Here is a 54,034-nt window from a genome sequence, read left to right on the forward strand (position 1 = left end):
GTTTTATTGTCTTAAGGTATTGTTTTAAATTGCTTTGAAACTTTGTTTTGTTAATGCTCAATTGCTTGTTCAATTGTAATAATAAATTAAAAATACCCAAAAAACATCTAAAGGTCAACAGTTACATGATACATCAAGGCTAAATGTAGAACAGTATCAGTATCAAAATCGGTGACACTGACCCTGTTTTTGTTGGTATTTGATTGTCCACCACTCTTTACACAATTCAGTTCAATTCAGTTTATTTATATAGCACCAATTCACAACACATGTCATCTCAAGGCACTTTATTCGAATGCAATCCCTCACACTAAGCATGCTTGTAGCGACAGTGGAGAGGAAAAACTCCCTTTTAACAGGAAGAAACCTCCAGCAGAACCAGGCTCAGTGTGAGCGACCATCTGCCGAGGCCGACTGGGGTTCAAGGAGACAGAAGCAGAGATCTAAAAGGCGGCCCCATCCAGGAAACACATTTAATTATCTTTTGATAGACGTCTCTCCTTTCACGTCTGAAACCAAGTTCTTGTTTGGGAAAGAATACTTTTAACTCTAAATATGTTTTACACTGTGAATCATTTTGGGTTAACTGTTAAAGTTAACTTTACCTCCAATCTAAATGATCTGGGCAAAAAATATTTTAATGCGTTAATGCATTAAGTGCTATTCAATAAGAATCCAAGCACCCCAAGAGGTACCTGTACAGCCATTTGAGAATCAGTGTATGTGGGGTATACTGTGAGATGGGTGAATTATTGTTTAACAGGATGAAAAGGAGTATTCACCTGTCATGTTTGAATGAAGGACTGTCGGAGGTGAGAGGCTGTCTGGCTGTTCTGCTGATGGATTCTGTGGGAGTAAACATATAAATTCAGTGATCAATTTCACATTAAGATGTGTGAAACAAATATATATATTTTTTAACAAAAATCATAATACCAACTCTATATTAGGTGTCAACCAAGTAGGCAGATAATGGATTACCAGGGCAGAAATTAAAAACTAAAAATAATAAAATAACATATTTTCTCTTATAGAAACTAAACCTCATGGGAGTGCAGGACATTCTCATCTTCATTCAGCAGGTTTTCCTCATGTTGATTTTCACCTCCTGGGTTCTGCATTTTATCTGTAATCTATCAACGTCTATAACTCATCGAAGAACAACCTATAGTAAATACATTTAACTTTACTTTGTGAACAACTAATGTATTTGAATTGAACATGTCGTTTTGTAATCTCTTGATGTTTTTTTTTTTCTATATTCAAACTAATCAAACCACCATGAGTTCTTCTAACAACACTCATATTCTTAGTAAATATAAACGGTTAAACGGCTTTAAACGGTTAACTTCCAAACGATGTAAACCAATGGAAAGCAGTATTTTATGGCAAAAATTATAAACAAATATCGGAATTTATTTTTACCAAAACTTAACGAAGTTATAAGGAAGAAAATGACAGTTTTTTGTGTTTTCTCCAACCAGAAAACACCAACAAAATAGACACTTACCGCCTCCTCCACGTAGTGAACAAATCTACGCGGAGTGGTTGCCAGGCAACGCTAAACGTCCGCTCCAGGAAGAGGAAGCAGCTGTAACTTCCGGTGTGTAGTTTCGGCAATAGACATGCGATTTCGCCGACACGTGCAGTTATTAATAATAATAAAATAATAATAATAATAATAATAATAATAATAATAATAAAAACACGCAATAGAGCCGGTTATGCCTTAAAAATGCAATGAAGCTTGCTGCCATATAGTCAACTGCAAAAGATATATCAACACTTTCACGCATAGTGATGACATACACACAGGGAAGAAGACAAATCACCACAGCAATTTCTGTTTCTACCTTCTATAAAAAGACGCCATTGTAGGTTAAAAATAGAAAAAATACCTGAACTAACATCTAAGGTGATATATTATGTAAAGCTTTTCCAAAGTTTGATTTTATATTTGGAGGAAATTGAATATCAGAATCAGAATTTAATAATCCCAGAGGGAAATCAATTTTGTATATATATATATATATATATATATATATATATATATATATATATATATATATATATATATATATATATATATATGTATGTATAACTATATATCCAAATAAAGTGATAGTGACATGCAAAAACAGTGCAAGGAATAAATAAATGTCAATTACAGAGGGGCAGTGTCTGAATCACTTGAGGGAGGCCTGTCCACTCAGTTGGACATCATGCATCAACTTTAATGCAATGTCAAATACTGGCAAACATTGTTCTTGAAATTCATATACTATAACATTCTGGCTGTAATTTAACTTCCTTTTTTTTAAAGAAATGTGATTTTTTTTTTTTCTCTATATTTAACTTGGGAATTAAAGTTAGAGTACAAGTAGGATCCCCTGAGTACATGTACAACTTTGAACATGTATTAAAAAAAAGTATGTTTACAACTTTTGCATTTATAAATAGAGCTCAAATAGAGAGGCCTGAATGGAGTAGAGGAACCAGCGTTCCTGCAGAACACCTCTTTGAAACTTTAAAACTAAATTGCAACTATATCTATGCAACTTGGTTGGTTTATTGATGTTTTTACAGTATAAAATGAGCAAAGTACACTTGAGTGGACAGATAAATACTTCTTTATAGAATAAAGATAGAAATTTTTTTATTTTTGATACTTTGTTTTAAAAATGTATTTAAAAAAAACTTGAAGGACTTTATCATAATTCATGCATGAGATAGTTAATACAATTATTTTATACTTTATTTTTAAAAATGTTTTGTGTAAAAGATTAAACACGCAGACCTATAGGCCTAATACCACTAATTATTGCTAAGTCGTCATTACTGTTGAAATAGATATATCGTAGAGATGGAGATTAGGCTACTTGTTTCAGAAACTTGTCTTTACCACATCTAGATGCGTTAACTCATATAGGTCCATGTGTGGTGGACATATCACCATTTCCCTCCTAAATGCAAGCTTTTATAAAGGCTGATCAAGAATGAAATGTTCTTGAGCTTATGTAGGCCTAATAGTTGAATTGATGGTCATCATCATACTGATGACCATCAATTCTCCTTTTAGGCCTACATAAGCCTAATAAAACAGCGTCTTTAAATCAATATTTTCTCTTTTCAAATTTTTGAAGTACAGTTTGGAACTACTGTGGTGCAGTTTGTAGCCAATCAAATGAGACTTCCCCGGACTGCCAAAACAGAGCAAAACATGTATTTTTTGTTGGCAAAAGCAGCCACCTGCAAAAATCGAAGCCAGAGAGAGAAGCAGACCAGAACTCATCTCAATACCAAGAAGCCTTAACATCCTTGAAATCTATTTGCATAACTTACTGTTGCTGAATTACCTTCACTCATCTTGGGCCATGTATTGGGCCATGTGTCCCAATACTATAATGGTGACAAGCATGTGTAGGCCACCATGCACTTTGAAGTACATAAAATACCTCTTTTTGAAGCAAAAAAAAAAATAAAAAAAAAAATGAAGGATTTAGTTGAACTTTAAAAAGGATATAAAATAAATTGCCCCATGAGGACAAATTCAGAAGAAAAGTCAACAAAACATTGTGACATCAATTAATAGATTTATTTTGCTCTATAAATAAGGCAGATACATGTTGAATCAATTTTGGCCTTCTCAATATTGGCCATAAAATTACATGTACTTGTCAAAAGCAATTTATAACTCACAGATACAAATTACTTCTTTAATATTTCTGAAAAATCTTGTTTCATTCTCATAATACCACAAAATAGACAAAAAACCGAAGCCATAACCCACTTTAAGCATCTTCTAATGAATGTAAACTGGAATCAAGGCAAAAATGGAAAATAACCAACACAATAATTATCGTCACGGTGCTTTACCAAACTAAAATAAAACATAAAGTCCTGTAAACAAAGTTCATGCACAGTTGTAGCACACTCCCCAGTATGAGCCGATAACGCTTTATAATTTTTAGATCACATAAGAATCAGACCCCACAGGATTTTGGTTTAGAAATATTTCTTCAGTAATTAATCTGTAGCTACATTCCTTGAAAAACAAAAAACAAAGCTACGTTATTGAGAGTACCCTCTGTTCACAGAGTGTAGCAGGTAGTCTATTAAAAGCACACTTCAGGCTGATCAATAACGATCTCTCCCAATATCAACAGATGACACACAAAAAAAGATGCATCGTGTGCTACCTCATTAGCTATACGGATTATCAGTCACGTGTGGAAAAAGATATGCAAAGTGAGATAGTGTTTATCATTACAAAAAAAAAGAATAAAAAAAAAAATTGTGCAATTGTTTGCATAACCCAGCCTAACTTTGACTGGGAAGAAAGTTTTCTGCAAAGAAAAAACAAAAAAGGTTCCTGTAATACATTCAACAGAGTGTTAGAGGCATTGTACTCTTCAGACATAATTTTTCATATAGTCCCTATAGAGAATCAGATCTTGGCCCAAGAAGCACTTATTGTACATATTGTGCTTGTGTGTGGTCACTCATGTATAGAATTTATAAAATAGATCATACCATAACCACTTTACCCATTAACTATTACAATAGTTTAAGTATGGCATCAGTGGGATTAAAATAAAATCTAAAAATAAAAACAAAACGTTTTTGGCAGTTGTACAGGGTGCTCAGGTCTGGTCACAGCAAATAAATACTGTAAATTAATACCTGATGCCAAAAAAAGAAAAAAAGAAAAAATAAGGTTCAGGTGTCTTACAAAAACAACAGAACATCTGATATGTCCGGTGCTTAAAGGTCATTCTAATCTAAATGTGCTGCATTTCTAAAGGGAAGCTACAGTGGATCCTTTCGTCCACTATCAGCTAGCTAGTAAGGTATTTGGTGAATGCGTTCCTGTCTCTGCCTATAGGACATACTTAGAATAATCATAATCAGAGTTATTACCTTGAGAACAGGAATGAACAAAGAGCCAACCCCAACTCTCCTCCAAATAACTGTAACTCATCAATAGGTTCTTTACATCGAGGAGTACAAGTTAAAATAGCAGCAAGCAACAATATGCTATTAGTTTTTGACTTGGTCAACTTAACCTGGTTCCAAGAGAACCGCAGCATTTCTTTTCTAGAACGCTTGACAGTAACTTTCTAGGGGAATGTCTTTCTGTGACAACAGTGCCTGAAGACTTTGGCTTGAGTTTTTATTATTAAACCCCAGAAGCTTTAGGCAATACTGTAAACAATCTCCGAAGCTTAGGTTTGCTGTCCAGGTTGTGCTAAGATGGCTCTGTGTTCCCCGGAGGGCTGACTAAGGGTCCGCCAGCAGTGCGAGGGTCCATGGCAGAGTGCATGATGGTCAGCCACACGTCGTCCATGTTTGGCATTACAAGGATTTTCTAAAACAGGATAGACAATGACATACAAAGCTGAATTATCATCAATGCTTTGTGTTTCCTCTCAGATCTGACTCAGCTCACTCAGTGAAAGCACACACACACACACACACACACACAAACACACACACACACACAAACACACACACACACAAACACACACACACACAAACACACACACACACACACACAACTGTTACTTAACTGTGAAATGCAAAAAACAAGGCATAAAATAATTTACAGGCTAGCATTAAGTGCATAATTAGGAAGTTAATAATGTTCATAACTAAGATGCCCCAAATATAAAATCCAGTTCCACAGGATGCCTTAAGATTTTACTTAAATAGTAGCATCAGAGAGTGTTAGTTTTATCTCACACTAAATCAAACTGTTATGCAATAGCACAAGCGATAAGAAACCATTACCAAGGATATGAGGAACGAGGCCAAGGATAAAGATTTAGAGAAGTTGAAAGCTGAGTTAAGTTATTAAATAATATATCAAGGTTGAAAGATCTTAGAACTCTTCAGTCTGTGACCTAAAAACGAAAGTAGGAAACATCCCTTTCCACCCAGAGTGGTTGGGTAGAAAAGGAGCAGTAGCCAAGAGGTCCATGGTAACTGTGGAGGAGCTACAGAGATCAATGCTCAGAAGGAATACTCTGTTAGAACCATTGTTGTGTACTCCACAATGGGAGGAACTATATAAAAAGACTTCTGATTTTCTATATAGAAACATTTTAAAATCCTGCAAACTTCTCTTTCCACTTCACAGTTAACTACTTTATCAAAGTTTACATGTACTTTAAGAGCTATGTGTAAATTTTAAAGTTACTGCATACAATAATAGCAGGGCTGACATATTTAATCAGGGTTAATTAAATATTTAAATAATTGTCCACTGACTTAATTAATTATTATGTTGAATGGCATATAGAGAGTCTAAAAACATGCCCTTTGCTGAAAACAGCGCATTCAGAGCAATAATATAGCTACAAGCTCCCAACCAGTATGTGGTGCACTTGCTCGCTCTCTTTCTGTACTGTTAGTTATGGTTTCTGTTACCACTCCCACAGACTGCCACTTTGGGTCTCTGAGCAAGACCCTTCACACTGCTCCCCGGACGCCGCACAATGGCAGCCCACTGCTCCCCAAAGGGATGGGTTAAATGCAGAGAATTCATTTCGTTGCTCTGTACTTGTGACAGTGCAATGACAATAAAACTGAATTATTCTATTCTATTCTATAAGCCAGCCAGTTACCAGGTCTGCTTATACTTAAATTTCTGACAAATGTAACCTTTTAAAAGCTAATATTAAATTTACCTGAGTATTTACAATATTTACAATATAATTAATACATGTAATAATAGATTTTTTTGTTGGTTTTTAGTTCAAACAAACTTATTGAAATATGTCAATTTAGCATGAGCACCAATTTTCTATATTAATAAAAAAAACTCATCCTCATAATAAACAATAAAGTAATCAACAATAGTCGTCTTCGGTAATACCTGGAATTCCTGGTACAGTTTTTTCTCAATCCAGTCTGTAACATGAGCCAGAGTCACTTCTCTCTCCCCAAGTTTGGGTCGAGCCTTTAGTTCCAGGTGAGGTGGAGTCCTAAAGCCATACCTTAAGTAAAGAACATCCAGAATCATTTGCAAACATTTGAAAATGGGTACACTTGTTACCACCAGGGGTCAGACATGCATTACTAACTACATGGGGAAAAAAAAGAAAATTACTCTGAAACTGGAGTTTGTATAGTAGGGTGTAAGTTCTGCTTATTTAACAATAGACACCTTGACACTTGCTCATTTATGAATAAGAAATGTATCACTTGTGACTCATCACTTGTGACTTATCTGCGTCTGACACTAAGAGATAATGAACACGCTATTGGTAGTCATCCTAAAAACATTATTTTCGAACATAATTTATTTTCTGTCTAAAGGAAAGAAACTAATGCGATGAATAACAATTAACCGATCTGAACAAATGATTGGTGCTTGTGGAAAATTTCTTAATGATTAAGCAGCAATAAGATCTGACTGGCTTCACATACCAAATCCTGTCAGTGGGAGGAGGAGGAATGTTGACAGCCAGCGTTCCTCTGAGTTGCTGAACCTCCACAGTGAGCAGGAGGGGTGTGTTGGACACTTCCTCCATCTTCTTTTTGATAAACTCCGTCTCCGTGGCCTTCTGGAAGTATTTGGACTTGGCAATTTTGTCAACAAAGCGCATGATCTTGCTTGGCTTATGTCCGCCCACCAGACTGAAGCAAGAAACAATAATAGATTTGATTGAGATTTTAAATCAATGGGTTTCTTTTTTCAGTGAAAAAACAACCATCAGATAGTCCTTTCTAGAGGTTCTCTTCCTTGTTGAATTATGTTTTTGAAAAAATAGTTATATTACATAACCTGTAATTCTGAAAATTAAATGAGTAGAACAAGTTTGTTGACACGCTCAGTGGTACCTGTCAGCTCCAGTTGAATCATTTGAAAGGTCAGAAGAATCTTCCTCATCAGATGAACCTGCGCTTGATGACTCTTCATCACTAGCAGCTAGGCAGTAGGTACGAGGCCTGTACCTGGTAGCAAACAAAACCAACATTAACGGCTAAGACACACGCTTGTGTGCTTTTCTGGCTCCATCATGATGACCTATATCCTTTAACTGAATGTTGAGGTATTTGTATCGATGTTTACTCAAATCTACCCACTGAAAACCAATAAGTAAGCATAAGGTAGCCGTAACAATTTGCACTGCCCGGTTCTTCCAGTCCAGGTTCTAATACCTTTGTGACACAATACTAATGATTTTGGAGGGAATACAGGTGCCGTTTCTCAATATGTTTACTTGTGCGTTCTCATGTGCTCGTGAAACATCATCAGCCTCAGCACTAGTCCTGTTCCAATTCACAAGAACAAGATGACCGAGAATGGACAAAGTCCCTGGATGTTGTTCTCGCCCCTCCCTCTTTACCCAGCATGCATCAGAGCAGACTCGTCTGTTCTTGAGATTGACAGCTGTCCCAGCATGCACTGCGGCAGCAGCAGCTTTCAATAGAGCTCTCACAGAGCACTGGGCATTAAGTTAAAAGTTATCTTTTCTCTTGCCGTTCAAAAAAAGTACGTTTTAAGATCATTTGAGACAAGAACATTATACTTTTAAGCATCACTATATGGCTTATTTACTAATTTAAAGCGAAATTTATTAAAAAAATCTGCAAATTTGAGAGCACTGCGGAAAACCAGCAGAGCTCCGAGAGTGACGGCAGCCAGGTCTAATCCTAGCCCATCTGCAGCAGCCCTTTCTTGGCCTAGCCGCTGGCTCTGATGGAGAGTTTTTGTTCTATTTGGCAAAATGTTCATTTGATTCGTGTTTATCTGACTGTGTTAACTATTATTCCCCCAATAAATAAAAAAAGTAAGAATTTACTATTATATAGAGACAATAAAGTATTAATAACAGAAGGTAAAAGTCGAGCACGCTCCTGTTCCAATTGACCCATATTTATCCTGCGTGCTCCCGCTCTCCCAGAGTCCACACTTTCCTGGGTTCTTCTCAAGAACATACTTGGCGAGTACACGACTCCACACTCAAGTTTTTGTGACTTGAGAAACGGCCAGGGTTTCACTGAATTTGAACTGCAGGTAACTAGCTATTGCTGAGAAGTAATTTAACAGACAAATATTAGAGAATTTGTTGTTTTGACCATCAAAGTAATAATTATCGAACACATGAAGTTTTAGAAGGTGTTAGATAATCCAACAATTAGACTGACAGTTGTGCAGAACTCACCAAGGGAGGAAACATCCAATTACCAGCCGCAGAAAAAGACAAGAGTAGCAGGAAGGAGAAGAAAGATTAAACAAGGGATGAAAAACACAAAAGATTTTGAACACTTAGTAATAAGTTGAGAGGCAATGCTTTCCCAGAACGAGACGTATGTATCATTTAATGCAAACAAAGCAATTCTGAAATGTCTGTTATGACAGATTTCATCCATCTTACCCCTCTTTGCCAAATTCCCCCAAGCGGAGACTTTCTCCATCCTTTCCCAGACGATTGAGAATCATCTTGGTTTCCAGAGTCATCAGGAAGGAGCCATTGTAGGAGACCTCTAAGTCAAACCATAGACCTGAAAAATGTAAAGTCTACATTAGAAATATTTAAGAAGAACACCAATAAATATGATTACAGACGCAAGCTGTTTATTTAGTATATGTTAGACGCCTAAAACACCCTTCACACCTTCCACTAACATGTTACCATGGAGACGGGCTGAATACAGGTATAAATGAGCTCAAGACTGTATGGTTTCCCGATATCGCATTTAAAGTGGACTATAACTATTGCATATCTTCAGTAATGACACTGTCAAATCTATAGAGGCTCACTGTATATCTGAGTCCAAAGAATCTAGGCATTTTAAGTTCATTTAAAGTCACAGAGGGAAATGCAATATGATTTTTGTAACTGAAGAATTTTCTTTTGTCTTTCAAAATTAAAAAGTGCAAAAGTAGTAGTCTTTAAATCGCAAGTTAAGCAGCAGTCTTTGCCGCAAAGTGGCTGGATGAATACCCTGACATTGCTGACCTTAACACAATGATATAAACTTGAATTTATCTATATAAAAGTTAATCATGTTTTTTATTTCATTGTTTTTTTTTTATGTTGTTTTAATGTTATAACTGTTTTTTTTTTCCCAATTATATATTTTTTCTTTAAACTTTTCTGGTTAGTAGTGATACAGTTATTTATCCATTTTTTTTCTTTTTTTATGTATAAACCCTCCCATGCACATGTTTATTTGCTAAAAAGTGACCCAACTGATCCCACTTTGATGGATTTACAATGAAACAGTATTTTGGTCAATAATGCATTTTATCTTTTTAAAGACAAGATAAAAGCGTAAAAATCTTTTTCTCAACATGGAATACCTTCAAATGATATGCGGCCTTCAGTTTCTTTATGTGCGACTAAACTATGGCACATAAAGAAATAAGTTCAATTTATTAAACATTTGTTGAATAAAATTAATAAAAGCTATAACCTAGGAGCTCTTTGCACATATGCAGGCTAGTTTAAAGTTGTTGTTTTTTTTTATTAATATAATGGTTCAACTGCTATAGAAACAGGGCTTTCTTTGATGGTATGATGACCTAAATCAATTAAAAACACAAAAAGAAGAAAATACTTAAAAAAAAATTGTTAGATACTTATAAAAAAAATAAAAAAAACACAAATGCAATATGGCAACTGAAGTGTCCATTCCGTTTTCAGCACAATCCATTTTCAGCAGTTCTACTGCAGCTCCAAGGTTACGCATGCTCTTTTAGATTTGTCACTTTATTTTACAGGTCTTCATATTTTTGGACACTCCTAACCAGAACAATGCCAATGCAGTCCCATTTAGAAATAAAAATAAATACATTTCATTGTGATTGTGATGTGTTTGATGTTTTAAAAAGGTTTAAAGTAGCCAGCAATATCTTCTTATTCATTTAGGTAAAGGAGTTTATTCGGTACTTTTACTTTGTAAAGGTCTTTTTATTTTTTAACACAAGTGTGCGACTTTTACTTATGTAAAGAATGTGACTACATCTGACACCTCTGCCTAGGGGAATGAGGTATATCTCTCTCATTTAATTAGCCAAGTTCATTTGGCTTAAATCGTTGGTAAAGTATAGCACCTATTATACAGTATATTGTGCAGACTTTGGCAGCTCCAGTGACTAAAGCTAAATGAAATCACATGACAACATTTAACCAAATCTAACTTCCAATAAAATGTCCTCCAAATTCAGTTATTACACTGAACTCTAAGCTTATTCTATGGCTTGGCAGCAGCTGTCTGTGGAGGAGAGAAGGAGAAGAAACAAGGAATATTAAAGTAAGCAAAGAGAAAATAAATAGATGAAGCAATATCTCAGAACGGAAAGAAAAAGATAGGAAAGGGTAAAAGAAAACAGAGGTTAAAACGTATCATTAGCCTTGATTACACACAAAATTTCACAATCAGATTAAAACGTATTCTGGTTAAAACAAAACAAATAATAGCTTGATTACATAATCATTAGTAGTTGCAATAAAACGGTCACTCAGACTAAGTATGAGTCAGCCAATCTGAATATTCTGATAACAGCTAGCCAGATCGATTAGCCAGACAAGGAACAGATATGGCATGTTGATGCAGGGTGCATACATGCACTGAGGTCAGCGTGCCTCATTCAGACTTACTTTATCCTGTCAAACATTTGCACACATGCAGTTTGATTGTCAATCAGCATAAACCACACCTGATGAATCAGATCAAGATTTAGACAGAAATACATAAAGCACACATGTTTAGGACATTTATTTAGATTACTTTTGTCCATGTAAACATAGAGAGTGACTAAAATGGAAAGGAAAGCAAAACTAATAAGACTTTTAGTAATGATATTTTTTTTTTGGGCCTTATTTCCTAAAAGAAAAATATGTTTAATGACCCCCACCTCGCTCCCCTGAGAACATCCAGGGATAGGACATAAAACCTTGAAGAGTGTCAAATATCTAGGTGTTCACGTCAAGAATAAACTGGACTGGACTCATAACCCCAATGCCCTGTACAAGAGGTGCCAGAGCCCACTCCACCTCCTGGGGAGGATGAGGTCCTTTGGAATGAGCAGGCCCTGCTTAAAACCTCATTTGACTCTGTGGTGGCCTCCTCTACGCTGTCATCTGCTGGGCCCCAGGCAGCACAGGGCAGAACAGAATAAGCTGGTAAGAAGGGCCATTTCTGTCCTGGGCTGCAATCCGGACTCAGTGGAGGAATTATGGACAACACCTTTCACCCCATGCACCAGACTGTAGAGGAGCTAAGCAGCTCCTTTAGTGAAAGACTTTTACACCCTTTGTAAAAAAAAAAAAAAAGAGCACTACCACAGGTCATCCATCCCTGCTCTCATCAGACTCTACAATCCCATACTATAACGGCAATAACCTGTGCAATATCTAATGTACATTTACAATTTAATATCCTGTGCAATAACCCTGTATAATAATCCTGATAAATAAGGGAATATATATGTGGACAAAATGTATGTACCCCCTATGCACCATTTATTTATTTGTATTTTGTAATAAAACTACTGTCGCAGAGGGAAAAAAGTATATTATCATCATGTAAACATAATGAAGTTTTGACAAATGTTAAAATCCGAGCCACTGGGGTGAAAGTGGCGCCAGTGTACGGCAGCTTTACATCCGTCAGTGAGCCCCAGGACAGCGGTGGCTAAAATGTAGTTTGCCACCATCAGTGTGTGAGTGAATGAGTAAAAGACTGAATGCAGTGCAAAATGCTTTGGTCAAGTCTACCGAGTTGCAAATTTAAAAAATGCACATGAAGTAGAAAACGAAATACATGGACAAAACTTAGGTATTACTGATTTATCTCTCAAGTGCAGCTTGAGTAGAAACAGTCTATGGGCCAGTGGTTTAATGGATTTATCAGCAGGGTATGTTAAATTCTGCAAGGAGGGGTACGACTGTCTTCACAGTTTTGGGAAAGACGCTGTTTCTGGGTCTATTTTTTTCTGAAAAAAGATTCCTGAGCAGCCGCCTAAACGAGTCAAATGTCTAGTAGACTACACTTCCCAATCCCCTTGTGCCGTCTGTCCTTCCTCTCCTGTGCTCTGCAGCTCTCATGCCAGACAGCCACACTGAGACATAGGATGCTTTCAATTGTGGTTCCATGAAAGTTTGTGAAGCTGTGGACAGAGACAAGTCAATTTCAATCTCCTGGGAAGAAAGAATTGATATTGTTCTTCTCCCCCGGGTAGGTGTTCCTATTGCAGCAGAGGTCAGATGAAATGTGTCTGCCCAGAAACTTTATGCCGTCCACACACTCACCTCCCCATGTATGCAGAATGGAGTGTGTCAAGTCCTTCTGGACCTCCTTTAGTCCACTATGAGCTCTCTGGACTTGCAGGTGTTCAGTCAAAACTGTACTTGGAGCAACACTGTCAGATTGTGGGCCTGTTCTTTCTAGTGTCTTATCATTGTTAGATACAAACGTGACAACCATGTTTATTCTATCAATAGCAAAAAAGTGTGTGAGAATAAGCTGCAAAGGGCAGGGCTGAGACCGCAACCTTGTGGTGTGGCAGTGGTTAAGATGAGTGGGGCAGATACAAGATTTTCTATTCTCACCTCCTAGGATGTGGTGGTGAGGAAGTCACTGATCCAGCTAAATATATCGACGTTGATACCCGATGGTGGAGGTCACTTGTTGTGGCTGCAGGGTGAGCGGAGGATCTTTTAGTCCCTCTATGGCTTAAAAGACAAAGTGCTCCTTTCCTTCCCTAGTGGAGCTGTACCATATAGCCTAGTATACCTTACGCCCCAGAAATGTGAATTTAAACTGTGACGATGTCCGAACATTTGACAGGCTGAATTTTTCTCACAGTATCACAAGATTATGTCAGTTTCTTGGAGCCTTTTATTGACAAAAAAAAAAAAAAGTGTACAGTGCTAAGGTACAGTATGAGGCGCCCTATAAATGTTTATAGTTCCTGTTTCTTCCACTTGATGGCAGCAAACTCTGAATTTAAATTCCAGAAAAAGCAAAAAAGACATATACATGGCTGTTTCATAACTTTATGCATCATAAATAAGGCAATTTAATTAGATGTCACAGCTAACAATAGCTTGAAGACTGGGTAATTTAACTGGATAAAGTTAAACAGCCAAGGCATATTTTTATATGCAAAATGAAAGATCATACCTACAACTACAACATCAAAATTATGGATTCCTCAAAAACTATACATGTACAGAACATCTAATCGGTGCAGATCAAAATTGTTAGTTACACTGAAAATGTATATAATATTTAGATAATTGTTCTATAAGTTTCTCATTCAAGCTACAACAGGCAATGCATAAAAATAGTAGCTCAGTGATTAAGCTGAGAAACTTCTTCAAGCTTCTGAGCATTGCTGCCAACTTAAGGAAACAAATGTGCACCAAGGTCACACAGAGGTTGCTGCTTTCATTCTGAACAAGCAAGTTAAATGGAATAAGACCACTTACTGGTTATGAGGGCTTAAACCTATAGCTACTTAAAATAGATGAAATGCAGGATTAATACATTTATTGTAAATTAATACACCTTAAGTAGCTTATAACCAAAAATAAATAAACTTTTCTGTGGCAATGACGTCAACTGGGGTGAGCCATATAATAGCAGTCAGAGGTGAGTACAGCGCAAAGAGGAAAGGAAAGTTAAAAGGAAAAAAAAAATCAAAGCCTGAAGTAAACTCAAATTAGAACTGGCAAAGCAGTGTGTATAAAAAGAAAAAGAAAGTCCTTAAAGCAGTCAGGCAGGATGAACAAGTAGGTTCTGCACAGACCGCTGAGTCTTGTCTGACTATCAGGTTAGAGGGGGAGGGTTGCATGGCACAAAGACCAACTTGCTGCACCAAGGGCGTTCTCTTACCTGGTTCTGGAAAGAAACTCTACTAAAAATATGCGCTCAGATGAGAAAATAATTAAAGAAAAAAAAGGAAGAAAAAAAAAAACACAAAACTTATAAAATAAGACACTACGTCATGTTGAGAGAGGAGAGGTTTTACAAGGGGTGCGGTTCAATATGTAGATCGAGTTAAAAGAAAAAAACTGATGAGAAAGAGAAATGATCACAAGGTTCATTGATCCACTGTAATCAGTGATCTTGTTCCAGGAATGAGCTTACAAGAAAAACAAAAGACCAACATAAGATGTGCTGAGAAAAGAAGCACTTCTGCCATTTTGATTTATTTTAAACATAACAGATTTGTTTTGTTTGAGGATTTTGCAGCTCATGCGAACTGATTGTTAAACTGAAGGTTCAACTGCAGAAAGAGACATTCACGAGGATGAGTATCAAAAAGCCTTTAGTGAGCTTCATTCAAATGTGTAAAGAGTCATTTTTTAGAAGTAGAAATGGACACTCTGTAGGTGGTGTCTGAGAAACGGTCTCAAAATGATCCAAGCATTATGACTAATTTTTATCTGGTATTTCAAGTCAAACTGTTTTTGTAAATAAGTAAAAGCTTTTGCTATCTGGGTAGGGATGCAATCAACTCCTGCTCTCATTAAAGGGTTATATGAGAGCTATGGTGATAAAAATGAGGCAGTGACTCATGGCGCCGAGTAGAAGAGTGAAAACTGAGATGTGAGGAGAGAATATTCACATAAAGAGGATGAAAAGAAAAGCCACAGCAGAGGGAAAAACAGGGAAGACAACAGCCAATGTAAAGGCAATTAAGGGTCAGACTGTATAATGATGACAAAAAGGATGCAAAGCTAGGCTCCACATCTGAATGCTCCATTAACTACTAAATGTGATGCACTGCATTTTACAAGGTTTGCAACCATATTAAACAAAACTAATCATCAACATTTGTACCATTTTAGAAAAAATCCAAGCCCCAAATTAGCTCTACATGGTGGGTTAATGTCAACTTATGATGCAGACATCCAGCCTGGTTATACGCTAAAGGCTAATCTATGCTGCACCCTAAAAGCACTCCCTATGTAACATTTCTGAAATCAATCACAGCATCACTTTCAACATCCTTACTGCAGCCTTTGCAGCCATATGAAGTTTCTAATACTTTGTTTAATGCTGCCCTTTGCGAGCGTTCTGTTGGTCAGTGATTATGTAATGGCAATCTTAGATCGGACAAACGGTTGTACTTTTAACACAAATAAGAACCATGACACTCTGACCCGATGGCCTGATAAACTCAGAGGGAGTTTCAAAACTTGTTTTGCTCGACTGGTATGTACTAAATATTGACTGTTTTAAAAGTGAGACTCAATGCCTGTCTCTGACAACTGACTGTTGAGGTGTTGTTAGCTCTCCATTAATATGTTCCTTTTCTAAGAAATAATTTATTTTAGTGACAAAAATGTGTGTTTATCAGCTTGATTTGCTGAAGCTACTTTTTTATAAATTAATTGTGTTTCTGGGGGAGTCTTTAGGTTATTTTTCTTTTATCCATATCAGTTTTAAGTTTGCTTTTCTCATAGTTTGTTATGATGTAGCTCTGATGAAACCTGACAGCCAAGTCAAATCTCAGGTTTGTGCACACAGACTTCAGGTTGATTCTAAATCACATCGGCTCCAGTTCTGTCAAGGAGACCACAGCTTCCTGTTGCTTACTGTAAAAATAATCATTCTCTCTGCAAATTATGTAAAGTTATAATATGTGCTCTAAATAGGATAATTCATCAGATCAAAAGTACCTTTTGAACACACTTTTCCATTAAAAATGTTTATTGATCTGATGGATTATCGTGGAAAATAATTATAATTAGGAGAATTAAAGCTTGAAAACATTCTTCTGTGTACAATCCATGTGTTTCAATCAGTGAAAAACTAAATTAAATTTTCAATAATGTTCTAGTACACGAAGGGACACCCATGCAGGGATAAAATAATGTTTTAATTCTGGCATGCTGCAGTGGATCACTGCTCTAATGGCATGATTTCAGAGTGAAACCTAACTCTGTGATACACTCTGCTAAATCTGACATCTTGATAAGTTAAACAGACAAACCCATCAAGTCAGCAGCTGAATGAGGGGGGAGTGCCTCTGCAGTTTTCCTTTGCCAAATGTTGAACTATTTCAACATTTGATACCAATAAGAATGGGACCAACTGATTTGTAAATATACCATCAACAATAAGCCTTTCTTGTGAAGTTGGTGAAGCTACATTTTAACTTGGATTGGACTAGTATGAATATCCTTGCCCCACTGTCAGTGTTCTGCTTATGCCTAGTTGAGTACATCTGAGAAAACACTTTAGCTTTAGATCAATAAGTAAAAAAGGTTCTTTCAAAAGCACAGCCACCAAATTCAGCTTTAAATTGATAAAAATGAAGAACAAAAATCTATGCATCTCAGATGCATAGATTTTTGTTGTGTTGTGTTGTGTGTGTCTCTTGCCTCGACAGTCAACATAAGGTGCAGATGCTTGATGGATTCTGGGGGTGCTTGTCCCCATGTCCAGTTCTGTCAGGGTGAGCTCATTCATAAAGTAAGGCAGCTGAAAGAGACACAAGCACACAGCCAGTCTGAGGAAATAGTCACTTAGAGGCACCAACTGATTTTTAAAGTACAACTAGATTTAAAAAGTATAAAGAGTGGACGCGAGAGATACTGCTCAGCCAACAAACAGAACAGCAAAAGAATTTCACTGCATGACTGCACTCAGCTTAATAGTTGGAAACATAATTCATTAAGGTATTTTACATTGGTCCAACTGCATGTATTTAGCCATCCGCCTGTGCTGTAGAGAACTAGCTTGGTTCAAAATGGGCATTAAAATGTGAAGAAAGGGTTTTCTTGTTATTCAAGAACAAAGGCCTGGAATTGGTCGTTACACTCACTCGAATCTTGCTGAGCTTCATCTGAATTTTCTTGGAGACTTCTTCAACCCAGTAGGGCTCGGTCAGGAAGTCCCAGAAGAGCCTGCCGAGAGCCGCGTTCACCCAGGCAACAGACTCCTCCTCCTCTCCCCTGGGCTGCGCCTGAGCTGTAGTGCTGTTCTGAAGCTAAACGTAGAGTTTCCATCAACAGCAGTTTAAAAGGTTAAATATGATGCATTCAATTATACTTTTAGCTCATACGGGCACACATCCAGATGAAGTGATCAGTTTATAGCTTCAGAAAGACAGAATGTTCCCATATTATAAACCGTAAAGTTATTCTACCTTTTTATCAGCTCCAGGGGTGCTCTGCAGACTCTGAGAAGAGCTGGAAGATGGGAGACCAACCGCTTGATTTTTTGGCATTACGGAGGCCATGTACACACTATAGTCTAATGGCAGCTTGTTTTTGGCACTGCCTGCTGTCATCAAGGAGGTCGTTGAGTCTCTTGATTTGAGCGGTGGTGCCAGGACTTCATCAAGACTACTGCGGCTGCTGCTGCGGCTGTGAGAGGCTGTGGCAAAGGAAAACTCCCATTTTTATTTAATCTTACATTGATCTCAATTTAAACTGGTATAAACCCATAAATATAGGACAGTGTTTCAAGAAATCTATCATCTACCTTTTTTACTGGTTCCAAAACAGGGAACTTGCTTCAGATCAGCTCTGACATTAGAGGCTGACAGAAACCGCTGGAACCATTCCTCCTTCTCCCTCCCAGTCCGCCCAAACAAGAAGATGGTCCGGTCTCTTCTGGTCACAGAGGACCGTCGGTCCTGTGCCGCACTGGTTCTTTCACCATTAAGCTCAGAAGTCGACGACTCACTGGCTTCAGACCTTTCATCTTCTGCCTTTGACATGAAGTCATCTTGTCTGCCAAGTTCGATGCAGATTGGGTACTTTTTGTTCCACACTCTCTTCCTGGCAAGATTTTGAGGCACTAAATAGACCTGATAAAAGATTGTGGGTAAAATAGACTTGTCAAGTAAAAATTTATTTCCTTTTTCAAGCAGTAGAATATTTTTTGTGTGACTAATGGTGATAAGTATCTTTTTTTGCAGGTTCTTTTCAGTGCTGCTTTAGATTATGTTTTGATAAATATGGCAAAACAGTAGTGCGAGAGCATACCTTGCTATTGCTGAGGTCATAAATCTTCTGACTGACAAAGCTCATGTCAGACTTTGGTTCGTTGTGTGAGGCACGGCGGGCGATGTTGTGGTTGGGTTTGGAAAGACGAATGATGGAACCCTCCAGGCGGACGAACACAGAGTGAGTCAGTGTGGCGTGGTAAGTTTCTGGGTCATAGTTTGAGATCTCATTCATCCAGCCCTGAGAGAAAAAAACATATGACTTTCACCTAAATAAGGCCCCACTCCACCATATTGGTGCTGAAATCTGAAAATTCAAAAGAATTTTTTTACTTCAACTGTCCTCAACAAAAGGGGGATTATTGGGACGTATTATTGGGACATTGCGTACATTTCTTATTTTAAAAGATATTTTTAAATAACCTTTAAAAAAATAAAATGATCATCTGTTGCCTTACAACATTAAAACAAGGTATAAAAGCAGCAATAGCTACAGTCATAAAACTTTTTCTAAATTATAGTCATAAAAAATGGGACCAAAAAAAATGTTTTAGACAGAAAATTTAAAGAAAAGCCATTTATATATATTCATGTTGCATTTCAAGATAAACTGTGGTAAATAAGAATAGTTTATGTATTAAAAACCATCTAAAAAACAAACCTCTTCTGAATATTTGACATCAAATATGCAAAACAAAGAGTAAAGCTGACTGACCTTATAGGACTCAGGCTCTTTAACATCCATCTTGGTGACATTCCACAGCTCTCTGTGATTTCTGGAATATTTCACATCCCCTCCAGAGCGTTTTGGCCCCGTGAGCCAAACAATACCGATGGCTAGAAAGAACCCGAGTCCAATCCCAAGTAGTACTCCCCCCACGTAGCTTGGAAGTGGTAAAACAAAGCATGTATAAAGTAGAAACGTCAGGACGGCGAGAGTATAGTGTGGGACATCAGGTGCTGACTCAAAACCTTCATATTCATCATCACAGCTTGGGTCTGAACAACTACTTAGTGGTAGGGTGTTATTGGATCCTTCAATACCTTCACCCTCTGTGTCAGTGCAAGATTCAAAGTCCTCATTGTTCAAAATGCAAAAGTCTTCCTCGTCCAATTTAGCGAGGGCAGACATGGAAAGTAAGGATAGATTGTTGGGGCTTTTAGTGTTGGAACAGGGGCCAGCTGGTGATTCGGCTCCAACCGCGGTCCAGCTGTTGGGGCTTTCTGCCTCACCTTCACCCCCTTCTTCTTTGATGCAGTAGTTGTTGTTGCTCTCCTGGTTACCATTCAGAGAAGTGAGCGTAGAGAGTTCTGTGGCACTGGATGAGAGCCCCTTAGGCCGATAAATGCTGCTAGCGCTCTTCTCATCTATGATCTTACTGAGAAGCTGCAATGGTTCAGAAATAGCTTCAGTGAGACGCCGCTTGGTATCCTCAAATCGTGCTTCGACCTCAGAGACTTTAAAGAAACTTCGGTTCTCTTGCGAAGTCAACGGTGAGGAGGGGGCAGTTTTAGAATCGCTAATTGATGCCATGGAAGCAGACTGCATTCTTGATTGTGCAAATTGCTTTAAGACTTGCAGGTTAAGGCGAGACTCTGGAAGACGGTAGGATGATGAAGAAGAGGATGAGTCCTGGGATGTATCTGATGACAAGGATTTGACGAGACTTTTCATAAGTTGCCTATGTCTTATGGTCGGAGCAGAGGAGGCGCCATCATCTGGGGGTAGTGCCTTTACCAAACCTAATGTGGAGGGAAAGCTCAGAGATTTTATGGGAGAAGAGTTGGCAGTTGAGGCCTTGTGTTCAGGAACAGTTGAAGAAAGGGTTTGTGGTGAACGGTTAGTGTGATTACTTGAACTGGGCGAAAACCTGGTAGGAGATGCAGAGTCAAGGGGTTCCCCTTCAAACATTTCCTCACTCGCTTCCAGAGCAGTCACAATATTTGAGCCGTCCAGAGGAGCTGGGGCTGTAGAGGAGGCTGTAATAAACAGACCTTCTTCCTCTTCATCTTCTTCCTTCCCGAAAGCTGAGAAGTGGATGGTAATGGCCTCCTTTGATGGCGATTGCTGGACATGGAGCTTAGGAGCCACAGTAGCTGGCTTTTTATCTGGGGATCTCTCTCCATGGCTGGGATACTGGCTGGTCATTTCACTACTCCCACAGGGTCAGTCTGTAAAACAAAAAAACATTTTAACCTCAATAAGTGGTGAAATGTTTGTAAAGATAATCAAAAGAAAAGTTGACATATTTTAATGAATCTTAGTACTTGTCACTGGTTGCTATAACCAAAATCATGAACCTACTTACTACTTTTCTGTGATTATAAGACAAATTAGGTTGTAAACCTTTTCTATCCACTATAATGATAGTTATATAGAGCACATGTATCCTCACAATCACATGAACTTAAATGGGATTGTGCAACATTACTCAACAATTAAACTGCTGTATATGTGAGGAAGCATTTGAACACCCTGCTATTTTGCAAGTTCTCCAACTTAAAAGGGATCAGAAGGGGTCTGAAATGGTCATTGTAAGAAGTAATTTTCACCTCTAACTCTACTGCTTGCGTTCTTTCATTGAACCTTGGTGTTCTTAAGCTATAGTTTTAAAGACAATGCAGGGATCTAAGCTTAACTCTGTGTGAAACAGACCTGATTTGGGGAAAACATTTCTTGCCTTTATAACAAAGAGTCTGGATTGGATGGGTTCAGGTTTTCAGCTTCTTCAAAAGCAGCTCAGCTGTAGATTCGCCCTGTTTTCACTGGTTCCCTATGACTCATGTGATAAAATTGTAAAATTTTCCAATTGACCTTTAAATACCTTAGTGGACTTTCACTTCTGTTTCTGTAATGACCTACCTCAGCCTTATATCCCCTATAAGATACTTAAATCTTTAGATCTGCAATTTTTGTTACCGTAGTCCCAAAAGAAGGAAAAAGGATAAAACATACTGCTGATCAGGCTTTTTCAGTCATGGTTTTACACCACTACAATACTCTCCCTTCCACTGCTAGACAAGCCTTCACAGCTTCAGTTGTTAAGTCCTGTAAAATAACATGTTTTCTTTAACATTCAACTCAAAGTGAGTTGTTGCTAATACTATGTTGCTCAGTGTTTTCTATTTATAAGATATTTTTATTATATTTATTTTATCTTACTGTTCTTATTTTGTTCAGTATTATGGTAGCAATCTGTTATTTTTAAGTATGCTTTATTAAAAAAAATAAAACATAAGAAAATTTAAAAAAAAATTTAAATTTAAAATATAGTATCATTGTAAAAAATGCAAAAAGGAAAAAAAAGAAAAAAAGGATCTAATTCTTGTCTAGAATTGTGCATCTTTGATCTTTGGCACAATTGTCAGGTGAACCACAAAAAGTATAACCCTAGAGAACAATGTCTTATTTAATCCATTTAAATTCCTTCATCAATGTTTAAGTACACCGATTTTTACCAAAAATATCAATCAACAAAATGCTGACAACAGCACAAAATGATGGTGCAATGAGGGGGCAAGAAAAACACTCCTATAATTTACATAATTACAGCAAATACATACTCTGTCAGACCTGTAGAGGTGATAACAGCATAGACATTCAAAGGAAAAAGGCAGAGCTGTTGCTCTAGAAGTTTGAGACGGTTAGTATTCAAATATTCCTATTCATTGCAGTACAGCAGTGCCAGGAGAGCATGATTCATCTTTACAGAAAGTGAACTTTCACTTAAAAAAAAAAGAAATCACAAACATTTACAGAAATTCCTTTCTTCTATCCATTCAAATGTTTTTGTTTAGGTTAAATGTGTGTAGCATTCCCTTTTGTTTCCAATTATTTTATCTTTTTTAATATAATTTACTTTTTTTCCTTTTTATCCTCTTAAATTACTTGTGTTGCCTTTACACCACTGCAGGGTACTTTGCCTTTTCTTCTCATGTAAAGCACTTTAAATTGTCATGCAGCATTTCAGATAGACAATGTTCATATGTCTATATTAACAAAATAATGATATCTACGTCTAAATAAAAGAAATCCAGAAAAAAACACTGCAGGGTGATGTATATGGGGACTACGGCGGTGAGAGGTGATTCTCAGAGAATTTCTGCTTTTCATAAAGAGGTGAGATACGCAGCACTTACCTGTTCTGTCTTCCCCTGGTTATTTTGTTTTTGCCGGGCTCAAAGAGGATCACTATTTTACTATATCTGAAATCTTATCGTGGGTAAAGTATTATTTCTCTTAATGTTTCATTCATTGTTTTCGCACGAGTCTGTCCCACTTACTAAGCACGCTATGTTCGACCAAAGCTGACTCTTCCCCTCTGCAATAAAAATATTTCATTTTGTATTTTCCCCCAAAGTTGATGTGTTTTACTTTGTAAAAGGCGTCTCTCTTCCTGTCAGACACATGAAATTGCAGCTCAGCAGGAGCGACGCAAGCCCCCTTGTCTAAAATTGTGTTGGTGTGATCATCCCCATTGACTTTCAATGAGCACTAAATGCCACAATCATGTCCGACACAGTTTTCTGTCGGATCAGACACAAAATCGTTGGATTCAGAGCGTTTTGGCTTTAAGTTGTATTTGTCCCAAAAAAAAAAAAAAATAAGACAAAAACCCGAACTTTCTCAACAACAGAAAAACAAAAATGACAATAAAAAACTCTGTTCAAACTTTTGGCTCTATTTTGATGACTGTAAAACATAAAACTTATATCATGCTGACATCTGGCACTCATGTGCTCATATTTTATCTTAGCAGAGGAGGCAGCAGAAGGTCACATTGGCTCACTCATTTACAGATTTCACTTTACCCACAACTCCTCACATGGGTCATGAGTGAGCTTATTACCCAGTCACCACCCACCTCTTTCCCCATTAGTCAGCTTCTGATGCACAGCAGCACAATGAGCCATTGTATTAGGCACTTAGAAGTGGATAGAATGTAAACACAAGAAATAAAAGGTTTGTGATGGACGCTGGACTTGTTTTGGTGTCATCTTCAAAATAAAGCAGAACTCGACAAGACAGAACAGGGCAGCTGAAACTAAGTAAAACTTTCCTGAATGGATAGTATTTTCCCTAAATTTAAGTGAGTTACACATGATTCAAATATTTGATAAACTATAAAATTGTGAAATGCTCAATTAAATAATTAAAATGTTCCATTAAATATAAAAACATGCACAATGATCAATTACACAGTTATTGAATTAAATACGTTTTAAATGAAATAACTAGATCACTATTTATGTATAAATACATTTTAAGTATTTATATATGTATATATTTTTAGGTGGTTGCAAACTAAAATGGTTGTGAACCTCTGCACTAGATGATTATAACTAGTGTTGCACCGATACCAGTATCGGAGGGGGCCCCGATCCAGCACTGAAATGGTGGTATCTGTATCGACGAGTACCGACAAATAGGGCACCAATACCATTTTGAGAGACAAGTCCTTTAACGATTGTCACCCATTCCAGGTGGGTAATAAAAAGTTCTACTGGATTTACTTTGTAGAAGTCTTTTTCCTGCTTTACAAAGGTAGGCAGCAGCTTGACAAAGCCATGATGGCAATTATTTTACATCCAAGTAGTATGCAGTTCTTCTTATACACACACACACACACACACACACACACACATCAACTTCAAACAGATGGTATCGTATTGGCCAATACTGCATAGCCAGGATCGGTATCGGGGACAAAAAATGTCATTGGAGCAACACTAATTATAACTAGGTTCAGGTAATAAATCAAAAGTCTTGATTGGAGAAAGAGACGGGAGTATTGGCTAAATGTTGGTCACATCCAGACACATTATAAATAGCTTGAGTGTGAAAATACCAAGGCAGTGTGTGAATTCTACAACAAACCTGTTGTATGGGCTATTCAATTCTCATAGCCAATCATTTGTAGTTTGACAATGCGATAAATTCAAATCTAGGGAATCCAGTGAATGATAGGACAAGAAGGAACATATCATACAAGGAAAAACTAGGAGAAAAATCAGAAAATGTAAAAGTGTACATAAACCTCTTCTTAATACCCAAATAATTTGTCTTTCTTCTAACATAAAGTTTAAAAACTGTTGACTTCACAAAAAAAAAACCTCTGCTCACAATGACATAACTCTTTGTCCCAATCTGAGATCACTTCCTGCATGACTGCACCACTTAATAGTCACATTTTTTAGATCGTTTGGATCTGGGACAAAAGGGAAATCAAGAAATGGGCCATCATGTCTTACCATGTGCCACTGCGCCACCCCCTCACCCCTCTTACAACACAGTAGCATTTGCTCTTGAGACATGAAATTATTACAAGTATTTAGGAAACTGGTTCTGTTTTTTTATACACACTTTAACAAGATGGCAACACCGACTACATAATCATTTCCAACCACAACCGTGGAGAAATGAGACCACCCCTGCCCCAAACACTTAAGGTATCTACAGACTAACATATTGGTCAAGTTTGAGCATATTTAAAGCATTAAGATAGGGCAAGCCACTTAATTTTTAAATCTAGGGACATCCCTTTCAGGCATGTCCAAAATTGGTCCTTGAGGGCCGCTGCAGGTTTTAGTGGTTTCCCTGCTTCAGCACAGCTAATTCTGATGATTGTAGTTCAGCAAAAAGCCTGTTAATCATCTAGCAATGAAAATCAGCTGTTCTGGAGCAGGGAGATCTCTAAAACTTGCAGTACAGTAGCCCTCGAGGACTGGCTTTGGACATGCCGGGTAGTACTGCATTGAAGAGCGCTAGCAGCATTTATGAAAAAATAAGCAATTTTTTATCTTATTGAGTAAGCTCATATTTTATATAATTATAGTGCGGAGACAGCAGCATTAAGACTATTCCTGCAGAGGCTATCCTAAATAATCATGGCCTGAGAATGAAAACAGCTGCAGGAAGTTTACACTACAATTAACATTGCAATTACACACAGAGATGAATAGTGGGCACCTCCTATAATCAAACAAATCATCAGAGATATTTTGCCCTTTAAAAAAGGCATGGTCACATTATATACCTATACAAAGAAAAATCCCAAAACTATTCTGTTATGGTAAAAAAAGCTTACATACACCAAGTGTCTGTCCTAATAGTGTTTTGTCATACCAGAAAACTAGATGGTCACAAGTGAGACAGCTACTTAAGAGAGCCCATCTGTCTTAGTAAAGCACTAGAATTACTGTTTATTAAATAGACTGATCTACAGCACCTCTAAGGTCTAATGAATCATCCCAAAGTCTCCTATCAGAACATCAAGAATAAAGCAAACCCCTGTTCCTACTAAACAAAGACTCAGCATCAAGGGATGAAATCTTTAAATTATAAAGTAAAAACAAAATGTCATGAGCTAAAAGAGTTTCATTAGGATAAATGCAAATTAAATGATAGTAACAGTAAATGAATTGTTGATGAGCCCTGAATTTCTTTAGTCTTCTAGGTTTTAGCAGCCTAGCAGGTTTAGCAACCTGCTGCCCTCTCACCCCCACTCTGATAATTACAATCGAGTAATCCATCTATGTTGTTTGGATTTATACTGTGTAGAGAATAAACATAGCTTTGCCATCAATAGTATCAGTGTTTTTGAGGATGTTTGCTTACACATCTATCAACTCGTATTCTGGCACTTTTCCAAACTTATCCTTCAAGGAACTAACTTTTTTTTTTCTTTTGCATCTTTTTCACATTTGATTTTGGGACTTTTCATTATGTTCACACCTTCAGTGGGAGGTACCAACTGGCTTAGCCTATTACTTCCTTGTTGATCTCCTTGTCAACATGTCCCGTACCGTACCTCCAGTCAGGTGATGTAATTGTAAATAAACATGAGGGACTTTATTTCTTAACAAACTGAACAGAAATAAAGTTATAAACATAAAATAAATAATATCCCAACAAGACGCTAATCTTTAAGAAATACTTTGCATGCAACCAGAGTGCTCTACTTGTGTATAAACTTCAAAAATGCCCAAAATGAATGGCACCTATACTTCTTAATAACAGCTAAACTGAAAAAGCCATATGGGTACTCGATACATCATACATTTAAGGGGAATATAAAATAATTATCCAGCCAAAAAAGCTCTAACCTACATAGTTCAACAGAAGTGCAACATATTGACTCAAAACTGTTGCAAAATCATTCAGTGCAACATTGCAATTTTTGGTTTGATGTTGCATTTCGGGGGTATGTATTGAATCGTTCCTTGCCTTAATAACGTGCCTATCATTGGTACTTATTCCCACACTGGGTAAAAGTTTATAAGGGAAAGGTTTGGTCAATAGTAACATGTTGTAAATTGAGCTGTACATAAATATGGTATAATAAGCCGTCAGTAACAGGACTTTCTATTTCAACAGGTTTAGGGGAACTGTTGCAACAGAAGAAAACCTGTGGCACCTCTGGAAGAACATACATCCCTCTCTGTCAGAGCATAAAAAGCCAAAAGATAAAATAGCATAAAGCACATGCAAAAAGGGATAAAGGCAGTAAACAACTCTTACCCATTACAGCCAATAATCCAGAAAGTTTTGTGAGTGAAGACAAGCTTCAAATAGGAACTGAACACGCCGACCAGGTTACCACTGTACAAAAATCAGTTGCCTTACTGTAAGGACATTTCTAATGATTTCTCTTTGGAAATACAACATTTCAGCTCCCTTAAAGACTCTCAAATGCCAAGCACCGCTGTTTCAGCGGACATCACTGACATTAGGAGGACCCTTGCTAAGAGACGAAAGGTAAACTGCACAAGAAAAACACCCAGCAGAGACACTTAGAGGTTGCCAAGAGAGAAAGATTAGAGGAAGTCCTTACTTAAATCCTGGCGTTTACCTACACAGGTAATGGTTTTTCCTAGGTTTTGTTGCTAAAAGCTAAAAAGTGCAGAAAGTGCTACAAATGTCTCATATCTAGGTGATCATATCAATGTAATTCAAGTATTAGATAATGTAGCTAAAGATATCTTCCATTTTTGTAACTAATATTTAAAAGTTAAAGGCTTAGAAATAACAACACGCATTCTTAAAAAAAAAAAACTGTTTAGGAATGTGGTTAAACACTCCCTCTTTTTCTTCCTCTCTTCAATAGGTACGGTCCAACAGGTCAAACCTCTGGAAAAACTTGAATCTCTCTCCGTAAAGAGAAGCAATCAGCTGTCTCCATCACAAGTATAGTATGTGGGTAGATAGCTACCATTGAATTAAATTGAAACATAGTGTGGAGCCTTATTACAAAACATATCGATTCCAAAAGCTGTTGTCTTTTAACGTTTGACAATGCCTGCATTCAAAAGTTGTTAGGTATTACTAAATTACATTATGAAATGCAAGATGATTCAATTTAAATGACATCAGTGCAGCAGTCTTTCCCACCACCATACTCCCTTTGTTCATGTGGCATTTTAATCAACCAGTAAAATGAGTTGACAAATTCCTTCCTGAATTCATGCTGTGGAGACAAACAAAAAGCAGCAGCCCAACAGTGAGGAAGGTGTTGTTAAGAATGCTGAATAACAAGTGAGACAAGGACAAACTACAATGTTTTGAGTTGAGATCATCAGCAATGATCAACTGACTGCAAGGCATCAAGCCTCTGCTAGAAAAGCTCAACTTTATTGGCCAAGTTTTTGTGCATAAACAAGGAATCGGACTTTTCATAGTAAACGGTCCAAATAAAAAAATAAAAAATTAAGTTTGTAGAGATAAAACTGGGCAAGTGCATGTGCACAACCCAACTGTTCTTTTCACAAAAAAAAAGAGGGAAGGTAGGGCAAAAGGCCTATTTGTTTCCAACAGAGTCTCTGTTTTTACTCTTTATTGCCATTAGCTTTCTGTGGCACCAACCTGAAGGTAAAAGTTTGAACCGCCTCCTACCAGGATGTACAGGTTGTTAGAAATATTACTTGTACTTGTTTATGGCCCTAGACTTGTACACGTTGTAGATTAATGATTAGACCAAATGACCATTGATTATCCTTAAATAAGTTTAATTACCATTTGATAGCAGTATAAATAAAACCAGCAGACACCAAGGGTTTTTACATTTGTTGTTACGTGACAGCAGTGTTAGATCAGCTTGTATCAGATAAGAAACACACATCAAATTTCAGGCCAACCACTTATGGTGAAATTTAATTGCAGCAAACACAAGATGTAACTTTTTTTTCTTTTTTTTAATAAAATACTTTTATTTACAACTTTAGATAACAGGAAGAAGTGATCTGAAAATAACCAAGTATGATTAGTTTTGCTAGGAAAGGTAAGGACATGATTGATTAGCAATGAATATACAATATCAGATTGTTGACATGCTGTACACTGAATGCATTTACCCTTTGGATCTCTAGTTTGTATTGTTAGAAATAGCGAGCAATTTGTATTTTTAAAAGTATCACAAAATCTTATAATATTTGCTGTACTGAACACTGATTTAGAGGTTAACCAACCTATCTGTGATTGTAAATCACTAGGTCCAGGGATGGGGGCAAAAGATCCCCATTCACCATGATGCAGAATTTATATAAAATGACTTATAACCCAAAATAATAACCCAATAGCCCAAAACTAACCATCTTCTTTGAAAGCAAAGATCTGGAATCTTTCTGTGTTTTACTGGAAGCCCAGGAAGACCAAGCTTTGGATGAACTTTGCAGGATGCACTGTTTGCAAAATAAGGATAAAGCACTTTGGCAACACCACAAATGCACTGACTCACATTTCAAGGAGTTAAAGGACGAGGAGAAGATTCAGCCGCTTGCAGCAGACCAACAAACATTAAAGTGATTCACCAGACTCTGCCAACTACCAGTGGGCAAAAAAAGAGGCAGGTCTATTAGCTTCATCAACACAGCCGGTACGGCCTTTAGAGATGATGGGCGCATCTACATGTACCTGTAGGCTTTGCATTCAGAAAGCTGTGCCACAGTTCTACCAAGAGATGGAAAGAAAAGTCACCAGTGCCTTTATCAAAATGACCACAGTGGTGCTAACATGATGCATGGGCATCAAGAGCAACCAAGTCTTTAATGACACTCACAGCTCAGTGTATAACTGAGACATAGCTGCTTGAATCCAGTGTTTTGCAAACTATTGAGGTGTAAGAAAGCCACAAGGTTGTAGATGTCAAAGCCATGTTTCACCCAGTCACTGAAGAATGGGAGCCAACTATCATGGATGTGACAGTTAATGGTAACAGCGTGCTACATGAATTGATGACTTGGCACTTCAAAATAATAGTTCAATCTAATCATGGCCCCAATGTCCCAATTGATTTGTGAGGCTGTGACTTTCTACCCCTAAGGTTAATTGATGAAAGATCATTCTTGGCTTTTATTCATGTATTCAATGAAACTTAGAAGTGCTAAAAACTACAAATATAGTTTGTTCATGGCTAAGTTGAATAAAATTAGGGTTAGGGAGATGGCTCTGACATATTAACATTCTTTGCTTTGCTGCTTTCAAAACTACTCCCCGTAATAAAGAAGCATATTGCCCCTTTAAAGTTTCCTAAGCCAAAACTAAAAAAGTAAAATAAAAATTCAACAAACACCTGAAATATACCTAAAAGAACACTTAAAATTAAAAACCGGCTAGGAATAGCCTACTGTCTGCATCATACATTTTTCTTCCACTAAACTGTGAGAGAAAACACAACAAACAACACTATTAAACTACTAAGAAAACAAATCAATAAAGTATTCTAAATAGATCAAAATCAAGAAAAACCTTTGCCTTCGATTTTGGATGGTTATCATTTGCTTACAAACAGCAAGCAAGATATCCAGGTTTCTCAACAACCGCCTGCAACACCTCAGCAGTTGTGGATTACAACACAATGGCTTGTGTGGAGCATGTGACAAAGGATTCACCAAGAGTAGGAAGTACAAAACACTTCATATAAAAAAAAAAAAAGAGGAGAAGAGGGAATTAAAAAGATTGTTTTTATTAAACAATCATTACACATACTAAACACATTTAGACTATTATTCTTTTAAAAATTCCCAACAAGAACAAAATACATCAACCCATTTAGGTTGCACTACAGCACATGTCAGAGCAGCAACCCAGATTTATTGGTGTTAATAATCAACTCTTTGCTGATGTGCTTACACATCAACAAGCCCTCATTTTTTTTGCATGAATGACTTAGCCTGCAGAGAAAACAAAATGACGTTGTTCTGAGAGCTGCCTCTCTGCTGCAGTCACAGAGACTCCAGGCAGGCTTCTCCTACTGACATGCTTGATAGCTTCATGCCATCTGGAAAATAGAAACTGTTAACTGTCAACAAAAAGACAAACACCTAAAACCTGTTTGGAAGCTAAACTAATCACCTGTAACAGAATCATTTTGTAGGTTCATGTATGACAATTGACATGCCTGAATCGAGACAAACCTCTAAAGCAGCCACAACTTCCCAAGAATATAAATGAAAATGAAATGCAAATGAAAAAGTATAAAAGCCTGAATCAAACAGAACACTGGATGAATGGCTAAAATTCATAGAGTAAAACTCAGACACTAAAGTAGAACTTTTAACCTTTGTTTCTTTTATTCTAAACATATCTAAGTTTTATTTCAAAGTATTAAAAATCTTTGAAATATTTCTCAAATTTTTTGTTCCATCAAAAAACATCCTTCTTTTCATTTAGATTCTTATATGATAGATGGAGAGTTCCAGCCACAAATGCAAAACTTTGTGTTGAGGTAAACTAGCTCTGCCAATTACCATGAAAACCACATTCCTGTTCCATAAAATGGTGCTGGCACTTTTCCTATAAAGGGATAGGGTAACTCATAACACTTAGTAGATGGAAAGAGATAAGGACACAAGAACTCTGGTAGACAATGGCCGTTTCTCAATATGTGTACTTGCGCGTTCTCATCTGCTCATGAAACACCATCAGCCTCAGCACGAACACTGTTCCAATTCACAAGAACATAGGACCGAGAACGGAGTCCCCGGATGTTGTTCTAACCCCTCCCTCTTTACCGAGCATGCATCAGAGCAGACTTTTCCATTCTCAAGATTGACGGCCGTCCCAGCATTCATTGGAGCACTCACAGAGTTCAGAGTATTAAGTTAAAAGTTCTCTTTTCTTTTGCCGTTGTTCTATTAAAGTACTTCCTCCGGAAGATGAGGAGAGCCCACCTGCCTCCACCCATCCTCATGACCTTCTAAAGAGGCAACATAAGCCCCATTTACACTACCCTTGAAAAACCGATCCATGCCGAGACCGGTCCGAGCTCGGATCAGTTAACCAGGCCGAGCTCGGTTCTGACGACCGTTTACACATCACGCTATCTCGGTTCCTCGTCTCCTCCTTCCTAGTGACGATCTGCGGTATTACTGCCAGTATTAAAGGAGGAAAACAAGCAGTTGGTGGCGGTAATGCACCAAATGTTGTTTGCCAACTGCCATAAAACACAAGAAGAAGAAGACGAAGAAGGAGGGAATCAAGCAAATCAAAATGGCGGCGCCCGTCACATTCAGAAAGTTATGCTTGATTATTATTACTGTACCTTGGTGTTATTATTTAAAATGCCATTATTTAAAATGTTGCGTGGAGAAGATTTTGATTGTTGTTTATAGCTGAAAAAGAAGTTGTTGTTCTTCTTCTGTTTCTGGAGGGGCATTACCGCCAACTACTGGAATGGAGTGTGAATCGCGATGTGCAGCCAGACGGTGATGACGCGTTCTGCTCATGTGCTCTTGTTATCAGAGAACCGAGCCAGGGAAAAACCGAGCCGAACCCACCTCTGGAACTGGTCTGCAGATATCTCTGTTCGGTTGTGTCTAGCTTGGTTCAGTTCAGTTTGCTTTCCATTTACACACCATAAGTTATCTCAGTTACTGAGCTCGGACCGGTCAAGGGTAGTGAAAATGGGGTAATAGAGAGCGTTCTGACCAGCTGTCTCACTGTGTGGTGTGGAGGCTGCAGTGCCTCATTGGGGCTTCACTCCCCTCCATAAAAGACATTTCATTCCAGCGCTGTGTGTCCCAAGCCCGAATCATCAGCGACCCCTCACAACCCCACCATGGACTGTTCTCCCCGCTGACCTCTGGGAAGAGGCTTTGCAGCATTCGATGAAGGACCAGCAGATTCTGCAACAGCTTTTTCCCCACTGCCATCAGACTGTTGAAACTCTAATCATGTCACAAATTGAAACTCTGCATCAGGCTTTAAACATATTTGCACTACACAGCAAATTTTCAAATCTCTTTAAATAGAATTCAACGTTCTATTGCATTTTGCACAATATTTATCTATTTATTTATTTTTGCACTGCTCCGAACCTTCCACATCAGTGCCTTTTGCACCATGTCTCTACTACGTGGTTTAGGTTTTGATAACTCATGCACTTTATAAATGGAAATATCAATTTCACTGCTATAAGCTGCACATTCACTGTTGAAAAAACTGTATATATCAGAATTTCAGTCTGTATACACTCTGTGTTTACAAAATGACAAAGTTTGTCTAAGTCAAAGAGTACGTTCTAAGACCATTTGAGGAGACAACATTAAACTTAAACTTCACAATATTTACTGATTTAGTGCAAAATTAAAATGTGCATAGCTATGTGTGAAGTACCGCTGACTGTGATGGCGCTTTTTTTGGTTTATTTGGCAAAAGTTTAATTTAATTTGTGTTTATCTGATTGAGTTAATCATCATTTCCTCACTTAATGAAAAAGGTTATCATTTAGAATTATCTAGAGACTATTAATAACATGTGAAATGCAGCTCCAGATGAGTCGAGTATTAACTTCCACTTACAGCTGGTTATGTTAAGTTGAACTGAGATTGAACAATTTGGCAAAGTCCAAATTTGTGTTTGTTAATCAAATAAAGGCCAATTAAATGCATTGAATATAATGGTTGTGTAATATGAGAATCTGTAGAGCCTCCAATATGAAAAGACACTGAATAAAGCATTTAAAGGATGCTTGAATCTTTCCAGCCATTGATTTAAAGCCATTGATTAATTTAATCGAAGCAAACTGCAATTAATCCTAATCAGTTACACGTTGTCCAAAATGGGAATGGTTCTCCAGAAGGAAATCACCTGCCCAATAACTCCCATTTGGTCAAACCCTGGAGAGCAGAGACCCAACTTCCTGCCTCTTTTCCACAAAGACTCTTTGTTTCCCTAAATAGTTCCCAAGCCTTGTTTAATGTCAACATGCTGCATTCATCAGTCTCTCACAATTCAAACAATTAAAGAAAACTACAGCAGTTTACAACATCGTGCAATGGTACAATAAATTCAGGGTTGTTGCTCCTCTAGGATTTTTCTTCCAGTCTCTGGTTACATTCACCACACCTGCAAAGCGCTGCTATAATCTCCTTGAAGTAATCACAATTTGTGCCACTCTCAGTTACACAACAGTAAGCACATAAGGGCCTCAACTGGGACGCCATTCAGTAATAAGCAGCAGTTTCCAAAGTGAAAACAATACAAGCAAAAATAAAGAAATACAGACTGGACAGCTGCATTTTAAAATAATAATAAAAAAAACTATTTTAAATTTGTTAATGCAAAAAACAAAAAAAAGGAAAATACCAAATAACATTGTGGATATTTTTGAAGTTTGGTTGAATAGAGTGCAAAGTACTGGCTGAGAAATAAAGTTGGCAAAGAGTATTTAAAGAAAAAGACTGTATTGTTGTTAAGAGCTTCTCATCGGGGCGTTACGCATGCAACATTCCTCAGGGCTCACATTAAAACTGCAATATTAAGGTGATGTTCAGTTTTCTTCCTGTCTATCAGTATCTCGGCTGTCCCTGCCTGCACTCTTTTACGTGCCAGAATCCACCAAGATTTATTAATAGAAACACTATATTTACACATGTCCTCACCTCCTACCTTGCTGCTGTCTCTTTCTGTTGGTAACAAGGGATCATTACTGTGAATGAAAAGCTAGAGCTGCTGCTCACCAACGGGGAGGAGGGCAGCAGCTAAAACAGGCTGCAAGCAAACAGTTCATCACAATTTCCAAAAGATTAAGAAAATACACAGCACATCTGTTATTGGTTCAGCCCATGACATCAGCGCTGTCCCAGGTCACTATAGGGTAAACAAAAGGTCGTGTCAAAATAGATGCACTGACTACTGAGTGTGAAGTAACATTAGAAAACCATTCAGTCAACTTACCATCTACAATTTGACTTGCAAAAGTATTTATACCCTTTAAACTTCAAACAAATTAGACAATATTGAGGCGGAAGAAAAAGATTAATCCTATAGCCCTAAATAAAACCTGTGCATCTAGATGTTTTTAGCAGTCACCTGATAAGGAAACAGTCCAATAATTCAACATATTAACTATGATTATTACATCATTATAGGGCTGCAGCTAATGATTATTTAGGAAATCGGTGGATCTGTTGATTAATCAATTAATAATCAGATAGTCAAAGGTTCCTTAAAGAAGATGTTCTTACAAAATTAAACAAGGCAAAACTAAAACTTTTACATTTGAGGAGTTCTGGATAGAGCATATTGATGGACAAAACAATTTTCATCGTAAATGCCTAATGTTTATTTATATATATATATATATATATTTCTTGCAATTTTGATTGCAATTGCTGTTCTAAGTGTGTTCCTCTGTCAGCTAAAGGCATGTTTTAAGGCCAATTTATACTTGTGACGCATAGCCTCTGCAACCGTCAAATCTGTCTCCGTCTCTCTCTCCAAAAAATCCTGACTACACGTCGGACCGTCGCAAACCCGCGTAAACCTCAAGCAAAAGTGCGCAGACAAAAAGCAGCTATGATTGATCCTTGGTATGCCTTTCAGGCTGTCTGTGTGGTCGTCCTTCTCGATTCAGTGCCGGGCAACGCCATTTTTAAAAACCGAGTAGTAATAACAACAATGGATAACCACGACGAAAGGTTGATCAAGGAGGTTCAGAAGTAAAACCACTTGTACGATGCCTAAGACATGTTTTTTGAAAATTAACACTCCCGCCTGCGCCGCCAAAGAAGTTCTCGTGACCATCTGCCGAAGTTTTCGTGAGTTCTCGAATAGGCTCATCCTATTCCCTAAAAATTCCAGACCGACGTTGCAGAACCATACCAGCAAAACTGGTTCGCGACCACACGCATGCGACATTTGATGTGTGCGGTTGCAGAAGTATAATTCGCCCTTTAGAGTCTCTATATAAATCAGTTAACGATAAATCGTTTACTAAATTAGTTGATTATTTCAATAATCAATTAATCATGATTAATGTGATTAATTGTTTCACCACTACGTTATTACATCAAGCCTTATCAAGATGGTGTTATTGCAAACAATTAATTTTTAATCTTGATTAATCTATTATTGAAATAATCATCAACTAATTTAGTAAGAGTAGAGACTGTAAAGCATGAATTTAGCCAACAGAGCACCACAAAAAAAAAATCAAGATACTTAACATAAATAGAGTACTTATAAGTGGAAAAGTTTTAGCTTTACCTGGTTTAATTCTGTAAAAAATCTTCTACAAGAAATGTTTTGGAAAAATAATCTACAGTTTAATCGATTAGCAAAATAATTGTTAGTTGCAGTCCTAGTTGTATGAAAAAGATAGTGAACAAAACTCATTACAAACACCAAGGAAAACAGCAGACAGGTCAGGCATAAAGTTGTGTATAACTATAAAACAGGATTAGGTTATAAGAAAATATAATAGAAAATGAACATCTTTAAGTTGTTCAATTCTTTACCTAATAATGACCAAGTGTGCTTTGTCTCCAGACTGGGATAGTTCAGCAGTATTTAACGGAGCAAAGAGAGCAATGGAGGAGTTGGTATATCCAAGCACATCATCAATTTGGCCTTTAGAAAAACATTATGGTGAGACCTAAGGACTGCGACACCAATAAAGACAACTGCTTACCGTTTATGGCAAAGAGAGCAAATATGTGGAATGAGGCAATGACAACCTAAACACACCAGTGATAACATCATACTGTGGCAGGCACAAGAAGGAAGTGAATGGAATGAAGCATTGCACTGGGAGAAAACTAGCTCAAAAAGCCATGGCCAACACAGCAAACATGAGGAATATGTGTTTTTCAAGAAAAAACCCAAAATAAACACCTGTTTTGAGAAATGAACACGGCACAGCAACCTCAACTCACCATCCCCACAGCTAAGCTCAGTGGTGGCAGAATTAAGCTGTTCTTCAGCGCGGCTGTAGAGGCTGGGCAGCATGGATGGGAAATCAAATGAGTCCAGAGAGAAACAAAGTCAGAAGCCGATGACGACTGAAGTTCATCTTCTAGCAGGACAACAACCCACAACATGAGACAAAATATGTTCTTCAAACAAAGCAAGGTTGCTGCTCTTAGGACATGTGAAAATGATAGAGGCTAGGGCTGAAGCATCGGGATTCTGAAATAATTGTCAACCATTTTAGTAATTGATTAATCATCAACTGGAGTGTAGAGAGTCTTAAACATGGCTTTAACTGACAGAGCAACCCACTTAGAGCAATAATTAAACCAAGATTATGAAAAAATATGTAAACCTTTTTGCATTTAAGATAAAAAATATTTTTCGTCCATCAATATGCTCCATCGAGAACTCAAGTGAAAAACTGAGTTTCAGCTGGTTTGACTTCATGATAAGTCTTCATTAAGGTACCTTTGGCTATCTGACTATTAATTGATCAATCAAAAATGATCAACAGACTAACAGATTTGCAAAACAGTCGTTAGTTGCAGCCGTAATAGAGGCATAGCACTAGAGGCTTGCAGCTGTGATTGCAGTCAAAAATATTAACTCACAAGAGTAGAATAAAGATTATACCAAACCAGAGATTTTTTTTTTAATTGTATAAAAAATTTGAAAATATATTATTTTCTGTCAAAATGATGAGTCACTTGGTGTTGGTCTATCAAAGGAAAACGTCATACATTTGTGAAAATCCCAACAGGGAGTATCAGTATTTTAGGAAGCTGTTTTAGCAGCACCTGTGTACCAACAGAACAATAAAGACAAACGCCACAATTATTGACAGAATAAGTCTTTTCAAGGAATACAAACACACCTCTGTGTGCATTAAAGCAAAGACTGCAGGTCTAAAAAACCTCGGGAAGTTTCTCTGATACTAAGGCAGACTGCATTCATGTGATAAGTGGTAGGCCTTACGGGCTGGAATTATTGGGAGGTTTTTTAGTGTATTCGAAACGCTTCTTAGTCAATATACACAACTTAGGGTTTTCCCATGCTGCTGTATATCTAGGAACACTTAATGGGCCAATCGAGCCTTGCTAAACACGTGGACAGTGTGTAAAATAATTACAAAAGGCTCTTAGAAGAAAAAACTAAACAAAAAACACTCTAATGATAAGCATAATCTATAAAGTCGCATGCTGTTAGAAGCTGGAATTTGTTGCATTCAGTCAAAATGAGCAAAAGGTCAGAAGGCTGAAAACCATGAAAAGGGTAAGTAGCCAGAAGTCAGAGTTAGCACATGACAAGAAAATAATGTTCCAGTTTTGTAAATTTAGATCAAGGGTGAAAAACAGATTAAAGAGAGAAAAACATTCTCAGCTAAAAAAAAAAACAAGAAACCATCTTCTCCTCAAGTGGATTAAACAGAAGATCTTGTGCAGTAACGCAGTAACAGCCAAAATTTGGCTGTGATGTTCTGAACAGTCATTAGTACAGAAGAGGATTAGGCCACTGAAAAAAAAAAGTTAACAGATTTTTTAATTTTATTTCAGTATAGTGTGGGAAAAAAGTCAGAATTCTGACTGAATTCTGACAATAAAAAAAGTCAGAATTCTGAGAAAAAATTCAGAATTCTGAGAAAAAAGTCAGAATTCTGACTTTAATCTCAGAATTCTGACTTTTTTCCCCATGTTAAACTGAAATAAAATTTAAAAATCAGTTAACTTTTTTTTTCCCCAGTGGCCCTAATCCTCTTCCGTACATTAGCTACGTTTAAGATGTGTAGAATTTCTCCGATCTGATCTAAATCTGGGTTGATCAGGAGTTCTAAATCTCTGTTATCATGGACACTAAATAAAAGGATCCAATCATGATGTGTGTAAACATGTATCAAGCGTTTGATCAGTTTAAATCATCTGAACATGTGCATAACTGTTAAGTTTTCTGGAAATGCTTTAATAGAAGACGAAGTTGCATGTTTTGTAAACAAACCGTATTTGCCCGCTCATCCTCAACTTTAGCTACTCTTTGCTCCTGCGTCTTACAATTCTTTTTCTGTGGTTCTTCATTCTTAGACGACATTTATTGTCATTTTGTATACACACAGTGTATACAAAAAGAAATTTCCTTTTGTACAGCTTTTAGAACATTTCCATTCCATAAAGTGAAGCAGTGATCAAATGTAAACAGTGTGGGAGAAAAAAAACATTGTGCAAAAAACGCACTGATATGGAAGTTCAGAGCATTAAATATGTATGGTGCAAATATGCAGAATTTTGGTTTGGTGTAATCAGTGTGATGTGGTGTCAGTGACATGATTAAAGAGTTTTCTCAGCAGTTCAGCTGTCAGATGGAAGTGGAGAGAAACAGTTTCAGAATCTGCTGGACCTGCATCAAATGCTGCTAAGCCTCTTCCCAGAGGGCAGCAGGGAAACGTCTATAGTGGGGGTGTGATGGGCTCAGGACATGAAGCGCTGGAATGAAATGTCTTTTATGGAGGGAAGATGAGCCCCAATGATCCGTACTGCTGTTCTCACCGCTCTTTTCACTTTCTTCCAGTCTGCAGCCTCCACACCACACAGTGAGACAGCTGGTCAGAATGCGTTCTATGGTGCTTTTGTAGAAGGTGGTGAGGATGGGTGGGGGCTAGGGGTGGAACGGTTCACAAAATCCACGGTTCGGTTTGATTCACGGTTTCTGGTCACAGTTTTCGGTTTGGTTCGGTATATGTTGATTGATACACCGAAATCCCATATAAATTTATGGAATTAATTAAAACAAAACCACAAAAAATAATGGATTGTAATTATTTTAAATGATCCGCGGAAACCCTGGATCATTTCCGTATGTTTTGCTGCTTTGAATTTAATCATCTCGCGCATGCTCTCTACCATCTCCAAGGAACTCAGAGGGGAGTGGACGGCAGCCACAGTGGGGGCTGTAGGCTTTGCTTTGAGCAGCCGGTCTGGAGCGCAGCGGGGCGGAACGGGGGTTGCTGACGGAGTATGAGGGCTTTAGGGGTTAGCATGACATGTTGGTCATGTTGCTGTTAGCGTAAACAAAACGTGTTGCACAATGCTTGCACACTGTTGCACTTTTATCCCCAACTTTCTTTCCGCTGTCATCGTAGGTCACTCTAAATGCAAAGCGCTCCCATACAGCAGACCTATAAAGTGCTGCTGGCGCGTCTTCCAACTCCTGTTCTTTCCCACTCGCCATTCCGACACAATTCTCCACAACAACTGATTTTTTCCCTGCTACACCCGGCTAAGCTGCTTCGCTTCTTCTTCTTCTTGTTTACTACTGGTGGTTGGCTTTGGTCGCAGTAGCGCCACCTTCTGCTCTGGAGTGTAATAGCTTCGCCTATGAGAAAAAGGAGCAGCGCATGAACCGAACGAAACACACGCGAACCGAACCGAGACAGTCGAACCGAACGGTTCGGACGGTTTTCATAAATCGTCCCATCCCTAGTGGGGGCATATGGGCTCTCCTTATCCTCCGCAAGAAGTACAATAACTTCTGTGCCCTTTTGATCAGTGAGGTGGCGTATACAGTCCAGGTGAGGTTGTCTATGATGTGCAACTCCAGGAATTTGGTGCTGCTGACCACCTCTACACAAGGGTGAACAACAGGGGGCTCAGGACGCAGCCCTGAGGGGAGCCTGTGCTTAGGGTGATGACATCAGAGGTGTACCATCCATCCCGGACTGAGATCTGTTTGTGAGGAAGTCTAACAGCCAATTTCAAAGGGGTGTATGGAAGCCTAAGTGTTCTAATTTTCCAATCAGATGCTGGGATGATGGTGTTGAAAGCTGAGCTGAAGTCCAGGAACAGCATCCGCACGTGGGGGTTCTTCTCTTCCGGACGTGCCAGGCTCAGGTGAAGAGCAGAGGAGATGTCGTCTTCAGTGGAGCGGTTCAGTCAGTAGGCAAACTTGAACAAGTTGAATGTTGATGTCTGTTGATTGACTTTTTCCAACTATGGATCTTTGCTGCATCAAACTTGTTGTTGGTGGCCATTTTGGTTAAGGGGTCAGTGGTACCTTATGCTAACGCTCCTTCGCTACAGGGGTAGAGGGCAGGATGGCATGCTCATCAACACATTGCATTTAGAGCCACCTCCTCAACCAAGGAGGACCAGGAGCCAGTGAATGAAGGTTAGTAAAGACAAAAACATCAAGCCGATGTTGCACACATGCACAGAGGAGATTGTTTTACTCCAAAGATCCAAATGGATACCAATCAGAATGGTGATCCGAAAAAAACAACACCTCTCTCAATCAGAATGAAATTTCCTTCCGTTCAGACTTATTCTGATTAGAATCATTAGTCTGACATGTTTACATGAAACATTTTTGATCTGATCAGGCCTTCAATCTGATTACTTATGTCTATGTAAACGAAGCTGCGATTGCTGTGCAAAGAAACGGTGAGGCCTGAGAAGAAGTGGGAGGTTTAATGCATCATCCATAAACTGATGTGCAGTTTTGCAGCATTTTAATTTTGGACTTCAAGAGCACAATTATAGTGGAGTTTATTAAAGATGGCCTCCGATCATCTTTGAAATATGGTAGATGGCTCGTAGTGGAGGATAGGTTGCACAGCTGATTTATGGAGGAAGGACAGAGCTGGCCAAGTGAGAAGGCAGCTTGATTTGCTGCTCACAGCAGAAATATTACCATTCACTTAACATCCCTGCGACAACAAAAAGACAATTTTATTTTATTTTTTCTACATATGAACTGGCAATAGGTTAGTTTAGAAAGTTATAAAAAGCTGACCTGTCCATAAGAGCACTAGTTCTGCTGCAACACGGACAAGAATGAGTCGCATTTTATGAATTAAAGCTGAAATCTGAACCATACTCTAGTTAAAATATTATTTTATAAGATCAAGGCTAGCCTAGACTCCTGGCACTGAACCGTCTCAAGAGTCATTTCTGTTTTTAAGATTTAGGTATTCAAAATTTACAGGATCTGGCAACAAATCTGTTTCCTAATTCAGGTCATTTTCTATTTCTGAAACCAAATCGGAGGCAGGAAATGAAGATCCCCCTACAAATGATTTCGATAGGCTGTAGACAGAGCTGATATGACAAGTCAGAGTGGGATATCTCTCTGCACTGGACCTGCTGCTCCTCTGAATGTCATTTACACAGGATAAAATCCTCTCCGCTTCTCTTTGGACACCATTATCTGCCTTTTAACTTTAATTCCCTCCCTTCATAAAAGAGGAGCTTGCCTAACTGACCGTCTATTTTTCATTTATGCAGCTTCTGACATAACAATAACCAGTGTATGGATTTTATCTTTCTTTATTGTAATTAGGCCCTGTGTGAGATAAAACTGCTACTATGCCAAAAAGTAACTCATTTGTCCAATATGTATGGTTTAATAAAGGCAAAGCATGAAACTCTAGTCTTTTCTATTAGTTCCCTTCATGACCTGTTCCAGTAAAACCCGTATCGCCTTATCATCATCATCACCGTGTGACCGATATGTCTAAAAAGTCAAGGATTTACTGTGTAATGAAAGAGCTGCGCCTGACCTTCCACTTACTCTCAGTGTTGTTAGCTTAACTTTTTGTGCTGTGGCAAATAGTGATATAGTGGAGAGTTTGGAAAACAAACACCAAGAAATTGAGAGGGAAAATGGTCATCTAATAAGCTAAACCTAATGAAAGCCATATTTATTTTTTGCTTTTTTTTTGTTTATTTAACACATTCTGGTGCATAGGATATAAACTCTGTTTTATATTCACAGGCAAAAAAGGAATTAGTGCTTATTAAGAAACTTGAAGCTTTTTTTATACCTCAGACATAATAAATCCAAAAGGTAATATGTTTTGGTGTCAGCAGTTAAAATGTTAACATCAAGACCTGTCAACTAGTAAACACCAGTTTTTTTATGTGACAGGCAAAGAAAAAGTAGAAGCTATTAATACAATAGAGGGGAACTATTGGGCCTCTTGGTTGCTTTTCTAGTATATTCCCTGCTTAAAAGGTCTTTTAGATTAGTTGGACAACCATATCCTTACAGTTGTTTCATTTAATTAATGGCATCATAGTATAAGGGGATAAATAAACATGCATGCTATCCTTCTCAGATTTTCCCGTTATAAACTATTCATGATCTTTTTAGAATAGCACAACTTAACACTGCTCTATTGTAATAAAATAAAGTAACAATACATCACATTAAGTTTGTGTGTTCCATATAAAATGTAGAAAACTCAAAGAGTGAAAAAAAGATCAAATAAATAATAAAATCATTAAAAGCATATTAACCCTTGAAATTTTCAGACTGCTTCTATATTCTAATGAAAAACAACTCTGTTACTTGATCCCATATATGGCATAAGACTTGATTTCATTATTGGCAGAATTAACATCCAAGTTTTAACGTTACCCCTCTACATACTCACTATTCAGAGTTGTGTTCCTCCTTCCCATTATCCCTCCCCTTATCTTTTCTCTCTCTACATAGACTTTGCCCCCTCTCAGGTCATTTGCAGCACAGGAAACCGATCAATAATGAGTTCAAATGTACTGGCTAAGTGCTTACCTTGGATACTGCAGGCCATTCAATCCAGCCTGGGACTTTCATCTGCTTACAGAAGAGTCAAGTTTCTTATGTCCGCAGAGCTCATAGGGCTTCTGAGAAACACATTTTGAAATACAAAAAAAGTATATCATAATAAAAACTGCAAGATAAAACTAAAATCTCCCTTAGTCACGCATTCATTTAGTTGAACTTTTGGAAAACATTGGCTGCGTTGATGCAATTGCAATTCAGCGATAGGTTGCCCTTTTTCCTTTATTTCGATATTTACTGCTATTCAAACTCCAGTTTGTTAATACAACACATCTGCAACTTGTTAAGATGTGCTGTCTTTATCCTTGTCTGCCTGACTGTGTGTTTCCTGGATGGGGACGCTTTTTTACAGTTGCTTTTGTATCTCTGCTTCCGTCTCCTTGAACCCCAGTCGGCCTCGGCAGATGGCTGCTGACACTGAACCTGGTTCTAATGGAGGTTTCTTCCTGTTAAAAGGGAGTTTTTCCTCTCCACTGTCGCTACAAGCATGCTTAGTGTAGCATCTGAGTCAATGAGTTGATGCAATCAACTGGTTTTCCTTAAATAGAAAACTTTTAATCAATTTGACTGTATGATCTGGTGAACTGTAAAGTGCCTTGAGATGACATTTGTCGTGAATTGGCACCATATAAATAAACTGAATTGAATTTTAATTCCTTGGAGATGAATTTGATGTTTATACAAATATTCAAAAGAAAAAACAGGTTGATATACAGCATTTCTGTGGGAATCTTAAAAAAAAATCCCTGGTAACCAATAGACATAGTTGAAGCACTGTATATTAAAATAACTTTAGGCAAATAAAAAAATCTAAAAGAATAATCAATGTTGCTTTCATTTGATTCCTAAAATACTTTGAATATAGATAGATTCAAAGACTGGAGGTAGTTTCTTGCTCTTTCATTTCCAGCATTGTGGACCACCAAGAATCCATATGGCAAATAAAAAGCTTTTTTCCCCGTGGTTAAAACAGAGAGAGGATAAACTGGACTAATACCTTTTGTACTTTAAACATACTTTTTCCGGCTTTGAGAAAAGCAACTCATCAAACTAGCTGGTGTTAAGAAGCAGCTGTGAAATCAAGCCCAAAACAAAATATGAAAAGTCATACAACTTTTAGCCATCATTAGTTAAACCTGACTACAACTAAGCCTATAAAGCACTGATGTAAATTTTAAAAATGTCGATTTAGCTCCCATGCTGGTTTTTAAAGCGCTCATCTGGCCGATACAAACTCACAAATTCTCCCACGCTTTAAAAAGGAACATAAAGGCAACACTCACCGATAAAGCTCTTCATTGTGGCCTGGATGTTTCCGAACAAAATCCCAAACGAACTCCCAGATTCGGATGCTAAAGTGTTTAGAAATGCTTCTCAGCTCCACGTACTAAGTATTGTTCACGCCTCGTTTTGTCGCTGTGCCTGTTGACAAGCCTGTGACGGGATTCAGTTCCTTGAAGAAGTAAACGTTGGAGTTTTTTCCAAGACCAAAGCAATCGAGCTAGAGTTGGTCCCATGGTGTGTGCTGCTGTGTGAGGACTGAACGATCGATTTTTCGATAAAGCGACTAAATGGTCTTGAAGCCGCTGATGCAGATGTGAGTTGTAAACAGTAAAATGCAAATAAGTCAAGTCTACTGTTACCCTACGCTGGTGAAAGCAATATTACAGCTTTTTTTGATGAATTTAGGCTACAGGTCCATCTTTGTCACTTAGTCTATAGCAAATTAATAAAAAAAAAAGTCAATAGTTTTAAAAGTGAAACCTTTATTATGGCAATGTTTACAGGGGCGGAGCAAGATTGGGGGCCAGGGGTGGCCATGGCCACCCTTAGCCAATCATTGGCCACCCCTATGGCCACCCCTACCATTGTTTCCATCTAATTCAGATAGTGGCAACAGTAATACTCTCAAGTGGAATATTCAAAACATTAAAATTTTTCATATCTTAACAATTAATTGACAATAAAAACACTGTGGGTAATTAAGCACATCAATATACTAAAATTAAAGATGATGAATACAGAAATCAAGCAGAAATAGATATTGTGTTTTATGGGGTAAAGAATAAATGATGTATCTCTGCAAGTCATCTAGGAGTCTTCAGTGAAATTATAGATAAGACTTTAGACTTGTAGACAGATTTTATTTGTCATTTTGTTTACACAAGTGTAAAACAAAAATAAATTTCGTTTGAAAACAGCTCACTGGACAATTGCATCTTTCCAAAAGTGCAGCCTTGAAAAATTGTAAAAATGACTGTAAATGTACAGTTCAAACTAAATGATCTAAATGATCAAATATAATAAATATATTAATAAAATACAATAAAATAACCCATTCTACAAAACATTCAGCAGTCTAATGGCAGTGGGGAAGAAACTGTGGAATCTGCTGGACCTGCATTGGATGCTTCCAAGTCTCTTCCCCGAGGGCAGTAGGAAGAGCAGTCCATGGTGGGGGTGTGAGGGGTCATTTATGATGTCACGGGCTCGGGACAAGCAGCGCTGGGATGAAATGTCTTTTATAGAGGGAAGAGGAGCCCCAATGATCTTCTCTGCTGTTCTCACCACTCTCCTCACTTTCTTCCAGTCTGAGACGCAGCAGCCTCCATACCACAGAGTAAGACAGCTGGTCAGAATGCTCTCTATGGTAAATAACTATTTTCATAAAAACTTATTCAATTATCAATTAATGCAGATATATTAATTCTTGTAAATATCAATTTTATGCAGAATGATTACTGATAAAAGTAGGTAAGTAATGTCAATGGAAAAGATGTTTGCCCAAAACTCAAACCTGAAAGAATTTTATCCACTATACCTTCTATCTAGAAAGCACGGGTATTTGAATATATTCATCAATTTGTTAGCAAAAGCTGTGGGAAGGTATAGTTTGTCTTTATCTAGAAATTATGGATGTTTTGCTCGTTCATTTTCCTGGAACAGTGTAGATTGACCCTGAGATTTTGGTGCCTATCTACTTTCGGCCACCCCTCTGTCTCCATTGGTCATTGCCTGGCCACCCTTATAAAAATGTTTTGGCTACGCCTCTGATTTCACGTAGTTTGTGTTTCTATATCGACCATAATGTGTCAAATAACCAACAAAAAAGCAAGATTTAGAACTTCCCAATTGTAAACAATAAACCTCTATAAAATATTTCGTAATATAGAACTGACATGTTATGGCCTGCACAATCATAGGCATGATGGCATAACTGTCCAGCTGACACACATTGTTGATGCTATACAAGCAGAGTATGACACAAAAGGGTACTCCTAAGAAACTGTCTAAAGTCTAAGAAGCTGTGTTGAATATCATATATAGTATGTGCGCAGATATTATTAATTGAAGGTAAAAGCTAAGGAAATAACCAAAGCCTATAAAATATTTAGGACTGATCACTTTCATACAACACAGCAATGCACAGTAATGCACATGGAAGGAGGATATTGTGAAATGCATGGACAAAATTTCAGTTAAATCTCTGTGCATGACAAATGATATGTATGTTTTTTATTTCTTAATTTATTTATATAGAGACAGATTTTCTGATAAAAAACTGTTTTAAATTCCCTTTTAAAAGTGAGATGCACACATTAGGCACAATGAATACTGCACAACATATGGGAATATTTAAAAGCTTCACTGACTTACAGTTAAATTAATCCATTTTGACTTTGACATTAAAAAGAAAATTTCTCACTCAAAAAAGCTTACATTTATATTATACTAGTCTTTTTTTAACCAATAACTTGAGCTATCTGTGTGTAAAAAACATACATTATGTGGACAAATGTGGTTTTGAACGTTGGAAGAGTTTATTAAATCAAAATCCTTACATTTTGAGTTATTATTTTTAATGAAAGACAATCAACATTTTTCATTGAAAGTGAACTCCAAAAATAAAATATGGAAACAGGCCACTGCCATCTAGTGATGATTGAAGGTAATTACAATGGTGCAATATTTTTTGTGTTCTGAACAAAAACAAATGGTTCCCTAAAATATATATTACAACAAATGGCTTTAATTTAAGGGTCATATAATGCAGCTGATCAATGATACATATGTCTTTATGACAACATATTTAGAAATGCACTACGTCCACATTTAGTAATTGAACAATAAGCAAGTCATACTATATAGTGTGCGAAACACATATTTATTTTAGAGCAATAAAACCAATTCCTTTTTAGCCCTTAGTTAAACTCTATGACATAGTTCAGTGGTCTATAGTTGTCAAGTTTTTTGTTACACTTCAGAAAACACCAACCTCACCTGGTACTTCTTCCATAAAACGATAAAAGCAATCTCATAAGTTAACTCATGTGGATTTATACCTGACATAAGCAAACTAATTAGATCTGTGTCTGGAAATAAAGTGTTTTTAACTTGCCACAATATTTGTAAAACACCTCCAAGTTAAGATTAATTGGTTAAAAACTCACATGCTGGAACCTTTACCAAAGTATGTTATCCTATTAGAGCTAAGCCAAACTAAACCTCAGTAATAAATTATTTTACTGCAGAATTGGTTACAACTTTGTAAGGGAACCTATGTATGAACATCTGTAAAGAAAACATTAATTTGAGGCAAAAAGGACCATTTACTAGAGAACTGTATTAAATGTAAGGACATTGTTCAGAATAAGCTGCTATTTCAGAATTATCAACAAACCTGTCATTGAATTAGGAGAGCTATTAGTTTCAGTTTCTAAATATTATGAAGAAGTGCAGAGACGAAAAGTAAGTTGTACAAAGCCTTATTCCCCCTTTCGTCAGGAAACACCAGATAAAGGTTCTGTCACGGATTGCAAAGTTTTCCAAATCTTTCCACAACTGCACTAACCTGACAACAGCCAGATGCATGTCTAGCTCCGCCTAGCTAGACATGCATCTGGCTGTTGTCAGGTTACAACTGCACAACACTCATGGTAGATATTGGTCCGATCTGGATTGTCCTGTTTTCTTATGAGAAAATAATTATTTCCTGCTCATTTATTATGCTTTTATTGGAGCATCCGTTGAAGACGAGACGGTTTCCTGTATTCGTAGTTACTAAGCAGATTCTTCAGATTGGTCTGAGCTCAATGAATTGGTTTACTTTTAGCTTTTTACCAGCTTTTTTAACAAGCATTAATTCTGAAAGCTTAATTTCAACTTAAAAATAATGACTGGATTTATTTAATATCTAGCAAGCCCTAGACATTTAAGCCTCACTAGGTTACATGATAGTACATTTAGGAAGAGAGCATTTAAAAGTTGTAATTTTTTTATATTTTGTTTGCTAAAATATTAAGAAAAAGTTTATTTAAGGAATATTTGCAATATTCTTTCAAGATTTGGCAGTGTAAGAAGGTACATTTAAAGGGAGTTCATTTCCCTCCAAAAAATCTCATCTTCTTTCTACTCATAATTGTAAAAAGTACATCATGTTTTTCATAATAAGCCATTCTTCTGAAATATTATGTCTTGTTTTTGTTACGATACAAATGCAATTAAGGAAAACTACAACAGAATCAACACTGTTGTCATAACAGTTGAAGTTGAACTTGTAAAATGTGATAGTTAAGTGTTTCCTCACCACAAGTAGCACCAGCGGTAAACCAACCAAAGTCAATGATTTGGGTTCAAAATGATAGTTTGACATGACAGCAATGATTAAGAGCAGAAATGCCCATCAGTTTGATTTTCTTTCTCTCAGTTTTCATAAAGAATATTTTACAAACTTTACAGCGATCTTCAAATGTGACTCCTGTCACATAACAGTTTGATGGAAAAGGCGAGGTCCACTGTGTAAGCTAATAGTGTGATACTAGAAAACACTGTTTCCATGGTGACCAGATTTAGGTTTTCTTGTTTGGATTTCTCCTCTCTCAGCTGCAGTATCTTGGTGAAACAAATCACTGTGGCCAACATGTAGAGGAGCACACCGATCAAGCTGAAGGCAGCCAAAAATCTGTCAAATGGCAGTAGGCATTGTCCTGCAAAGTCACCCAGTATCACTACCAGGGTGATGAGAGATATGACGACGCAAATGCCATATGAGACGCAAGACACCCAGAGCTGCCAGTGACCTCCAGTCTCCAACTTGGAGATTAACACCATCAGAGGTATCATCTGTAGACCTCCCCACAGTTGGATTATCTTAAGAAAACCAGGGAAGCTGCTTATGTAGCCTCTTTGTTCGTGCGCTTGGGTGCGAAGAACACAACACTCAGAGGCGTAGACCAAGAAGGTGAGACCAGAGCAAACTGCAGCTGCTAAACCGTGCGTAGTTACAACATCATGATCCATGACCTTCCAGGGAAAAACCACGGAGGAGCTGAAGTTCATCAGCACCCCTAACAACGCAACCGTCATGGTCAGGTTCTTCCACGATATCGGGAGGAGGCTGTGGAACTGGATGATGGTGATAATGTGTATGAGGAGAGTAACCACAAAGAAGAAACACCAGGTAAACATACAGAAAATCTTGAAGGTGATGGAATCAGGTGAAGGGTTCAGGCCTTCACCTTTCATTGAGGCCACAAGACTAAAGGCGATGCAACTGGAGAAGACTTCCAATGTTCGCACCAGAAATAGTGGACTGGTGAAGTCTCGAGCCTCAAGAACAATCACAGGCATTGTCACTCCTTCGAATCTGTCGATCCAGTGTCCACATGCAAAAGATTATAATTTTGAAATTAATCCTTCAGTTTCACTTCCTGGAGATTCAGCCTTTGTGAGGCACAGTACAGGTCCAAGGTTTAATCCTTATAGCTTCAAGTTGTAATATCTCCCCAGAATCCAACAAAACATGAGAGTTAAGCCTGTCTGGCGGAGGTTATGAAGAAAGCCATCAAAACAAGGCTGAAAAACTCACAAAAGAATCATCAGAAGCTTAAAGTTTGTCTTCTTTATTTCTTGTCGTTGTGCTTCATCTTCTTACTGAAACAATCGAAAACAGTATTTCTTGGAATAAAGTTTTGAAACGATTGTGCCGTGAAAAATAAACCTCGCCTACTCACCTACTTCCTTTTTGAGGTTGCAGTCGTGCTCATTCTGTCTCACTAAATGTAGGTGCAAATGACCACAATATAAGACTAGAGCAAACAAAGCTATCTCCCTCCTCCTCCTTCCAATTCTCATGAAAAGCAGCTCCCTTTTCTCAGGCAGGAATAATAAATCAGACATCCAAATGATTGGCTGTGCAGCATATCATGCTGCACATGGGACATTTATTTTAGAAAAAGATCTGTTGGGTGCTGCGGATCATTTAAATGTTACTTCTTAGGATCAGTTTGTGGGAGTGTTCTTGCTTAACCCCCAGAGAGATGAAGCTGATTACCTACATCCTGTTTCTCTTTTCAAATTAACACGTGGAAAAGTGCATCTCTGAAATGGAAACAACAGTGGGTTCCAGCAGCAAACCCAACGCTTTGTATCTCCTACCTGAATGCAGACATGGGGATGCCTTTATTTTCTATGTCGTGATGATTTACTGTGAAATTCACTGAGGGATGAATTACCGGTAGAAGAAATGTAAGGAGGCATGACATTTTAACAACTTTTAGGGTAGTTTCCCCTACTTACCCCAAAAACAGCCCAGACCAACTAAGCCACTTAATATTTGAAGCTGAGATCTGCTACCAGAAGATCATTTAAGTCATGGATCTTAAGAATTAGGTTGTCAGTAAAACAGAATTGTTCAACATAAGTCAGAAATGTTGCCATCTAGTGTATTTAAAACAAAATATCAAATATATAATAAAATATAAATTGTAACTGAAATTTTTTTTTAAATTTTGTTTTCCCCTAGTAGCCAGATCTGTTGCATATAAAAGAGAACACAGTTAATCATTATTCATAACTCCATGGTCCAGCTCCTATGCTTTTGTGTTCGTTTTTGGAGTTCATCCTAAATATTCCATGGCTTTGCAGCTCCATGCAGAACAAGCTGTGATGCATTTTGTGTTAAGACATCTAAGCTGTCGTAGCTTATCTGTTGGATCAGACTACACAGGCCAGCCTTTGATGCTCCTGAACATCAATCAGACCTGGCCATTAATGATCTGTTAGTTTACCACCTTTCCTTCCCTTTACCATTTATAGATTCTAACCACCTCCAATTGGAAGTGCTACACTCAAATCCCCGTGTTTGTGCATTTCTCCTGCTTGATACAGAATCTTTCAAGCTATAAGCCATGCAGTTACAAAGACATAACCAATATTGTTACCTTTGCCCTATCATCAGTAATGCCCTATCAATGTATAAGATAATACATATGGCAATAATTGCAACTTGTATATTTTAGGGATTAAAGTGCTGTTATTTTTTTTTTTTTTTTAAACCGGAGTAGAACCAAAAACAGAAGTTCTTTGAGTTATAGCTTTCATAAATTACAATATTTATGTACCACAGCTTTCATCAACAATTTACCCTCCTGGATCAGCCATCCAGTGACAGCAGCATGATTTGCAACACTAAGGTAGGAAGGAAAACAAAACCACTGATCTTTTATTAGTTTGAATACTTTTTCGAGAGATTTTACACAGTTTAAGTTGGCATCTCCTTTAACAAATATTGATTCTAGCACTTTTGTCTGGTAATAGCTAATTTAATTCATGGTAATATATATATATATATATAGACTTTTATTTTGTACTTAATTGCCTGACTTCATTTTTTTTTTATTAAGTTTCCCAAGAAGTTGAAAATAATAGTGGCAATCCTTAATTTCAAACAACAAAGTCCATGCATATCAAACAAGTTGTAAAAGATGTTAGGGAAGCATGCCTTCTCTAAAACAAGAAAATAAATAAATAAAACTGTATTATCAGTGGTTTAAAAGTTTTCAAATTTTTCAAATTGCTTATAATAAATCTTTATGAAAACAAGATTATCTAAAGTATTTAAAATCAAATTGTGCAATCATGCTATGGGTTGACTAGCAGAGACATTTGTTAAATTTTCCTCCAAGAAGTATGCATTTGCAAACTTGCAGTAGTGAAAAAGTGCAGGGTTTCACTGCTGCACAGGAAATGCTCATCGCTTCACTTGTTTTGACTATCATTTCCACCCACCACCATCTGATACTGCTTAACTTACTCACCTGGGACTTAATCACATTGTATAAAATATCAAATGCATAATTAAGAAGTCAATCTTTTTTGATAGCTTTGGCTTATACAGAGACTTTCTAGTAGTTGACACATAAAAAGAAAAAAAGTGCAATATCCCTCAAATGCATATTTTTTATGTTCTTTTAAACATACATGGATTTTCCCAGTATGCAATGGTTTCCCGCTCAACAAAAAAAAAAGAAAGAATTAGGTTAACTGGGGATTTTTTATGTTTTATTTCTTGTTAACAGCGCCTCTTTCTGTGACAGAGGTGGTGACCTCTGCTGCGTTAACCCGCCTCTTTGCCGTTCAGAGCTGGAAGAAAGAGGAAGACAAACTATTAAAACACAGTTCTGGTGAGAAGACTGACTAATTCAAGTTACTTTTTTTAACGGGAAAAAATATGCAGCAAATATCTTCAGCGAATTTGAATAAGGGTTGAGGGCACCTGTTTATATTAATTTAAGATAATATTTAATATAAACAGTCATACAAACAAACACAACTAGGCTATAGAAACAATAGGCTTACACATAAGCCGAAGGTTTAGATTTAGATTTCAGCTTATTTTCATTCAAACTAGACGTTATTTTTCAATACCATCCTTTTTAAATAATTCATCCAGATGCTGTAGATTGTACAATGCATCTTGCATGACACTGTCAGTCAATGTCATTTGAGACTTCAGAGCACAAATTATGGCTTAAACAAATCTAAGTGAATCTTCACCTTGATAAAAGAGGGGCAAAGTTAAATAGATGCTATTTAATGCTAAAAGAATGGAGTAAAGTGAAAATCTTTTCCTAGAACAGTCATTATATAACTTTCAACTGGGGCTATGTATAAGTACATTTAACCACAGTCAAAAAGGAAGCTAAGAAACATGAGCTTATGTCTGGCTTGTTGCACACATAACCTATTTAAGGGGTTTTAAGCTTTCCGGTTTTAACTATTTGTAATTAGTGTCCAATTAGCAAAGCCAACTGAGAAAAATAGTTCATGGTCCTGAAAGGTGCATAACAGGGAACCAGAGGCCTATTTCAAAAAAGCTGAATGTGGAATCCAGGATAAGAGATAAAGCCCACCTTGATGTCCAATGATCAATGCATATATATCATATTTGTTGCATATATATTTAGATTTATTCCATATATATATATATATATATATATATATATATATATATATATATATATATATATATATATATATATATATAT

At 37.4% G+C, this 54,034-nt stretch overlaps 3 protein-coding genes across 10 annotated transcripts in view; all 3 read right to left on the reverse strand.

Moving 5' to 3' along the window:
- Positions 1-1,109, reverse strand: part of ccdc40 (coiled-coil domain containing 40) — a 15,274-nt gene extending 14,165 nt beyond the window's left edge. Inside the window, exons 1-2 of the mRNA XM_015375819.1 lie at positions 1,044-1,109; positions 783-846 (exon numbers count right to left, since the gene is read on the reverse strand). Coding sequence (XP_015231305.1) covers positions 783-789 — 7 coding nt within the window. The 5' untranslated portion in view covers positions 790-846; positions 1,044-1,109. The remainder of the gene's footprint in view (positions 1-782; positions 847-1,043) is intronic.
- A 2,479-nt stretch (positions 1,110-3,588) lies between these two features.
- On the reverse strand, positions 3,589-45,145 carry LOC107085506 (testis-expressed sequence 2 protein-like). Of its 7 annotated transcripts, XM_015375850.1 has the most exons (14): positions 44,990-45,145; positions 43,677-43,768; positions 21,882-21,974; positions 19,641-21,097; positions 18,966-19,166; positions 18,460-18,787; positions 18,122-18,351; positions 17,798-17,962; positions 17,355-17,454; positions 9,387-9,513; positions 7,846-7,959; positions 7,432-7,644; positions 6,878-6,998; positions 3,589-5,368 (listed from the first exon to the last, which is right to left on the reverse strand). In XM_015375850.1, the coding sequence occupies exons 4-14, from the start codon at positions 21,072-21,074 to the stop codon at positions 5,249-5,251; spliced, it is 3,153 nt and encodes a 1,050-aa protein (XP_015231336.1). In that variant the 5' UTR covers positions 21,075-21,097; positions 21,882-21,974; positions 43,677-43,768; positions 44,990-45,145; the 3' UTR covers positions 3,589-5,248. The 7 variants fall into 7 exon arrangements, with proteins under 7 accessions (XP_015231336.1, XP_015231341.1, XP_015231340.1 ...); XM_015375855.1 differs by lacking the exon at positions 21,882-21,974 and having other exon boundaries at positions 7,432-7,641; positions 7,846-7,953; XM_015375854.1 differs by lacking the exon at positions 21,882-21,974 and having other exon boundaries at positions 7,846-7,953.
- A 3,460-nt stretch (positions 45,146-48,605) lies between these two features.
- LOC107085488 (myeloid-associated differentiation marker-like) lies at positions 48,606-50,857 on the reverse strand. 2 transcript variants are annotated; one of them, XM_015375816.1, is made up of 2 exons: positions 50,720-50,857; positions 48,606-50,639 (listed from the first exon to the last, which is right to left on the reverse strand). In XM_015375816.1, the coding sequence occupies exon 2, from the start codon at positions 50,334-50,336 to the stop codon at positions 49,452-49,454; it is 885 nt and encodes a 294-aa protein (XP_015231302.1). In that variant the 5' UTR covers positions 50,337-50,639; positions 50,720-50,857; the 3' UTR covers positions 48,606-49,451. The 2 variants fall into 2 exon arrangements, with proteins under 2 accessions (XP_015231302.1, XP_015231304.1); XM_015375818.1 differs by having other exon boundaries at positions 50,724-50,757.
- Positions 50,858-54,034: the final 3,177 nt, after the last annotated feature.

Source organism: Cyprinodon variegatus, unplaced genomic scaffold (assembly GCF_000732505.1).
Source record: "Cyprinodon variegatus isolate N-32 unplaced genomic scaffold, C_variegatus-1.0 Scaffold126, whole genome shotgun sequence".
Classification (NCBI taxonomy): Eukaryota; Metazoa; Chordata; class Actinopteri; order Cyprinodontiformes; family Cyprinodontidae; genus Cyprinodon; species Cyprinodon variegatus.

Bases quoted from the DNA above. Each gene is read 5' to 3' on its own strand.
- LOC107085506 (XM_015375849.1), bottom strand. From the start codon at position 21,074: ATGACCAGCCAGTATCCCAGCCATGGAGAGAGATCCCCAGATAAAAAG. The intron at 9,514-17,354 runs GCAAGAGACACA...TACATTTTTCAG, and splicing joins ACCTTATGTTGACTGTCGAG to GTCTATGGTTTGACTTAGAG. The intron at 6,999-7,431 runs GTATGTGAAGCC...TCTTTACTTAAG, and splicing joins CCTCCCACTGACAGGATTTG to GTATGGCTTTAGGACTCCAC.
- LOC107085488 (XM_015375816.1), bottom strand. From the start codon at position 50,336: ATGCCTGTGATTGTTCTTGAGGCTCGAGACTTCACCAGTCCACTATTT.